The sequence below is a fragment of the Bos javanicus genome, chromosome 10 (genome assembly GCF_032452875.1).
Source record: "Bos javanicus breed banteng chromosome 10, ARS-OSU_banteng_1.0, whole genome shotgun sequence".
Taxonomy (NCBI): Eukaryota; Metazoa; Chordata; class Mammalia; order Artiodactyla; family Bovidae; genus Bos; species Bos javanicus.
In genome coordinates this window covers 26,139,837-26,211,194 of record NC_083877.1, presented here as the reverse complement: position 1 = coordinate 26,211,194, position 71,358 = coordinate 26,139,837, and the positions used below count along the sequence as shown (strand labels likewise).

Below are 71,358 nucleotides of genomic sequence, written 5' to 3'. Positions count from 1 at the left end.
ATAATATATGTGTATATGTATAACTGAGTCGTCTTGCTGTGCACCTGAAACATTTTAAGTCAACTATGCTTCAATAAAATATATATATTAAGAGAGGAAAAAAAAAACCAGTGACAGGAGTGCCAGGAGGACCTGTACTGACTCACAGAAACAGATGTCTGAGACACACAGTAGGATGAAGAAATCCAATCCTTCACGCTTTGTTTTCTCTCTCATTCCACTCTGCTTTCTATGCTAGCTCCATGCACAGGCAGGGCCTCTCCACAGACTAGCAGAGACAGTTATCCAACATAACAAATATCTTTTCTGATTGGCCTCATTTCTGTCACGTGCATAAATCCATGAACGTGAACGCCCCTGATTGGTCCACCTGAAGCTCAGGTCCGCCTCTAAGAAGAAAAGGCAAAACCCCAAGTTAAAACCCGAGTAGAATCGCAATTGCTGACAGAAAGGCTGTTCCCCTACAAGGCAAACAAAGCAATGGACACCAAATACAAAAGTAGCAAATGTCCATTTGAAAAAAACAGGGAAAAAATCAAAACACAGAAGATATGTGCAACGCGGTCCCAAATAATGTTTGAAATAAAGATTACACGGTGAGGGAGGGGAAGCCCTAAACATAACCTTATTCAACTGCTCTTTCTGAAGGGTTAATTTCTTATAGTGATCTTGAAAGCTGTCAATTTCTCAAAATTAAAATAATTCTGAGGAAGCGTCATTGAAGAAATGTATCTTTAAAAGCTGGTTTGAGCATGTTATCCAATATTAAGTGCCAATTTCTCAGAATGCCACATTCTCGTATCAGCGAACTCCTACCCTTTATCAGCATCGGGTAATGTCAACTCCTCAGTTTGGATAGTTAAACACAAGAGAGAGTCTAAACACTTAGTCCTTACAATTAGACTTACCTTTGTGAGTAAACCCCGGAGTATTTCTCTATTAAATTTGGAAGAAAAATCTCACCTTAAGCAACTTTAAATTTCTACTTTTTACTATCACATAGAGGCAATAATTGGAGAAGGCAATGGCACCCCACTCCAGTACTCTTGCCTGGAAAATCCATGGACAGAGGAGCCTGGTAGGCTGCAGTCCTTGGGTTGCTAAAAGTCGGACTTGACTGAGCGACTTCACTTTCACTTTTCACATTCATGCATTGGAGAAGGAAATGGCAACCCACTCCAGTATTCTTGCCTGGAGAATCCCAGGGACGGGGGAGCCTGGTGGGCTGCCGTCTATGGGGTCCCACAGAGTCGGACAGGACTGAAGCGACTTAGCAGCAGCAGCAGAGGCAATAACTATGCTTCAGACCTTCAGATCTATGACCAAACTGAGAATGGGGTCAGTATGAGAAAACCTGGAGAACAGTGTGATCCTTATGGGCCATTAGAGGATCAGTGGGTTCACTGAAATGCACACCTTTTGGTGAATTCAAGACATTTCTTCCCCTTAGGGTCACTGTGATGGCTTGAGTGTCTGGAGCTTCCAGAAGTGCACACAGTAGAGAGATCCTAAGTGAGAGTGTCTCAATAATTGAAAATCAACCTTCAGAGCACAAATATAGAGTAATTTTAACATCTTATGTTGCAAAAATGGAGTCAAACTAGGTCTCAGATGACAGAATTCTCTCTCGATTGTAGCTTTCTGCAAATTTATACTTGCTCATGCCCTGTTTAGCCCTTTTTGTATGATTTTTCAAAAATGTTTAAAGATTTGCTGCATTGATATCTACTATATTTTCATGTAATGTCAATGTGAATTTATTTAGTTTAAAGGATTTTTACACATCAGATGACAATGTAAGTATTCATTTAGTTTTGGACATGCCAGGCACAGGTGGGATCCTAGATTCCTGATCAGGGATTGAACCAGTGCCCACTGGAGTGGAAGTGCTGAGTTTTAACCACTGAAAGTGAAAGTGAAGTCACTGAGTCGTGTCCAACTCTTTGTGACCCTATGGACTGTAGCCTGCCCGGCTCCTCCATCCATGGGATTTTCCAGGCAAGAATTTTGGAGCGAGTTGCCATTTCCTTCTCCAGGGTATCTTCCAGACCCAGGGATCTAACCTGAGTCTCCCGCATTGCAGGCAGACTCTTTACTGTCTGAGTCAGCAGCCTGGAGCACCTGAAATGTCCCTCAGTGTGAGTTTAGAAGGAAATGACTAAGATATCCAAGATATGGCCACTGGTTTGACTGATTTCATTATCTGGTCCTTCTGACAGATTAGGATTAGTAGAAAAATAGACGTATGGAATATGGTGGGATAGATTGTCCCATAGATTTTCCTGGGAAGAGAAACCTAAATCTAGTGAGACAATTGGCTGCATATCAGTAAAAACCACATAGGTTCCAGTGTTCATTCCATGTAGCCCATACACACACACATACACTCTCTCCCCAATGTATGTTGGACTTGAGATCAAAGTAATATTTAGAAAACATTGAGGATATTGATACAAGTATAGTAGCATATTTTTTTCATACTTAGGATTGAATAAGGTTTGTTTTTCGTTTCTTTTCTTTTGGCCTTGCTGCCCAGCAGGCAGGATTTCAGTTTTCCAATTGGGGATTAAACCCAGGACATGGCAGTGAAAGCATGGAATCCTAGCCACTAGACTACCAGGAAACTACCAAGAATGTCTTTATTATACAAAAGAGGCGCACAGGCATAAAGAAAATGATTGAAAGACTTGCTTACACACAGAGACTGAATTACATACCCATATACACAAGTGCACAGAAAACTTTGCCTGAAACAAATCGCATAATAATAATAATGCCTATGGCAAAAGACACCAAAAAAAATTTTTTTTACAAACCTAGTTACATCTGGTTTAAAGTAAATTACATTTAATTTAAAAATATGTGCAGTGTGAAAGTGCATCTCAAACTCAGATGCAAGAAAAGTGTGAATTTTTTTTTTTCCTAAATTCAACATATCTGTATCAAAATTTCAACTCTCAAGGGTGGCAGCAAAATTTACCTTGGTTGTTATTTTAGGTTCCTTCAACCTATTTGGCTTCCCTGGTGGCTCAACTGGTAAAGAATCCACCTGCAATGCAGGGCAGCTGGGTTCGATCCCTGAGGTTGGGAAGATCTCCTGGAGAAGGGAAAGGCTACCCACTCCACTATTCTGGCCTGGAGAATTCCATGGACTGTATAGTCCATGGGGTCATAAAGAGTCAGACACGACTGAGTGACTTTCACATTCAAACTATTTTACGTAATTAAAAAAGTTAAATTATTTGAATTTGTGTTACTAAAACAGAAAGTTCAGTTTCTTTCTGTGTGTGTGTATTTTGATTGGCATCATTACAGTTTCTCATTCTGTTATAAATTATCAGTATCTTGAACATAGTGTTGTTTGACTCTCACATTTCAAACAGCTAAAAATCTAAAAATTTCACTCCCTGTTATATACCCACAAGAGTTGAAACTAAGAACTGGAACAGATATTTGTACATCTCTGTTCAAAGCAGCACTATTTACAATAGGCAAATGGTGGAAGTGTTCATCAGTAAATGGAAGAATAAACAGCATGTGTTATGTACATTTAATCAAATATTATTTAGCCCTCAAAAGGAAGGAAATTCAAACATATGCTACAATGTGGATGAAAGGTAAAGTCATTATGCTAAGGAAAATAAACCATCACAAAAGGATAAGTAATTTCACCACATTTAAGTAAAATTAATGTGCATCGTCTCAAGGGACACTAACAAAAAGAATAAATTGTAATGGGATAATGTTCACCTTAGTAGTTTTGTTTTATTGAAAGGATACTGTGCTAAGGGCACAGGACCATAATTTTTTGCAATCTTAATATGCATAAAGCTGAAAATTATGATTTTACCTAATCTTAATTATATTATTAATAAAGAATGTTAATATGTCATGAAGCAATCCATATTCATTCCTCTTCTTATTCAAAAGTTTAGTATAAAGACACAGCAGAAAGTAAATGTATTCATCTGATAAACATTCATCAACTATCCTCACGAACTGCATTATCTTAGGGAATCTAGTGGGTAGGAGTCAAGATCTAGATTTTTATGTAATATTAGATAAGAGGAACAATCTGTGTAAATAATCATTGTTTTATTTCCATGGCTTTAATTACAGAATGTGTAATGATCTGATAATTTACCTGGAGAAAAAGAAATACATTATGAGGATTACATAAAAAATAAATATATTTATTGTATGTTGTAGAACCCCAAGATACTTGAGATGAACATGAAGCAAATGAGATGGTCCAGGGCACATATCCAAGATAGCCTATGTGGAGAATTTCTACAACTGATGTCTAGAAAAGTGGTTTTGGAAGGTATCATGGTGACCTCAAATGTTTGATGGAATCCTCATTCACTCAGAAATTACAATTAAAAGTTATGAGTTTCCATGTAAAAGTGCTATCTAGAGGCTTGATTTTCTTAGTCACGGAATTGGGGTCTGGCAGCACTGAACCCTAGGCCCTTGTTGATAAATGAGGACCTAGCTCTGAGTCTAAAGACAAAGATAGGGAATGGGACATGGAGATGGGCATGTCCCATGGATGTCCCTGTGGAGATGCGGATGGATGACATGTGCAGATTGGATTGCAATGAAATGTGTAAGAATGATAGGCACTCTCCCTCCCATCTCTCCCCACTCCTTTTTATTCCATTTTCAGTAAGTTATAGGGAATAATGATCAAAGAATATCAAGGAATTTTACAAAGGGAGGGAGAAGTTGTTACCAAAACTGGACAGACAGATTTCTTTTCTCATCCTGGATCTCCAGCCACTTTCAGAAGTGGAATTTTCTCAGATGAAGCCACAGCTACAGCAAGGTGAGAAAAAGAAATGGTGAATGAATGTGACTATGCCAGAAAGTTTGGATTTGTATAAACAGTGACGGCTAAGCTAAAACAAAGATGTGGGAGGGACAAATTAGAAGATTGGGATTGACATATACACATTGCTATAAAAAGTAGATAACTAATAAGGACCTACTGTGTAACACAAGGAACTCTACTCAATACTCTATAATGACCTATATGCAAAAAGAATCTTAAAAGTAGTGGATATTATGTATAAGCATAACAGATTTACTTTTCTGTACACCTGAAAGCAACTAACATTTATATAGTAAATCAACTATAATCTAATAAATAGTGAAAAGAAAAGAAACCAAGATGTGGGAATTCACAGAAGCAGCACTGGACAGCTGAAAATTACTTTGGGGAGCTTGCTATTCTGAATATTAGGTATTTATGCTAAGATGGTTCTTGTTATATCTATATCTTCCTGTCCCCATGAGTATTGTATTGCATGGAAAGAAGAGAACAAGTGAAAATTCTACAAATATACCAACTAGGAATGTGAATTTCACAATGTCACAGGGGGTTCCCAACTCTTCTTTAGAACAAATTATTTATTTACTTAATGTGCCAGGTTTTTGTTGTAGCATTTGAGGTCTTGATCTTCTTTGTGGCATCCAAATTTTTAGATGGAGCTTGCAGCATGTTTACATTTGCGGCATGTAAACTCTTGGATTAGGCATGCGGGATCGAGTTCCAACACCAGAACTGGAACCCAGGGTCCCCGTATTGGGAGCCTAGAATCTTAGCCACTGGACTACCATGAAAGTCCCTTCAATTCTTTTTGTTTCAAGTTGTGTCACAGAGGAAGGTCAGTCAAACCCAAAAACCCCACATAAGCATTCCAGAGACCCCTAGCTACATCAATGCACTTTATTATTTCTACTGAACCAGAAATTCACATGAATACAACTTTGGAGCTTCCGTTGTGGCTCAGCTGGTAAAGAATCTGCCTGCAATGTGAGAGACCTGGGTTCAATCCCTGGGTTGGAAAGATCCCTTGGAGAAGGGAAAGGCTACCCACTCCAGTATTCTGGAGAATTCCACGGACTGTATAGTCCATGGGGTCACGAAGAGTTGGACACGACTTGAGGGGCTTTCACTTTCATTTATCAGGAAACATTTCCTATTCCTCTTGGTGCTGGTCATCCTTTCCCTGCAGGCATTCATCCACATAAAAAATTCAAAGTGTGCTAAACTCTGTGACCTGTTTGAATCCATGTCTCAGAGCACTATCTCTTAATCCAGCCCACCTTTCCTTTGCCTGGTGTTAGGAGAAAAAGGGCAGGCAGTGAATGATGAAAGTGAATGGGATCAAATTTTCCATTCTCAAGTTTGACTTGTAAGGATCAGTAAGGATAGGATTCTATCTTCTTGCTTTAACATCTTAGAGAATATACTTCTAGAGGGGTGGAGGGAAAGAGATTTTCCTGGTGGATGATTCTTTATATGGCCAAAATATCAATTACAGACACAGGGATAATTTCTCCAATATCATCTTCCCATTGACAAGTGATAAAAACCCATCCCTCCTTGAAAGACGATGTGTATTCACAAAATGGCATCATGATCCCACTTGTTAAAACACAATGCACTCCTGATATTATTTGCCGGCTCCTGTGACATTTCCTAATCCCATTTGTACATTTCACAAATATGTTATAACACATCTCTTCAATGTCCTCATATGATGCTTGGAGGAAGAAATGCTCTTTAGCACAATAAAGCCTATTGTGAACACGTTTCCTCTTCATTTCTAGATTGCAGTAATCTTCGTCAGTTAACGGCATTTCAGAATCAATAATAACATGGGTTTTGAATGCTTCCTTGGTAGGTGGTTTGGTAGGCCCTGTAGCATGTAAGTCATCTATATAGTCTTCTAATTCTTCTCGTCGTTCATCTGATAAATATGAATCATTTATCCTCACAAACTGCAGTGGCTTCAGCAGCAGGAAGAGCAGAAACAGGGGCTGCACGTTGATCAGAGTCCCCATGTTTCCCTGAAGGGAATATAAGAGAGAAGGAGTTATGTCTACTGTGAGGCTGTGCCTTCTGTTCCTATGCAGGCCCATTTCTACCACCTTTTGCTGTTCTGAGCTCTAAGACTTTGGACCATTTAAAAATTGACAACTCAGGATCTATTTCAATACCTGTAAAATATTTACTCCAAGGTGACCTTAGGAGAGCTATACTCAATCTAGAAGACTGAGGGTAAGAGAGGGAAAGGTGAAGGAAAATGGAGAGAAAAGGAGAAAGGCAGAGAGAGACAAGAGTGAAGAGAGAGAGAGAGAGAAGGAAACAAGGAAGAACTGAGGAAGAGAGCAAGAGAGAGATGAAGGAAGGAAAGGAAAGAGGACAAGAGGTCAAGAGGGCACTGAGGCAGGTGGCAGAGAAGAGGCTCATGCGCTCCCTCCTTCTGAAGTAAATGTATCTGTTCTCTTCCTGGAGTTAAGAACTTGCTCTAAAGAGCTGTACATGATCCCCTTTTCCCCCTCACCAACATCTTGCTTTTCTGAGGACCACTGTTCATCTTGGGCTTCCCTCATAGTTCAGTCAGTAAAGAATCTGCCTGCAATGCAGGATACTCAGGTTTGATTCCTGGATCGGGAAGATTCCCTGGAGAAGGAAATGGCAACCCACTCCAGTATTCTTGCCTAGAGAATCCCATGGACAGAGGAGCCTGATGGACTACAGTCCATGGGGTCACAAGAGTTAGACACTACTGAGTGATTTCACTTCACTTCATTCTTCATCTTCTGACTTTCTCCTCTTGCTCATTTCTGACCATCAATATCCTTGCACAAGGGATCAAGCAATATCCATCATGTCAAATGAGCACCAAATGTGTGTGGATTGGTCTAAATACTATTACCATCACCTCATTGCCTGGAATTGTGGGTCCATATTACAGTCTCCTAGGCCACCTCTCCCCACTCAGAAGAACTCTTTCACTAAGGTACATTACTGACCTTGTGAGTCTTTTTTTAATCTTTTCTTTAAGGAAGACTTCATGTTTCCTTCTCAGGTTTTCCTGTCTCTAAATTCTTCCCATCCTGTGTGCCTATCTGCCATCATGGTACCCTCATCATCAGACTTCACAGTCACAACTTTCCTTCCATATGTGTGCATCTCCATGTCTATTCACCCCACTGGAGGCTGCACTAATATTTCCCCAATACCTGTCATATACATAAACAAGTGTCTTTACCACACAAATATGGGAAACTGGGTAGTTCCTTATATTCTTTCAAGAATTCTCCTACTTAAAAAGAAATGGAAATATTTAATATAGCACCTACTTCTGAGGCACATCTTTATAACGCTTCATGCTAATCATGTTAAGGGAATTTAAGAAAAACATTCCTTAAGGGAACCATCTTACCTGTCTCCTGAGAAACCTGTATGGGGGTCAAGAAGCAACAGTTAGAACCTTGTATGGCACAACTGATTGGTTCAAGATCGAGAAAGGAGTAAGACAGGGCTGTCTTCTGTCACTCTGTTTGTTTAACCTATACACTGAGCGCATCATGAGAAATGCCGGGTTGAATGAGTTACAAGCTGAAATCAAGACAGGCGGGAGAAATATCAACAATCTCAGATGTGCAGATGATACCACTCTAATGGCAGAAAGTGAAGAGGAACTAAAGAGCCTCTTGATGAGGGTGAAGGAGGAGAGTGAAAGCGCCAGCTTAAGACTAAATATTAAAACAAAGACGAAGATCATGGCACCTGGCCCCATTACTGTATGCCAAATAGAAGGGGAAATGTGGAAGCTGATACATTTCCTCTTCTTGGACTCCAAAATCACTGCGGACAGTGACTGCAGCCATGAAATCAGAACACAGTTGCTTCTTGGCAGGAAAGTGATGACAAACCTAGAGACAAAAGCAGAGACATTACTCTGCTGACAAAGGTCCATATAGTCAAGGCTATGGTCTTTCCAGTAGTCATGTACGGTTGTGAGAGTTGGACTGTAAAGAAGGCAAAATGCCAAAGAGTTGATGCCTTCAAATTGTGGTGCTGGCAAAGACTCCTGCAAGTCCCTTGGACAGCAAGGAGATCAAAGCAGTCAATCTTAAGGGAGATCTACCCTGAATATTCACTGGAAGGACTGATGCTGAAGCTGAAGCTCCAGTATTTTGGTCATCTGACGTGAACAGATGACTCATTGGAAAAGTCCCTGATGCTAGAAAAGAGTGAGAGCAGGAGAAGAGGGTGTCAGAGGATGAGATGGGTGGATGGCATCACCAACACAATGAACATGAACTTGGGCAAACTCCAGGAGATGGTAAGGGACAGGGAGACCTGGCTTACTGCAGTCCAGGTCACAGTTGTGACCTGTGGCCCAGAAAATAGGCCCAAGTGCTAGACATCAGGGCACAGTCTACTATTGAGTGGAAAGTGGTATCATTTATAGAGGATTCTTGGGTCTATTGATCACTTTTTAATCCCTGTCCAGATCTGACTGTTGAGCAATAATTCTCCAAGGAGGCTTTCTTCCCAGGGCAAGGCAAGTACCTCAGGTACACTAGAGAGCAGCCTTCTTGGCCTATCTTTGCCCATGGTCTTTTGCCTCATTTATTCTTTGTATGGTCAAAGCTTCAGAGAGTGGATATGTTAAGGACGGGGCTGCAGATATCCTGATACTGGGAATACTGACCTCCCGTAAGAGTGGCAGAGCTTGAAACAGGAAAAGAGAAGAGCAAAGGTGAATGGCTAAATTAAGTACATTCTTGTGGTTGCCTTAAAGTAAAAATAAAAATCATAAATAACAATGCCTAAGATCATAGGCAAGTATACGCCAAGTCCCGAGTTCAGCACTAAACAAACATCATCATCCAAACAAGCTTATGATAAAGGTATTCTTATAGCTTTGTTTTTGTTTTGATAGTAAACAGTATCTCTTTGTGAAGGGACATTGCTTCAAATTTTACTTTAGGTCTGGCAGAATCTTGGTTCAAGCCTTTTTCACAAGTCAGTCTGATTTTCACATCTCTGTTCCTCAGTGCTATTGTATGACTTCCTTCAGTCTCGCTTCCCCACTTGAGGCTAGAATGTACCTCCTTCCCTAGGTTGACTTTGTAACTCTAGGAGAAGAGACTACCAGAAACACACAGACCACCAAAGTGGCCAGTACTAAACTTGTCTCTGAGTCACTGCTGCTGCTGCTAAGTCGCTTCAGTCGTGTCCAACTCTGTGCGACCCCATAGACAGCAGCCCACCAGGCTCCCCCGTCCCTGGGATTTCCAGGCAAGAACACTGGAGTGGGTTGCCATTTCCTTCTCCAATGCATGAAAGTGAGAAGTGAAAGTGAAGTCGCTCAGTTGTGTCTGACTCTTAGCGACCCCATGGACTGCAGCCTACCAGGCTCCTCCACCCATGGGATTTTCCAGGCAAGAGTACCGGAGTGGGGTGCCATTGCCTAGAGATCTATAAAAAAAAAAAAAAACAGATCCATTTTCCTCGAAGCCTAGCTGTGCTGCTGCAGAACAGTTTTCTGTTTTTTTGTTTGTTTACTCCACTGTGTTCTTGGTAGAAAAGAAGTCTTCGAATGGGGCAATTCAAGTTATTTCTAATACTGAAAATAACCCAGAGACCCTGACCAAGGTGGAGATGGATATCAGTATTTGTGGTCTCTGTGCCATCTTGGGCTGGAAAGAGCAGGACAGGGTGAGCATGGGCAGCAGAGTTGAGGCTCCTGTAGCACCAGGGCCAGGACAGCCCTTCATTTTGTATATCCTCTAACCTCTTCATCCTTTGTTTATGAATTCATGCTGTGGTTTCAGGCTTCTTAAAATCTTCACTCACCCCCAAGTATATGCGTTTTCACTTAAACGCTATCTTACGTCTTTATGGATTTTCAGAAAGTTTAAGCCTTTCATCCATCTGGAATTTATACTGAAGTATAAGAGGTGGTGATTTTTTTTTTTCACATGGTTTATATGTAATTTCAGTACTGATTTTTTGGAGAATAAAGTTCATTCACTCATCTCTAAGTTAAAATTTTACCTTATGCTCTGTAACAACCTAGACAGGTGGGATGGGGAGGGAGATGAGAGTGAGGTTCAAGAGGGAGGGGGACAAAAGTATACCTATGGCTGATTCATGTTGATATTTGGCAGAAAGCAACAAGATTCTATAAAGCAATTATCTTTCAATTAAAAAATAAATTAATTTTAAAAAGTTAGCTTATGTATTTAACAGGGCTTCCCATGTGGCTCAGATGGTAAAGAATCTGCCTGCAAAACAGGAGACCCAATTCAATCCCTGGATAGGGAAAATCCCCGGAGAAGGGAATGGCTACCCACTTCAGAATCTTTGCCTGGAGAATTCCATGGAAACACAGCCTGGCAGTCTACAGTCCATGGGGTCACAAAGAGTCAGACAAGACTGAGCAACTAACACTTTCACTTATGTGTATGATAATTCTTTTTCTGAATGATTCACAGGACTGGAAAAGATTAGTTTTCATTCCAAACAAATGAAGGTAAATGTCAAACAATGTTCAAACTAGCTTTTTTTGTTGTTATTTTTAAATAGTAAATTTAATTTTTAAATTTAAAAATTTTCAGTTTTAACATTGAAAAATGTTCAAATTGTGCTCATTTCTCATGCTAGCAAGGTAATGCTCAAAATCCTTCAAGCTAGGCTTCAGAGTTCATGAACCGAGAATTTATCATACGCACAAGCTGAGTTTAGAAGACGCAAAGGAAGCAGAGATCAAATTGCCAACATTCATTGGATCATAGAGAAAGCAAGGGAATTCCAGAAAAACATCTGCTTTTGCTTCTTTGACTACGCTCAGGCCTTTGACTGTGAAATCACAACAAACTGTGGAAAATTCTTAAAGAGATGGGAATACAAGACTACCTTACCTGCCTCCTGAGAAACCTGTATGCAGGTCAGAAGCAACAGTTAGAAACAGACATAGAACAATGAATGGACTGGTTCAAAATTGGGAAAGGAGTATCTCCAGGGTGTATATTATCACCCTGTTTATTTAACTTCTATGCAGAGTACATAATGTGAAATGATGAGCTAGAGAAACCCAAGCTGGAATCAAGATTGCAGGGAGAAATATCAACAATCTCAGATATGCAGATGATACCACTCTAATGGCAGAAAGCGTAGGGAAACTAAAGAGCTTCTTTGATGAGGTTGAATGAGGAGAGTGAAAAAGCGTTTTATTGTGTCTGTGAATGGACCCAGAAATTTATGCTTTAAACAAATTCACAAGGCTTTCCTCTTTACTTTTAAGCTTGTTTGGGAGTGTTAAAGCAGCTTAGATTATAGGCTGGGAGGGGCCTGAGAGGGGCTGTCTGTCTAGAGCATTTTCTCCTAAAGTGTGGGTCCTGACTCCCAGGTCAGAACTCTCTATTTACAGTTTAAAATAACTGAGACTAGTCAAAGGCTCCTTAGGTACATGAATATATATCTCTGAGGGGTCATTAAGTGTTTTCAGTGTAAATCTCTTTAAAGAAGAAAAGCAGGATTTGTAAATACAGCTTAATATGAAGCATCAATGGACAATAATCATATAATAATTTTACAGTCCCAACCACAGAATAAAAGTGAAATTTGTATCTTTCAAACTGGTAATAATTATTACAGTTTCCAAATTCATTGCTGCTGAGAGTGTGACAAGGGGAACAATCCTATATTTCTGGTTACAGTGAAAACTTTGGCAAGTGTAATAAATTTTTTTTTTTAATCTGATACTTTTCCCCCAATTTCAACAGCTTGAATTCTATGTACCATATGTTAGATAGCAATATGGACAGCAAGTTTTACTGCATAGGAACAAAAATTTCAACTTCGAAAACATAAATGTCCAAGAATTTAAGGGAAATTTAAGTTGCCATGGATGTATTCATGGACACAACAAAAACACCACTACAATTGTAACTGTAAGAGCTAATATTTGAGATGATCAGTGTTCTATATTCATTGAATTATAGATTCTTAGAATGGATTATTTCCCAGACTATACAAATATATTAATCAATGAAATTTTACAGATGCAGAATATTCATAATATTACAGCAAGGGGAATGTCTGGTTTTAGCCAGACCAGGGGCAGGAGCGCAAAAAATTAACTTAAACCCAAGAGGACCTGTACCGACTCACAGAGACAGACGTCCAGGACACACAGCAGGATGAAGAAATCCAGTCCTTCACTAGACTCTTGTTTTCTCTCTCACTCCACTCTGCTTTCTATGCTAAGTTCGTGTGCAGGCAGGGCCTCTCCACAGAATGGCAGGGTAAATCATTACCACCTTTATAACACTATGTAGGGTCACTGAAAGATGTGCCATCCTCTCTCACATTCATCCAACATAGAAAATAACCTTTCTGATTGGGCTCGTCTTTGTCACGTGAATAAATCCAGGAATGTGAGTTCCCCTTTTTGGTCCACCTGAAGTTCATGCTTTTTTCTGAGAAGAGAAGGCAAAACCACACAGGTAAAACACCAGCAGAACTGCAATTGCTGACAAAAGGCTGCTCCCTTGTAGTACAAACAAAGGAACGGACACCAAATACAAAAGTAGCAAATGTCCATTTGAAAAGGCGGGGGAAAATCAAAACACAGAAGATATGTACAATGTGGTCCTAAATAATATTTGAAATAAAGGTTACATAGTGAGGGAAGGGGAGCCCCAAACATAACCTTATTCAACTGCTGTTTCTGAGCAGTTTATTTCTTATTGTGATCTTGAAAGTTGTCAGTTTCTCAAAGTTAAAATAAATAAATCTGAGGATGTGTCTTTGAAGAAATGTGTCTTTAAGAGCTGATTTGGGCATGTTATCCAATATTAAGTGCCAATGTCTCAGAACGCCACATTTTCATATCCGTGAACTCCTACCCTTTATCAGCATCAGGAAATGTCAGTTCCTTAGCTTGAATGGTTGCACAAAGAGAGACTCTAAACACTCAGTCTTTAGAATTAGACTTACCTTTGTGAGTAAATCCCAAAGTATCTCTCCATTAAATTCAGGGGGGAAAAAAATCTCACCTTAGGCATATTTAAATTTATGCTTTTACAAACATATGGAAGCAATATTTATGTTTCAGGCCTTCATACCCATAACCAAGCTAAGAATGGGGTCAAAATGAGAAAACCTGGAGAACAATGTGATCCTTACGGGTCATTAGAGGGTCAATGTGTGTGTGTGTGTGTGTGTGTGTGTGCTCAGTCATGTCCGACTCTTTGCAGCTGCATGGACTGTAGCCTGCCAGGCTCCTCTATCTGTGGAATTTTCCAGGCACAAATACCGAAATTGGTTGCCATTTCTTACTCCAGGGCATTATGCCAACCCAGGGATTGAACCTGTGTCTCTTAGGTCTCCTAAATTGGCAGGTGGATTCTTTACCATCAGTGCCACTTGGAAGTCCCAGAGGGTCAATGGCTCCACTGAAACACAGTTGTTGCTCAGCTCAAATCATGTCTTCCCCTTAGGGTCACTGTAATGACCTGAGTATCTGAGCTTACAGAGATGCACTGAATGGACAGAGACAAAGTAGAAATGAATTGTCCAAGGAGACACATGTGCTGTCAAAGCAAGAGACTTTATTGGGAATAGGGGCCTGGATGGAGAGTAGTAGGGTAAGGAAACCCAGGAGAAATGTTCTGCCATGGGATTACAGTGTTGGGCTTTATGGTAATTGGGTTTACCTTTGGATCCTTCCTGGTGGAACATGTGTCAGTCAAGATGGAGTCCAGCAAGAAGGATTCTGGGAGGTTGCTGGGCCTTATGGACAGGAATCTCCTCTCTCCTTTTGATTTTTCCTGAATTCTTCTGGTTGATGGTAGCTTGTTGGTTTCGCATTCCTTACTAGACCCTCTAGTTTAAGATAACTCCTGCAGTGGTTACTATGATGCTGGGCCAGGGTGGGCAGTTACAGTCAGTGGTTCTGTTAGTGGTTCTAAATTGAAAGAAATTTAATTTAAAATTTCACTTCTTGGTATATACCCAGAAGAATTGAAAGCAAGACCATGAACAGATATTTGTACATGCATGTTCAAAGCAGCACTATTGACAATAAACAAATAATTGACGTGTTCATCAGTGGAAGGATGAGTAAACAACATGTGACATATACATTTAATCAAATATTCAGTTCAGTTCAGTTCAGTCGCTCAGTTGTGTCCAACTCTTTGTGACCCCATGAACCGCAGCACGCCAGCCTCCCTGTCTATCACCAACTCCCTGAGTTCACCCAAACCCATGTCCATTGAGTTGGTGATGCCATCCAACCATTTCATCCTCTATCATCCCCTTCTCCTCCTGCCCTCAATCTTTCCAAGCATCAGGGTCTTCTCAAATGAGTAAGCTCTTCGCATCACGTGGCCAAAGTATTGGAGTTTCAGCTTCAGTCCTTCCAATGAACACCCAGGACTGATCTCCTTTAGGATGGACTGGTTGGATCTCCTTGCAGTCCAAGGGTCTCTCAAGAGTCTTCTCCAACACCACAGTTCAAAAGCATCAATTCTTTGGTGCTCAGTTTTCTTTATAGTCCAACTCTCAAATCCATACATGACTACTGGAAAAACCATAGCCTTGATTAGACGGACCTTTGTTGACAAAGTGTTGAGGTCCTTTAATGGACCAGAAGCTGGTGGTTGAGTCAACAATAAGAAAGTAAAAGAGAGAGAAAGAGGCTGATATTCCTTGGTTTACATAGAAAACCAATAAAGCCCTTTGACACAGGGCTTGCACTGCTACACAGAGGCACCAGACGCCCTCTCGAGGGGGTGAAGGCACAGTGTGCCTTCTCAAGAGGGTCTTAGAAGCCCAGGCAAGAAAGTGAGCTCAGTGGGCTTCTGTGCTCCAAAGAATTAGCCTGAGAGAGAGAGAGAAAAATAGAAAGAAAGACGCGGGGACCCAAGCTCTGATGGAGCAAAGGTGTTTTATTCAACACAGTGTGGGTATATATACTGTCTTACAAGGTAGCTATTTTCAGCAGAGATAAAAATCAAAAGTCCAGACTTACAAATTATCATAAGGCAATCCATATCAAAGAGAGAAAATTGTAAATGATCACTTTTACCATATGGTTCATAAAAAGGAAGAGGGTCGTAAATAGTTACTTATCACTGTATGGAAAAACTAAAGAAGGAAATGCATGCATTCCTAAGCCCCAGGAGTGGTTTGCCAACTCCTCTTAATTTCTGAATATTCAGGAATTAATAAGGGACAGAGGATTCATGACAGATTCAAAACAGCACTCAGGAAGCCTCCTGTTAAATGCTTCCTGACAACAAAGTAATGTCTCTGCTTTATAATATGCTGTCTAGGTTGGTCATAACTTTCCTTCCAAGGAGTAAGTGTCTTTTAATTTCATGGCTGCAGTCACCATCTGCAGTGATTTTGGAACCCAGAAAAATAAAATCAGCCACCGTTTCCACTGTTTCCCCATCTATTTGCCATTAAGTGATGGGACCAGATGCCATGATCTTAGTTTTATGATTCAGCCTTCAAAAGGAAGGAAATGCTTACCTATGCTACAGTGAGGATGAAACCTGAAGCCATTATGCCAAGGGACATAAACAAGCACAAAAGCAGGAATAATTTTACCACAGTTAAGTAAAATTAATGTGCATTATCTCAAGGGGCTCTTAACCTAAAAAATAAATTGTCATGGGAATTAAGGAAAGGATAATGTTCACTTTATTAGTGTGGTTTTATTAAGGAAAGACTGCTAATGGGCAGAGGACAATAATCTATTGCAATCTTAATATGCATAAAGCTGTAAATTACTGTTTTTACCTATCTTAGAAAATCTAGTAGGTGAGGGCCAAGATCTGGTTTCTTATGCAATAAGAACAGTCTGTTATAATAGATAAAAGGAACAATCTGTGTAAATAATCATTGTTCTACTTCCATGGCTCTAATTATAGAATGTGTAAGGATCTGATCTTTCATCTTGAGAAAAAGAGATATATTTTGATAATTACTTGCCTAGTTACTACTATAACTAGTTACTACACCATATTCTCAAAAATATATTTCTTGTATGTTGGAGAATGTTGTATGTTGCAGAACCTCAAGATTTTGAGGTGAATATGGCCTAGATGAGATGGTCCACAGCACATACCTAAGCTAGACTATGTGGAGAACTTCTTCAGCTGATGTATAGAAGGTTGACTTTTAGAGGATGTCATGGTGATTCTCAAAAGGGTGGTGGGGTCCTCATTCACTAGACATTACAATCAAAAGTCTTGAGTTTCCATATGAAAATTTGTATCAAGAGGCTTGATTTTCTGGTGTCCTTTACTTAGTCACTGAATGTAATAGCCAGAGTGCATTGCATTTTAACAAGTGGGATCATGATGTCATTTTGTGAATACACTTCATCTTACAATGACATCATGATCCCACTTGTTAAAATGCAATGCACTCTGGCTATTACATTCCAGCTCCTGTGACATTTCCTAATCCCACTGCTACATTGCACCAATGTGTTGTCACAGATCTGTTGAATGTCCTCATATGATGCTTGGAGGAAGAAATGCTCTTTAACACAATAAAGTCTATTGTGAACACATTTCATCTCATTTCATCATTATAGTGGTCTGGATCACTATGGTCTTTCAGAATCAATAATGACATGGGATTTGAATGTTTCTTAGGCAAGTGGTCTCATAAGCCCTGTACCATATAAGTCATCTAGTTTTCTAATCTTTCTCGTTGTTCGTCTGATAAAGATTCATCATATATCCTCATGAACTGCAGTGGCTTCAGCAGCAGGAAGAGCAGAAATAGGGGCTTCATGTTGATCAGAGTCCCCATATTTCCCTGAAGGGAATACAAGAGAGAAGGAGTTATGTCCACTGTGAGGCTGTACCTTCTGTTTCTGTGCAGGACCCATTTTTACTACCTCTTGCCATTCTGAGCTCCAAGACTTTAGACTATTTTAAAATCGACAACTCACAATCTATTTTAATACCTGTAAAATAAAAGTGACCTTAGAGGACATCAGTCTAGAAGACTAGGTAAGAGAAGGAAAGGTGAAGGAAGAAGGAGAGTAAAGGAGAAAGGGAGAGAGAGGGGAAAAGGTGAGGAGAGAGAGAGAAGGTAACAAGGAAGAACTGAGGAAGAGAGCAAGAGAGAGATGAAGGCCAGGAGGGAAGGGTAAAGAAGGACAAGCGGCAGAGAGGGCAGTGGGGTGAGAGGCAGAGAGGAGGCTCATGTGCTCCCTCCTTCCAAAGTAAATGCGTCTGTTCTCTTCCTGGAGTTAAGAACTTGTGCTGAAAAGAGCTGTACTTGATCCCTACTTCCCCTCACCAACATCCTGCTCTTCTGAGGACCATTCTTGATCTTATGACTTCTTCCTCTTGCTCATTTCTGACCATCAATGCCCTTCACAAGGGATCAAACAGGGTCCATCATGTCGCATGAGCACCAAATGCTGTGTGAATTGGTGTAAATACTGTTGCCATCACCTCATTGCCTGGAATTGTTGGTCCATGTTGTAGTCTCCTCTGCCTCCTCTTCTCGCTCAGAAGAGCTCTTCCACTAAGGTGCATTACTGCCCTTGTGAGTGTTTTTCCCATCTTTCTTATTTTAAGTTAGACTTCATGGTTTCTTCTCAGGTTTTCTACTCCTAAATTCTTCCCATCCTGTGTGCCCTTCTGAAGATATAAATCTCATCATCAGAGATTGCAGTCACGACCTTCCTTTCCTCTGTGTGTGTCTCCATGTCTGCTCACTCCACCGTGTTGCTGCTGTTGTTAAGTTGCTTCAGTCGTGTCCAACTCTGTGTGACCCCATAGATAGCAGCCCACCAGGCTCCCCCGTCCCTGGGATTCTCCAGGCAAGAACACTGGAGTAGGTTGCCATTTTATTCTCCAATGCATGAAAGTGAAAAGTGAAAGTGAAGTCGCTAAATCATGTCCGACTCCTAGTGATCCCACGGACTGCAGCCTACCAGGCTCCTCTGCTTATGGGATTTTCCAGGCAAGAGTACTGGAGTGGGTTGCCATTGCCTTCTCCACAAAGGAATGGATACAAATACAAAAGCAGTGAATGTTTATTTGAAAGAGTCAGGAAAAATCAAAATCTGCAACCTGATCCCAAATAGTGGAAAAGATTACATGGTGAGGGAGAGGGAGCCCTAAACAAAACCTTATTCAACTGCTATTTCTGAAGGGTTAATTTTTAATTGTGATCTTGAAAGTTGTCAAATTCTCAAAGTTAAAATAAATAATTCTGAGGAAGTGTCATTGAAGACATGTATCTTTAAGAGCTGGTTTGGGCATGTTATCCAATATTAAGTGCCAGTTTCTCAGAATGCCACATTTTTATATCAGCAAACTCCCATCCTTTATCAGCATCAGGAAACATCAGTTCCTTGGTTTAAATGGTTGAGCAAAGACAGTCTAAACACTCAATCCTTATAATTAGACATACTTCTGTGAGTAAATCGCAGAGTATCTCTCCATTCAGTTCAGGAAGAAAAGTCGCACCTTCGACAGCTTTAAATTTACTTTTCACAAACATAAGGAGGCCATAATTATGCTTCAGACCTTCATATCTATAAGCAGAGTGAAAACGCGATAGTTTGAGAAAACCTAGAGGGAAATGTCATTCTCATGGCTCATAATTCAGCACATGTCTTCCCCTTAGGGTCACTGTGAAGACTTGAGTATCTGAGCTTACAGAGGTACACAGAATGGACAGACACAAAATAAGACCTTCAGTAACTGAAAATCAACCTTCAGAGCACAAATGTAGAGTAATTTCAACATCTTATTTAGCAAAATGGAATGCAAACCAGGTCTTAGATGAAAAAAATCTCTCAATTGATTGCATTTTCCTGCAAATCTATACTTCCTCATGCCTTGCCTAGTTGCTCACTGTATGATTCTAAAAAATATTTCAAAGATTTTTTTCCTCTGTCATGTCAAAGTGAGTTTATAAGGTACAGACCAAGATATTGCCACTGGTTTGTTTTGATTTTATAATTTGCTCCTTGACAGATTAGGAATAGCAGGAATATGAAAGTATCAAATATGATAGGATAGAGAATCTCATATTTTCTTGAGAAAAGGAAAATACATCCGATGAGACAAATGTTGTATATCAAGAAAAAATAATACAGGTTCCAGTGTTCATTCCACACACCACACACACGCATACACACAAACACACACAAAAACTCACTCCCCAATGTACAGTGGACTAGACATCAAAGCAATATTTAGAAAACAACACTAAAGATACTGATGCAAGTATATTATAATATTTTTCATAATTTTGGAATTAGTAAGGAATATCTTCATTACACAAAACAGGCATACAAGTGTAAAGAAATTAAAGATAAAGACTGAAAGACTTCCTTACACACACATAGACTGAATTACATACCCATATACATGAGTACACAGAAAATCTTAGTGAAACATATTGCATAACAATATTTTCTAATGGCAGAAACCAACAAAATTGAATTTTAAAAACCAACACTAGCTTAGAAAACAATTTTTAAATATGTATAATATGAAATTACTTTCCAAACTTAAATACAAGAAAAATACAAATTTCTTTTCTAAGCTCAGTATATCTGCATCAAAAATTCAGCTCAACAGTGGCAGCGTTTACCTCGATTCTTATTTATGTGTCTTCTTTCTTTTATACGTAATTAGGAAAATTAAATCACCTGAATTTGTTCTAAAACAGAAAATTTAATTATTTTTTATGTCAATATTTCTTGACATTATCACAGTTTCTCTTTCTGCTAAAAATTATCTGAAAGAAATTATCAAGGTAAAAGAAATATGTCCCAAACCATAAAGATGGCATAGTGTTAGTTGTGAAAATTTAATTTTGCTTTAATAACCACATGATATGATTGCTTTATCATTAAATTCTCTGTAGAAATGAAAGAAAAATTGTCTGAGTATTGAGCACAGTATGGCTTTGTTCTCACATTTCAGATAGCTAAAGAGTTAAATTTAATGTAAAACCCATTAACATACATTTTAACCATCAAAACCCTCAAAGTCTCGTGTTAGGGACACCTTCTCATGTTATAGAAATAAAGAATTTCTTTCTTTCTTTCCCAATATTCTACAGCAATAAAAACAAAATGCCAATTTTTGCCTCAATGAAGTATCTTTGTGTCCTGTGAAATTTGTACTCAACCCATCCATTTTCTAGCTTTTGCATCACTAACTGAAGATATTCATCATCAGTGCAGCTGTACTATGACATAACTATTTTCCCAGTAGAAAAGCCAAAACAGATCACATAGCTCCAAAAATTTGTAGGGAACCAGTTGTATATAAAAATACTTTAGATTTGGCTTCAAAATAATTTTTAAGAGGACTAATATAATCTTCCAATTGAGTTGAAATAACATGGATCTTATGGCAGAAAGTGAAGGGGAGCTCAAAATCCTCTTGATGAAAGTGAAAGAGGGGAGTGAAAAAATTGGCTTAAAGCTCAACATTCAGAAAACAAAGATCATGGCATCTGGTCCCATCACTTCATGGGAATTAGATGGGGAAACAGTGGAAACAATGGCAGACTTTATTTTGGGGGGCTCCAAAATCACTGCAGATGGTAATTGCAACCATGAAATTAAAAGACGCTTACTCCTTGGAAGGAAAGTTATGACCAACCTAGATAGCTTATTAAAAAGCAGAGACATTACTTTGCCAACAAAGGTATGTCTAGTTAAGGCCATGGTTTTCCCAGTGGTCATGTGTAGATGTGAGAGTTGGACTGTGAAGAAAGCTGAGTGTGAGTGCTGAAGAATTGATGCTTTTGAACTGTGGTGTTGGAGAAGACTCTTGAGAGTCCCTTGGACTGCAAGGAGGTCCAACCAGTCTATCCTAAAGGAGATCAGTCCTGGGTGTTCATTGAAAGGACTGATGTTGAAGCTGAAACTCCAATACTTTGGCCACCTCATGCAAAGAGTTGACTCATTGGAAATGACTGATGCTGGGAGGGATTGGGGGCAGGAGGAGAAGGGGACGACAGAAGATGCGATGGCTGGATGGCATCACCAACTCAATGGACATGAGTTTGGGTGAACTCTGGAAGTTGGTGATGGACAGGGAGGCCTGGCATGCTGCAATTCATGGGGGTCTCAAAGAGTCGGACATGACTGAGCGACTGAACTGAACTGAACTGAACATGGATCTGACCTACCCTCCCACCCTAAGCAATTTTAAAAACGGACAAAATGCTGGGAAAAATTATTTTCAAGACACCGAACATTTTGCAACAAAATACACTGATCTTGAAAGACAGGAACATGGTGAGCCCTGTGATATATTCAGCTTACTGTCTTGAGAAAACTTTCAGGCAAAATAAAGGGACAGTGCACTTAGGAAGAGATGGAACTGAGGAAGTGAAGAGATTGAGGAAACATGAGTTCGTAAGACAAAGTACCTGACATGAGACAGCTGCCTCAAGACAGAAACTTGGAAATCTGTGAAGCGTTCCCCTCAGGTATTCAGCAGAGTATTCCTGATCACGTGTGTGGGAGAAAATCACCTGATGCTGGGAAAGAACCACCTATAAGGACCAGAGGGAATAGTACTTACTCCCACTAGCCAGGCTGGAAAATGTCAAAATTCATGGGCATTAGGTCAAGTGCTCAGGAAGGCTTTGCCTCAGTAGAGGGAAATAATTAGCCCTAGATTGTTACTGGGCTCTACTGATAGCTCAGTTGGTAAAGAATCCGCCTGCAATTCAGGAGATCCCAGTTCGATTACTGGGTCAGGAAGATCCGTTGGAGAAGGGATAGGCTCCAGTATTCTTGGGCTTCCCTTGTGGCCAAGAACCACCTATAAGGTAAAGAATGTGAAACTGTGTATAGAATGTGGAAGAACCTTATAAAGAATGTGGAACCTTCCTATAAGGAACTACCTATAAGGTAAAGAATCCTCCTGCAATGTGGGAGACCTGGGTTCAATCCCGGGTTAGGAAGATCTCCTGGAGAAGGAAAAGGCTACCCACTCCAGTATTCTGACCTGGAGAATTCCATGGACTGTGTAGTGCATGGGGTCACAAAGAGTCAGACACAACTGAACAACTTTCACACTCAGACTTACTGCTCTGTACTTGTCTAACAAATCAAAAGGTTCAACATGATTCCAAATAGCTTATGTGTATCCCAGCAAAATGTTCAAGAACATTTATAGAAATACAAAAATATCCATACAAAGTAAACAAACAAGGTAAAATTCACAGTATCTGGCATCCAGTCAAAGATCTCGCTAAGCATGAGAGGAAACAAGAAAACACAAATCATCATGAAGGAAATAATCAATTAATTGACATTGACCCAGAACACATACAGAATAAAATACTAAAACCATGAGTGTTTTATGTACTCAGTCAATCAGTTCAGTCACTCAGTCGTGTCTGACTCTTTGCGACACCATGAACTGCAGCACACCAGGCCTCCCTGTCCATCACCAACTCCCAGAGTTTATTCAAACTCACGTCCATTGCGTCAGTGATGCCATCCAACCATTTTGTCGTATGTCATCCCCTTCTCCTCCTGCCCTCAATCTTTCCCAGCATCAGGGTCTTTTCAAATAAGTCAGCTCTTCGCATCAGGTGGCCAAAGTATTGGAGTTTCAGCTTCAGCATCAGTCCTTCCAATGAACAGTCAGGACTGATTTCCTTTAGGATGGACTGGTTGGACGTCCTTGTAGTCCATGGGACTCTTAAGAGTCTTCTCCAACACCACAGTTCAAAAGCATCAATTCTTCGCTTCTAAGCTTTCTTTATGGTCCATCTCTCACATCCATACATGACCACTGGAAAAACCATAGCCTTGACTAGATGGACCTTTGTTGGCAAAGTAATATCTCTGCTTTTTAATATGCTGTCTAGATTGGTCATAACTTTTCTTCCAAGGAGTAAGCGTCTTTTTATTTCATGGCTGTGGTCACTATCTGCAGTGATTTTGGAGCCCCCAAAATTAAAGTCTGCCACTGTTTCCACTGTTTCTCCATCTATTTGCTATGAAGTGATGGGACCAGATGCCATGATCTTTGTTTTCTGAATGTTGAGCTTTAAGCCAACTTTTTCACTCTCCTCTTTCACTTTCATCAAGAGGCTCTTTTATGTACTCCTTGTGTGCAGAAGGGATTACCTGGTGGCTCAGATGGTAAAGAGTCTGCCTGAAATGTGGGAGACCTGGGTTCGATCCCTGGGTCAGGAAGATCCCCTGGAGGAAGAAATGGCAACCCACTCCAGTATTCTTGCCTGGAAAATCCCATGGACAGAGGAGCCTGGCCAACTACAGTCCATGGGTCACAAAGAGTCAGACATGACTGAGTGACTTCATTTTCACTTTTCCTTTATGTGCAAAAAGTTAAATTCATGAACAATGTAAAAACCCCAGAGACAGGATCAAGATGGTGAAATAGGAAGACCACAAACTTACCTTCCCACTAGAACACATCAGACCTACAACTACGTAGACAGGAACTTTTGCTGCAAATGACTTGAAGACTAGCAGAATGGTTCTTCTACAACCAAAGCTGTAAAGAAAGGACTGCATGGAGTCTGGTAGAAGGAGGAAATGCAATGTGAAACCAAGTGGGACCATGTAGAGGCCTCTTTGTCTTCCATTTCTCATAGGCGAGACTCCATGGCCTCCATGACCTTCCCTGAGTTCCAAAGGGCAGATTGCTAATCAAGAGGGAGGAGCAGCCAAGAAACCACCTGAAGACAGGAGAAACTCATCAGGATTAAAAGATCCAACCACCTGAGACCTGCACACCCCCTAAGCTTGTCAGCAATCCCATCCTTGGGGACTGTTGTTATAAAACTCTTCATCAACTCCTCCTGGGTGGGGACACATAGTTTCTCAGGCCAGGAGCTGTGTTCCACTCTGCCTGGCAAAGTAATAAAGCTATCCAAAAGGCAACCAAAACTGTCTCTGAGATTTGATTTGGTACTGGTGTAGACAGAAGCTGAGCTTTCAGCACCAAATCTCATCAAGACCTGTAAGTGACACAGAATAGGAAGGAAATATCACAAACTTGAAGATCCTCTCAGAGGAGTGACAGAATGAATCATATATTAGACACCCCAGCACTGGGGCCTGACATTAAGAGGATGAACCCCTTTAGCTGGTTTGAAAACCAGTGGGACTTGGTCCCCTGCTAAGAAACTGAGTTTCCACTATTGAAGAGTGAGAACAAAGTCTTCCCTAGTGATCCAGTAGCTAAGACTCTGAGCTTGCAATGTTCAAAGATTCTGCATGCTGCTATGAAGATCGAAGGTCCTAAGTGCAGCAACTAAGATCCAGTGCAGCTAAATAATTGAGTAAAGAAATGTTTTTTTAAAAAGAGTCAGAACAAAGACTCTTGTTTTCAGTCCCAGTGCAGAGACACCAAATTGATAACTGACTAGTATTCTGACCAGCCTGCCAGGACCTACCCAGCGTGCCCTCCGACACACATGTGGCTCCTGCTCTATCTCCTGCTCCAGTGCTGGTCCCCATTGCTCAAACTCATGTCCAGTGATGCTATCTAACCATCTCATCTTCTGCTGTCCCCTTCTCCTTTTGCCTTCCATCTTTCTCAGCATCAGGGTCTTTTCCAATGAGTTGGTCTTCACATCAGGTGTCCAAAATATTGGAGCTTCAGCTTCAGTGTCAGTCCTCCCAGTAAATATTCAAGGTTGATTTCCTGTAGAATTTACTGGCTTGTTCTCCTTGCAGCCCAAGGGACTCTCAAGAGTCTTCCCTAACACCACAGTTCAAAAGCATCAATTCAGGATGGGATTAAAGTGAGGTAACTTGGCAGGGCTGGCACCTTCCACAGCAACCATGGCATATACTGGCCTCACTGTGTCTCTTACCATGATGAATGTGTTCTGGGACATCATTAGCTTTCCAGATGCTCTGGTTCATCCCTAAGGATCCCAAGTAGGGAATTGTTGTCACTATGTTGGTGACCTGTTCCGTTTGCTGCTATCTCTTTTGGCTGATTGCAATTCAGGCCCAACTCAACCCTCTCTTTGGACCACAGTTGAAAATGAAACATTCTGGTACCTAAAGTATCATTGGCCTTTGGGAACTGGCTTGCTCACCAGTACTGAGTCATTGAGGTCATGGAGAGAACTCCTCTAGATGAAAAAACACCTCCATACCCAGACCACATCCCTTGACTCGCCCACTGTGGCCATCAGCTGCCTTGAATTTTCACCCACATTTGAATATCATATTCTACAATGCAGTACTTTTTTCCTGTTGCCCTTTTTATGCTTTGATGAATGATGTGCCTGTTTAAACTATGCTGCGTCTGTAAAATATTTATGTATACTCTTCTGAGATCAAAAGTGCTGTTCTCCTGAGAAATAACATTACTCTCTCTTTGGAATTCTGTGGATTTGAAGATGGCTCCTGCCTGCTCACAACATGAGAATCAGCAAAATGCTTAAAAACTGTTACATGATAATAAGTGTCCAGTGGGGCAGTCAGTAGGAGAACATGTTCAAGGGAAAATCTGTCCCGCAAACTTATATCATAGTTTATTATACCAAAGTATGAATGAATTTCAGGATAAATTTTGTATTTCTGCCATTTTTTGGAATAAATTATTTTTCTACTTTCTATGAGGGGAAAAAAGCATCAGTTCTTTGGCACTCAGCCTTCTTTACGTCCAACTCTCACATCTGTACGTGACTTCTAGAAAAACCAGAGCTTTGACTATATGGACCTGTATTGACAAAGCGATGTCTCTGCAAGACACTGTCTAGGTTTGTCATTGCTATTGTTTCTCTTGTCTGAAGAGACTGATCCGGAAAATATTGCAAATGTTAACAAATGGGGCCAAACTTTAAAGTTTTTCAACTGTGAAGGAAACTGTCAACAAAACGAAAAGACAATCTATTAAATGGGGAAGATATTTGTAAATGATATTTCTGATAAGGGATTAATATCCAAAATATATAAGGAACTTATATAACTCAATAGAAAAAACAAACAACCCAATTAAAAAAGGGGCAGAGGACCTAAATAGACATTTTTCCAAAGAAGACATACACATGGCAGGATTGAACATCAACATTTTAGGAATCAGTGAGTTAAAATGGATGGGAAGGGGCGAATTTAATTCAGATAACCATTACATCTACTACTGTGGGCAAGAATCCCTTAGAAGAAAAGGAGTAGCCAGTAGGAATGGAAAATGGCAATTGTTTTAGAAGACATTTGACATTTCCTACAAAACTAAACATACTCATTATATGATCCAGCAGTTGTACTCATTGGTATTTGCCCAAAGGAGATGAAAATGGATATCTACATAAAAACATGCACACAGATATTTATAGCAGCTTCATTCACAATTGCCAAAGCTTGGAAGAAATCAAGATGTTCTTCAATAGATGAATGGATAAATAAACTGTAGTTACATCCAGAAAATGGAATATTATTCTGTACTAAAAAGAAATGAGTTAACAAGCCATGAAAAGATATTCAGGGACCTTAAATGTACCTTAAAGTTACACAACATTTTATGTCAATTATATCCCAACAAAGCTGGAAAAAAGACGTGGGAATGTGTGCGTGTGTGCTGCCAGGGTGAGGGGAGGTGTAATGTACTTAAAAAAGGAGATCATGAGGGATATTTGCAGTGACAGAAATGTTCTGTACCTTGACTGTGTTAATGTCAATATCCCAATTTTTACATAGTACTACAGTTTTACATAATATTATCATTGGAGAAGTGGGTAAACAGTACATAGATTACTCTTGATTATTTATTACATCTGCATGTGAATCTATAATAATCCCAAAATAAAAGATTTAATTTAAAAACATAAAAAGAAAGGCTACACACTATATGCATTCCTTTACTTTAAAATTAAAGAATCATAGATATGGAGAACAAATCAGTAGTTACCAAGGGTGGAAGAGCTCCTTGGTGGTAAAGGAACAGTTCTGTATTTTGACTATCATAGTGATTACATGAATCTATACACAAGATAAAGTTGCATGTAACTACACCCACACGCACACTTCTGTCATTCAGCTGCTCAGACATGTCTGACTCTTTGTGACCCCATGAACAACAGCACGCCAGGTTTCCCCTGTCCTTCACCATCTCCCAGAGTTTGCCAACTTCATGTCCCATTGAATGAGTGAAGCCATCCATCCATCTCATCTTCTGCCACCCTCTTCTCCTCTTGCCTTCAGTCTTCCTCAGCACCAGGGTCTTTTCCAATGAGTCAGCTCTTTGTATCAGGTGGCCAAAGTGTTGGAGCTTCAACTTCAGCATCAGTCCTTCCAAAGAGTATTTAGGGTTGATTTCCTTTAGGATTGACTGGTTTGATATCCTTGAAGTCCAAGGAACTCTCAAGAGTTTTCTTCAGTACCACAGTTTGAAAGCATCAGTTCTTTAGGACTGAGCCTTCTTTATGGTCCAACTTCCACATCTGTACATGACTACTGGAAAAATCCTAGCTTTGACTATATGGACGATTGTCAGCAAAGTGATGTTTTTGCTTTTTAATACACTGTCTAGGTTTGTCATAGCCTTTCTTCCAAGAAGCAAGCATCTTCTAATTTTGTGGTTGCAGTCACCATCTGCAATGATTTTGGAGCCCAGGAAGAGAAAATCTGTCACTGCTTCCACTTTTCCCCCTTCTGTTTGCCATGGAGTGATGGAACCAGATGCCATGATCTTAGTTTAGACCCTCACATGGAACTTTATATGGAACAACAGACTGGCTCAAAATTGGAAAAGGAGTTTGACAAGGCTGTATATTATCACCCTTTTATTTAACTTATATGCAGAATACATCATGCGAAATGCCGGGCTGGGTGAGTTACAAGCTGGAATCAAGACTGCAGAAATGTTAACAACCTCAGATATGCAGATGATACCACTCTAGTGGCAGAAAGTGAAGAGAAACTAAAGAGCCTCTTGATAAGAGTGAAGGAGGAGAGTGAAAAAGCTGGCTTAAAACTCACACTGATTGCATGTAAAAACTGATGACATCTGAATGAGGCCTATAATTTAGTTAACAGTATTGTTATTTCATATTGCACTGTAATTACATAGCATGCTACCACTGGGGGAAGCTGGGATGAAAGGGACCTGGGGATGTGTACAATTATTCAGCTTCCTATGACTTAAAATTATTTTTTAAGTGATAAGTTTAACACAGTGAATGAATAGATCTTTCCATTGATGTAGAAAGAGCACCAGGACATATTTTTATAGGAAAAACAAGTCTCAGAATTAAAAAGTATATGATCCAATTTATGCTTTTAAAAAATCTATCTGGGAGTGCACCAATCTATGTATATGCGGAAGAAAAGGCCTACAATTATACACAATAAACATATTGACCTGATTATCTCCAGGAGGAATTTTCAAAATGTTTAAAAGCTCAATGACATGAGCAGTAATCAGAATGACTACTTTAAAATTAGACACCAGGGTGGATGTGAGAGTGAAACCGGACATTTACTTTCTCCTGCTTTGAAATTTTTACAATGAACATGCATTGTTTTATAATTTAAACTCAATAAAAATAAGCTTTAAATATAAATATATCATAAAAGGGATTAGCATGTCTCAGACAATTATATATTTGGAACGACTATGAAAGTCATATAAATTATGAGTAGATGTCAATTGGGTGTCAACATGACACATAATTCAAAAGTCAAATAGATATGTTAAAAAGTAAAGTAGGGAATGGAAATTTTTTACTCTCAAAGGGGTGATTACCTAATCCTTTTTCCTTGGGAAGAAAGAAAAAGAGGCTTCGCCAGCTCCTGGCCCTTCAGTGAATATTACTGTTTGATTATGGAAACAAAGTGAAAAAAAAAAAAAAGATTAAAACAGAGTGTATTACATCCAGTGTATTCATTCGCTACTTCATTTTCTCACTACTGAACACTGTTCTGAATAATGAGAAGAGATGCCAAAGTTCAAGGGATACAAGTGAAGATGTGGAGCAATTGGGACATTTCTAGTAGGAATGCAAAACAATGTACCAGTATGGAAGATGGTTTGACAGTTTCTTCCAAAGCTAAAGAGAGACCCACCATACAACCTAGCATTCATGCTTCTGGGTATCTACCCAGCTGACCTGAAAAGCTATGTTCACATAAAAACCTGCACATGAATTTTTGTAGCGTGAATCTGACCGCATTTCAAATCTGACCGTATGACAAAACCTCACTGAACGGGATACAGAAAAAAGACATCTAAATAACTTAAATCTTTATGTAAACCCCCCCCATTCATATGTTGAAATCCTAATTCCTAATATGGTGGCATTAGGAGATGGGGCCTTTGGCAAGTGATTAGGACATGAAGATGGAGCCCTCATAAATGGGGTTAGTGCCCAACACTGCAGAGACAGTTTCTATTGTTTATTTTTTAATAATTTTTATTTATTTATTTATTGGTTGTACTAGGTCTTCATTGCTGTGTGGGCCTCTAGTGGGGACTACTCTCTAGCTGCAGTGCTCAGGCTTCCCTTGTTGCTGAGCACAGGCTGTAGGGCACACAGGCTTCAGAGGTTACAGCGCGAGGGCTCAGTAGTTGTGGTTCTCAGGCTGTACAGTACAGGCTTAATGGTTGTGGCCCACAGGCTTCGTTGTTCCCTGGCATGTGGGATCATCCTAGATCAGGGGTAAAACCCTTGTCTTCTGCATTGGCAGGTGGATTCTTTACCACTGAGCCACCAGGGAAGCCCCGTTCACCAGTTTAATAGATTAGGACCTGGATATCTTTGAGAGCCATTCAGCCTTCTGCAATCTTATGAGGAAAAAAATCATTCAAGTTATTTATTCTAGCATTCATCTATCAACAACTATATTTCCACCCACTCTTTTCATATGTGTCTTCCCACTCCTAGTACTGTTATTCATTTTTTAGCTATTTTAATGGGTTGTCCAACAAGTTCAAGATTTTAAGTCTTCTTTTACAAGTGCCTGCATTGATCACTTCAAGCAACAGAGACATGTTCCTCTCTTAAGGTACAATCTTATGAGCCTGTATCCAGTACAGGCTACACATTTCTTTCATTATGCTTTTTTCCCACAGTAGCTGGTATAATGCCTTACGTATGAATGTTTCTCAATTGCTTGCCTGGAAATACATTTCACTCGTTAACCGTTCTATTATTACTGTGCTTCCATAACAGGCCATCTCACATAATATCATCACATTTCTCCCCACTGGGTCCAAAGGTCTACTCAGCCACTCTAGGCCTACCTGAACATACCTTCACTTTTATAATTAATTTACAGGTGACTGCCTGACATGAGGACTAAAACTAGAAAATATAAAAAATATGATGAGTGTAATTTTGAATTGTGATTAAATTTACATCAATATAATTTGCCACACATTAAATGATGTTCATAGCCATTATCATGTGTGTGTGCTCAATTGTGTCTGACTCTGCAAACCCCATGGACTGTAGCCTGCCAGACTTCTCTGTCCATGGGATTTCCCAGGCAAGAATACTGGAGTGGATTGCTCTTTCCTCCTCCAGGAGATCTTTCTCACCCAGGGATTGAAACTGCATCTCCTGTGTCTCCTGCATTGACAGGTAGATTCTTCACCACTGAGCCACCTGGGAAGCTCAGCTATTATCATCAGTTCAGTTCAGTTCAGTCACTCAGTCATGTCCAGCTCTTTGCGACCTTGTGGACTGCAGCACGCCAGGCCTCCCTGTCCATCACCAACTCCCAGAGTTTACCCAAACTCATGTCCATTGAGTTGGTGATGCCATCCAACCATCTCATCCTCTGTTGTCCCCTTCTCCTCCTGCCCTCAATCTTTCCCAGCATCAGAGTCTTTTCAAATGAGTTAGCTATTATCATAGTGCCTGGTAAATAGGCCCCAAAGGAAGCAGCTCATAAAAATGTTAACAATGAATATGATTTTTATAAAGACAGCTGAGAAATATCAGAATTTTCTAAAGGAAGACAAGAGAGAATTTCCGAAGCAGACACAGGAGTGATTCAGAGGCACTCCTCTAAAAGGGCTGGATGTGTTCCCAGAGTTCAGCAATTCGTGCTGTTCTTGTCCTTTTCCACCTGGGCAACTCAGGGCTATGTGTTCCATGACATGAGCCTTGGATGAGCAGGTTGCTCCACTGGGGTTGAAGCCAGGCCAGATTGAGTATTGGCCTTTGAGTAAAAGTCTTATGGGTGGCCGGCCTGGTTCTAGTAATCTGTCCAACTCGTCACTCTCTATCTGAACAGTGACTTTGAATAAAGACACACAAAGAAGAAAACATAGAGTTAAGTGGTGCAAAGCCTGGAAGCCAAATAAGCAGAAGACACACAGAGTATAAAAGGGAGATGTAAAGTTGAGGATACAATCTGATCAACAGAAGAAAACATGAAAGTTAGATGAGGAAGGGACAGAAGATGAAAGGTAGAAGTAAGAATCATTACTCTTTGTGGAGGTGCCTTTTGAGAGCCCATCTTTGCTCCTCCAATACTTCCACTAACAGATTCTGCCTCCCGGGCACAGCAGAGCTCTCAGAAGGGGCACTGAATGTGACAGGACAAAGAGCTCAGCCTACAGTCCTATCACGAAGAACATGGGATTCTTGGAACAGCCTGAGCTGGGGAGACAAGGACAGCACAAGCCAGCCGCATAGCCTGCAGCTGTCACACGCCCAGGGCTCTGCCAGCTTACCTGGCCCTGCTGTCTGACCTTATGCAAGACAAGCCCCACGGCCTACTCAAACTCTCCCACGAGGTCCCACACTTAAAGTCATCAGAGCCAACTCCAGTCTTATCTCTAATATACAGAACTCAATTGTTCTGGATTGAGGCCCAGGGATTTGTATTTAATATCAGTTCCTTAAGTTTTAAAATGTGTTAGGGTAAAGCTAAGAGGATGGAATGGAATCTCAAAGTACAGTGGATTTTAAAAGATATATTTATTTCTCTCTCATATATCAGACCCAAGTTGAACAATCCAGGTTGGCAAAATAACTCTGCCTCACACAATTGTTTGGGCACATGGGCTTTTGCTCCCCTTTCTCTGTGGCTATTCCTTGAACAAATCGTCATCTACATCAGCAGTCTCAACCTTGTTGGTACCAGGGACTGGCTTTGTGAAAGATGATTTTTCCACAGACAGGGCAAGGGGCGGGGGGGTGGGAGTGGAGCAGGGGCCCTTGTGGTTTGGAAGCAGAAAAGGAACATGATGAAAACTCAATGTTGTAGAATCTGAAATCCCCTGCCTGTTGTCACCATTAGGGATCTTCAGATGCTATTGTGTTGAAGGGATGACTGACTTTGAGGGTGAGGAGTGCTAGCACTCGGAAGGTCTAACAGTCTACGGCATCTTCACGTTTGACATCTTTCAGACTTCATAGTTTGATGATTAGGTAGATTCTGGGAGATCAAAGCACCAAAGACTTGGAACCAAGAGCTCCTGATTTCTTCTGAGAACTGGAAAGGTTTGGTCTTAATTAAGACCCTTTAGAAAATGCTCCTGACCTGGAAAGAGGTATCTGTTCTGCTGGGTCATTGTTCTTCTTTCCTGGTAAAGGAAGAAATCTGTACTAGATTCTGAACTAGGCTGAATTTACCTTCTCTTGTTGTTGTTTAGTCGCTAAGTCATGTTCGATTCTTTGCAACCTCATGAACTGTAGCCTACCAGGCTCCTCTGTCCATGGGATTTCCCAGGCAAAAATACTGAAGCGGTTTGCCATTTCCTTTTTCCAGGAGACCGTCCCAACCCAGGGATTGAATTGATGTCTCCTGCATTGGCAGGCAGATTCTTTACCACTGAGCCACAAGAGACACCTTACTTTCTCATACATATTACCAAAAAACTCTCTTAGAGCTAGTATAGTTATTGTCTCTGGGGCTAGTATGCCCACCACCCAGAGCTGAACTCTATAGTAGGAAAGAATTACTCAAATTTGAATCAAGTTTGAGCCAAGAGGAGACATACTAGACTGCTCCACTGCGGACAGAGCCCATCTCATGTTTGGTGAGTGGGTGGTGGCACCAGCCTGGCTACATGGAACTAGCCCTAGAATGGAACCCAGTGATATGGCTCCCTTCCAGGGCTTGCAATCTCCTCCCACAGAGAAAAGGATCTCAAACTCCAGGCACTTCTATAAGTTTCTTCTCCAGCTGCCAAGTGAAAAATAATTGCTGATAACATAACTATCAATATTTGGCCAAGACCATAGTGATTGTTTATTTAAGCAGCTATCATACTGACAAGGAAAATTAGCTAAAAGATATAAAAACATCTGTCCTAATGTTGCATATTGGTTGATTGTCAGAGTTTTGCAGTTTCAGTATAATGAGAATTCTGCACCAGATATGAAAAACATTAGGAAAATGTATAGAGAGAGTGATGTACAACATTCTATTTACATGCATTTACTTAAAATTAGGACATTGAAAATGGTTTTTTGGGTATACCAGTGTGCTGTCTTCCCAGTCTGCCAGCTTTCTGAATAAAGTCACTATTCCTTGCCTTAAAATAAAATTAGGACATTAAAAAAGGGTCTCACCATAGAGGGAGGATGTATGATGAGGAATTGAGAACACATACACACACATTTGTGAACAAGATAACCGTCCAATTTTATGTAGAGTGTTGGACCATGAAGATTTACAAATAGACTTGGCATAGACTTGCTATTTCCCTTCTTTCTACCTCCTTTATCCCTCCATAGCTTGACATTCCTCTCCCAGGGCCCCTGGAAATCAAACTATGCTTGAGTAAAAATTACAATAGGAGCTTTATTTTTTCTCTCTGTAGCAACTTGTGAAATAGAAAGGGGAAAAGATGGAGGAATGGAGATTGGATAGGGCTGTAGCCGTTGACTGAAGGCAACAGCTAAACCAAAGGATCTCTTCTTTTGGCATCTTCTAGAGCACATGCAGATCCCATGGCTACATAGGTGGCACTCACACTCGTGTGCATGCATAAACGTACATTTTCTTTGAAGAGAAGCAATGATAATAATATCCCCCTGTCATTCACTATTTCTCTGAATCATCTCAGTGGCAGTACAGTTAACTTTCAATACTCTGTACTGGTTTGGAGCCTTCTCTCCTTAATTTTGTCAAGTTGGGTAAACTCTACTTCTTGGCTTTATAGCTGAGCTAGGATGGAATTCAGTTTGGTTCAGAGAAAGTTTGTACATGCATATGTGTATATGGGAGGCAGAAAGAGAGAATGCATCTACACTCCAGCATCAGTTATACATTTCAATTGAATTATCTACAATTGTGGATTTGTTTCATTTCTCCAGTTGGTACAAATAATTAAGAGTTTCCTATAGTGCTGAAAGGATAGATGTGGATAGTAGAAAGCAACAACCAATAATGAAAAGTTCTGTGGGATTTACAAGTTAGAGACACTAACTAACCAGCTCATCAGAGAATGACTTGTCAGCACCACCAAAATTTTCTTTAATGAAGTAACACCATGGTGTTGGCAACTGGGGGACTGTTTGCCCACAGTGAACTGGCATGTAGTGGTCCTCAGTTCTGGAGTCTCAGAGCAGCTTATGCCTGAAGTCTGTCCACACTTGCAGCTGGGGGCTTTGGGTACCCCATCGACCACTTCCACAGAGCCATGGATGAAGTTATTGCTCAACTTGAATGACCCGTTAGCTTCTGAAACTTTTCTCCAGACTGTCATGTCATTGCAGTAATGTTTGTTATTACCTGGATTGCATTTGGGGGGCAAGCTATAATGTAATCTTCTAAAGGTCAATAATGAGGAAGACACATCTTTGGACATGCTGAGGCTGGTATTTTTATATGACACAGTCAAATTTATTAATACCTCAATGGTGTGTTTTTCCTGGTAACTTTTTGCCATGTCATATTTCATCTCTTTCTCTAAAAATTCTTCTTTAATTATCTCCATTATACTTTCTGAAACTCCTGCAAAAATCACCCCCAGGCCAAGTAGCAGCAGAAAGAAGATCTCCATCTCAGATCTAGGGCAAACTCTTCTGCAGTAAAAACTAAAAGATAAAAATGAAGAAAATATTAAACGAGTAGCTCTCTTTTCTTTATGACATTCCCAGGGTTGACTCCTACACATAAGCTAAGACATCTACACCTATTAATGAAAGAATAAGATAGGAGAAAGACAATCAGCTGTGTAATCTGAAGATCCAACTTCAAACCCCTGTTTATCCACTAATAAGCAATTTATTCCACCTCATGTAATTAACTTCAGTTTCCTCTTGCGAAAAAAAGAAAATATGAGAATTATATAAGATAATATGTCTAAAGTACTCAGAACCAAGTAGTCATTTCTCTTTCTTTTCACCTCATCTATAATCTCACTGGTAAAGTCTGTAATCTCTGCAGGGGGTCCCAATAATCTCACCTAACATATTCCTCACTATTGCTGTGAATCCTCCAGCCTCACACAGTACCTGGCACATGGCAGCCACGTGAAAAAACCACCATGATATTTTCCCATCTCTCATTTCTTTTCCCACTGATTATCAGTCATGGAATTTCTGTCTTTACCAGTTCATTTGGCAAGTTGATTGTGTGGAGAAAGATTCCAGCTTGTTGCAAGGCAAGAAGTGAAATTGTATTCATTTCCTGGGAGTTTCTCTTACTGGGTCTAACAACGGAAGGAGGTGCAAGAAGGAGAAGGCAGAATTGTCTGAGATAGAAGGAGGAGACAAAGTGGAACCAGTGATGCTCGGAGAACTGAATGCAGTGTCCACTTGGCTGTCAGAATCCCAGTGCCCTTGGGCAGTATCATTGCTTCTTCTCTTGTGAAATCTTCCTTGTTTATTTCTACTTCAACCCAGAGTAATTTTTGCTGTTGTTTTTGAAACCCTACAGAATAGATAATATTGTGCTTGATTTAATACATTATTTTTTTTTAATTTTTGAAGTTAGTTGGTACAGTTTTTCTCCTTTTTATTAAAGCTGGAAATTTCTTGAGCCTGGAAAATAGCCTCTGTTTCTTTTCATTCTCTACAGGACGAATGAACTATATATGTCCTAGTTTCTCATAAGGTTTGCCAACAACATAACATGGTTTGACTATTGTAGAAAGTCCTTTACTTGAGGTCAGTGCTGGAAAATTCACAATAAGAATCCCAGAAGGAATGGTTATTTGGGGTAATAAAAATTCTTTCTCTTGCTCTAGAATGACCATCTCCATTTTTTCCCTCTTTTTTTCTCTCCCACCTCTAAAAGCCTCCTTCCCTTATACTTGTATCTACTGTATTACCTCCTAATCACTAGTCCTTGCCTCTCCAATTCCTTCAATATGCTACTTTTCTAAAAACACACTTGCAGTGACACTATTTCAAGAACATTGAGATATTTCTCATTGTCTCTACAAGGTAATCTAATCTTCTGAGTCCACTTGGTCAAAATTCTATTTGATCTGATCCCAACCTGCCTCTCAAGGATGATCACCCATTATTTTGGTATACAGACCTGTTCCAGTCAAATCAGTGTGACCCGCCCTCCTGTGAGTACACCCTATTCTGTCCTGTGCGTGAAATTAGAGCAAAGACCCAGTACCAAAAACACATGAGCCTTAGTAATCAGGTCGATTAATTATTGATAGATTATTAAGAATTCAGTGGATGTTTTCATGTGTGTGCCTTGAGCACAGACTTGGTACAGGTTGAAGGGAGGAGGGAAGAAGAATTTGAACTGCTTCCTAAATATCCTCTACCATCACATCAATAGTGAGGGGCTAATCGGAAAACAGGAGACAACAAGGAGAAAAGTAAACAAGAAGAGCAGTACAGAAACGCCCAGTTTTTCTAAAACATTTTACAAGGGAAGAATTCACAGCCACCTGGGTTTGATTGGGGTTGCTGGTACCCATTTTAAAAAACTATGCCCCTGACTCCTTTCAAACTACAAATGTCTAAAATGTCACAATTCATTTGTGGGATTTGATTCTTGGAAAATGAAAATACTCCTAGGATAGATTCCATTTTACAGTCTTAGTTACTTACTTTAATGGGAATGCATTTATCTGCAAGATTTTGTTTTTAAATAGAAAGAAAGAGGTTAGGGGAGGAAGGGAAGGAAAAGTACTAAGAAGGAAAGAAAGGACAATTAAGCCGAGGGAGAGAGAGAGAAAAAGGAATCAGAAATCAGAACATAGAAACATAGGCCTAAAGCGGTTCAAAAAAACAAAAAGCAAAACCCCATTTCAGCTACATTTTCTCAGGAAATGATTCTGCTACCAGGACCCAACCTGTCACACGATAGGGGTCAGCTATTCCTTCTCATCATCTGTTCCGACACTGGGGGCTTTGCTTCCCTGGTGACACCCACACTTTCATAAAGACAAGGACCATGGGATTCATTACTCACAGAGAAATGAGTAATGGAACTCAGCTGCAAAAGAGCTACCCCAGAGAGGTAAGCCTCTACTTACAAGGTTGCCAAGTGTTCTTTACAAATGATTGTCACTCCCTGTCCTCCATAAATGTCACCAGTCTGTTAGAACTTGATGTTTACCAATGACAGAGTTACCAAATAGCATAGGTTGATCTGACCTTGAATTACGTACAAATAAATAATTGAATTGTTTGAAGTCTCTCAACTGAAAAGATAAGAACAGACCAGGCCCTCTAAAGCTTATGTATTGCCTGTGTCTGCTTTAGCTCAGTGTATGAGTGTCTGGCTCTCACAGGATTAAACTGTCATAGCTCAGATTTAGTGACCCCATAACCTGGCCCTTACTTGCCTATTACCCCTTTTTTTCTTACTACTCCCTATCTCTGACAACTCCAAAAAGATTCTAGATTCCCTAAGAAATAGAATTGTGGAGTCATAGACCTGGCGGCGGCTGCTGCTGCTGCTAAGTCGCTTCAGTCGTGTCCGACTTGGTGCGACCCCATAGACGGCAGCCCACCAGGCTCTCCCATCCCTGGGATTCTCCAGGCAAGAACACTGGAGTGGGTTGCCATTTCCCTCTCCAATGCATGAACATGAAAAGTGAGAGTGAAGTTGCTCAGTCGTGTCTGACTCTTTGCGACCCCAAGGACTGCAGCCCACCAGGCTCCTCTGTTCATGGGATTTTCCAGGCAAGAGTACTGGAGTGGGTTGCCATTGCCTTCTCTGAATAGACCTGGAAAGATGCTTAAAGATTATCTAGTTTTATCTCTTCACTTTACAGATGAGGAAACTGATATAGAAGAACAGAACTTAATCAAATCCCCAGAATTAGGAGTCTCTATTTCCCTTCCTTCTCTTCCTTTGCCCTCTCATTCTAAAGACCCTCTGTCCATAGCAAATGAGGAGGAACTAAACAAACAGTCCAGTTCTAAGAACTAAAAGGGGAAAGAATGATTAGTCTGAGTCAAAGTAATCTCTGTTCCTTCTGGGGACACAAAGAGGAAATAGACTGAACCCTGAGAGTCTTGATCCTTCCCTGGGAAATCTTTATCCATTTCTTTCTAGCCTTTAAGGGAAACGGTTTCTGACCGATTAGGCTTCTTCTGATCTCCTTTTCTTTTTCTTTCAAGGCACAGAGGCAGCTGTTGAATAAGAGCAGGTACAGCTTGAGCTATACACATCATCCTTATAGAAGACCTTAAGAGATGACCCCTACTGTCCATAGCAAATGAGGAGGAACTAAACAAACAGTCCAGTTCTAAGAACTAAAAGGGGAAAGAATGATTAGTCTGAGTCAAAGTAATCTCTGTTCCTTCTGGGGACACAAAGAGGAAATAGACTGAACCCTGAGAGTCTTGATCCTTCCCTGGGAAATCTTTATCCATTTCTTTCTAGCCTTTAAGGGAAACGGTTTCTGACCGATTAGGCTTCTTCTGATCTCCTTTTCTTTTTCTTTCAAGGCACAGAGGCAGCTGTTGAATAAGAGCAGGTACAGCTTGAGCTATACACATCATCCTTATAGAAGACCTTAAGAGATGACCCCTACTCCCTCTACATTTAGGATAAAGTCTAGGATGAGTGTGAGATGAATGAAGTACTCACTCTGCAGGTACAAACTGTTAAAAGCCCAATAATCAAGATAAACAGTATTTTATTGCAACATTTAAAAATAAATTTAATGTGTATGACACAAAAGAACCTATCTATGAAACAGAAATGGGCTTCACAGGTGGCAACAGTGGTAAGGAACCCATCTGCCAATGCAGGAGATGTAAGGGACAAGGGTTCGATCTCTGGGTCAGGAAGATCCCCTGGAGGAGGGCATGGTAACCCACTCCCTTTTCTTACCTGGAGAATCCCATGGACAGAGGAGCCTGGTGAGTTACAGTCCTTAGGGTCACAAAGAGCCCAAAACAACTGAAGCAATTGAGCACGCACACATGAATCAGAAACAGACTCACAGACATAAAGAACAAACTTGTGGTTGCCAGAGGGAGGGCACGAGGAAGGGATGGATTGGGAGCTTGAGGTTAGCAGTTGCAAGCTATTATATACATTTAGAATGGATAACAACAAGGTCCTACAGTATCAGTTCAGTTGCTCAGTCATGTCTGGTTCTCTGCAACCCCATGGACTGCAGCACGCCAGGCCTCCCTGTCCATTCCCAACTCCCGGAGCTTGCTCAAACTCATGTCTATCGAGTCAGTGATGCCATCCAACCATCTCATCCTCTGTTGTCCCCTTCTCCTGCCTTCAATCTTTCCCAGAATCAGGGTCTTTTCCAAGGAGTCAGTTCTTCGCGTCAGGTGGCCAAAGTGTTGGAGCTTCAGCTTCGGCATCAGTACTTCCAATGAATATTCAAGACTGATTTCCTTTAGGATTGACTGGTTTGATCTCCTTGCAGTCCAAGGGACTCTCCTATGGTATAGGAAATGATATTCAATATCCTAGGATAAACCTTAACGGAAAAGAATATATGTATAACTGAGTCACTTTTCTATACAGCAGAAAGGACCACAACATTGTAAATCAACTGTACTCTAATAAAAAACAAAGAAACAAACAAATAAATTTAATGCAAAATAAACTCTGCTGAATAAATATAAAAATTTTAACAGGATCTGATCCTATACTGTTATCTCATGTATCCTACCTCATCCTAAATCCAACCCTGTCAGAATGGGTCTTAGTTTAAAATTCAGATATTTTGCTCATCAGGGATTTTATATTGATCCTTAAAATTTTATTTGTCTATATGACTCTGGGGATTTTGGTGTTCCTCAAATTTTGGGTGTCAGATGAGTACCTTATTTCCCTTACCTAATTTCAGGCCTGCATAGGATTCACTCTGGGTTCTCACCAAATGACCCACAGAAAAAGGAGAAGGAATTAAAACACATACAGAGTTTATGGTTTAATTCAGTAGATTTTTTTTTTTTTATTGAAGCGGAATAAAAAGATTCCAGCTCAGCAATAGTGGAAGGATAAATGAATTTCACTCGAGGCATGACCGCATGTCCACAGGGTGCAGGAAAACCTGCACCAGTGCCTCTGAGAGAGGAGACGAGAGAACGGCAGACTCTGATGATGGTCTCAGATTATTCAGTGTATCTCTGGATTTTAGCTGGCCCCATGTCATCACAAGTGACAACAATAAACCCCTCTGTGGCGAAAACATGGTAGTTGCAGGCAGGATATCTGGTGCCTTCAATGAGCTTACAGACTGTCATTTTGAACTTGATTTCACTCAGGAAGCAGAGACTGGGGGCATGGTTTTGGCAAGTCACCCTCCTGGGAGAACTGCAAACACTGTTGATATTTCGAGGCCTCTCATGGATGAAGAAATGCTCTTTTTTGCAGGTGTGGTTGGGTTCCTTGATGACTCTTTGTATGATCATGTGGTTGCAGTACCTTATTGGAATGTCACTCTGAGGGTAATCCACATGCAACTGCTCTAAAGTCGCCGCCATGGCTTCCTCATCCAGCTCATTTTCCCAGAATAGAAGCACCAGGAAGATTATCACCATGAGTATCATCAGGGTTATGAGATCTTTCACATGTTTTGGTCTAATTCCTACAGAGGAAGAGAAGACAGCAAATATCAGAGAATGATCAGATTCCACCAGCCCCATCCACTGACTTTCTCCCCTGTGCATGCCTGCTCAGTCATGTTCAACTCTGCGACCCCATGGACTGTAGCCCACCAGGTTTCTCTGTCCATGGAATTTTCCAGGCAAGAATACTGGAATAGGTTGCCATTTTCTACTCCAGGGATCTTCCTACCCAGGGACTTTCTCCCCTAGCCTTTGATATTTTATTTCCTTCTCTCTGTTAATAAAAACCATGATAACCCTGCAATGTCCAGCTAGAGGTACAGCTCCCCAAGAAAGCCCTTTCTGACCATTTCAGCTCTCAGGCTGGCATTGAACAGTTCTGTAATTATTCCTGGGTTTTGGTGGGGGTGGTGGTCTCCACAACTTCTTAATAGTTGGTATCTCATCACCTATTTCTCCTAAATCCATCAGAGTGCTTAATACAAAGCAGAACATACAGAAGCTATTAAAAGTACCCCATATCTGATTGTTTTATTCTTATTACTAAACAACTTTCTCTCCCATAATTGTCTTAACCTTGATCCTACCCAATTCCATATGCTTTTTAGCACTGTCTACTAATCCTTTCCTCCTAATTCCTTCCCAACCTCTCCTTCTGTTGATCTTACTTGGCTTTGTGCTAGACCCTCTCACCTTTCCTTTTTGCTGTAACTCTCATAGACAACATATCCTTGTGATCATGGATCTCAGAAAGTCCTTTGTGTCTCACTGTTCCCAGACAATAACTGGTAGGGAGCCAGCTGAGTGTGGGCAGGTCCAAGTGGAAAGAGCAGAAAGGGAGGAGCCTGTAGGAGGGGAGTGTGCTTGGCTGCCTTCAGGAAGAGAAGTTACTTTCAGAGGGACAGTTGGGTAAGGCAGGTCCTGTATGTGTCCTCATTAAACAAGCAGTGACTTTTCACAACACTTATTAAAGTCCTGAGTCTAGTTGTTTTCCAAATTTTCATCAATCCTTACTACAAACTTGTGAAATAGTTGTTATTTCCATTTCATTAATGAAGAAATAAGTTGCAGAAAGTTTCAGGCAGAGATACGATATGGCAAGAATAATAAAAATCTCACCATCTCAATCCTTAAGCCTTGAATTCCAGTTTCAGCAAATTTCATTCCCATGTGGTGTCCAGGACAGGGCAGAAACAATTCCTGGACATTAACATGAGTCTTGATAAAGCCCTAGGCTCTCAGAGAGCGTGATTTCCAAACTCTGCTGAACTTAGGACTCTCTGAGGCATTTTTAAATGCCACCTTGAGGCATCCTGCCTCAGTTAGTGTTGGGTAAGACCTGAGTGTTGAGTATATTAAAAGTTTCCCAGTGACTCTAATATGCAGCAAAATTTGAGAACCACTGAATTATAGTATACACTGGACACCTACATGGAAAATTTGTAGATAAGGGCGTTAAGTAAAAGATAGTGGCTCAGGTATTGAGACAATAGAATTATTTTTGTTGCCAAAATCTTACAGTCTTTGATATAGGAATGGGAAAATGGATTTAATTTTGCACTTTTTTGCTCTGAAATGATTTCTCTTTTGGAAAGACAGCTACACAGTCTCCTTCGTATGTATCTGTATATGTCTTTCTGATTGTCATGTAGAAAGCTATTTGGGGGGTAAAATTTATCTAGGAGATAGACAGTCCTGGAAAAGCCTTCAAAGAATGTGTCTCTTTCTATTCAATAAAAATAAAAGCATAATTCCAGACCATGAAAATGAACATACAGGAGGTTTTTATTTACTTTCCCAAAATTTTCACTTTGGCTGTCCTTTCACAATTCAAACTGTCCTGTTTTCATATGTACTACAAAAATGCCACAAAGATATAAGGGCATAATTAATTGTTGGTGAAATTTTCAATTAACAGATTTTGATTTGCACATCTTGCAAAAACATTTCTGTTGTATAAAAAAGAACTCTATGTATTGTAACTTGTTCACTGTTTCCTGCCAGGATTTCCAAGTTGCTAAAATACAGATATGATACTAAGTTTACAGGCAAGGAATCAACTCTTGTTACAAATTTATCCTCAACTAAAGCAACTAGGCCTATCTCTTATTTCAGAGTATTACCCTTTCGCAATAGACTTGAGACTGGGTATAAATGTTTTATAGTGCTGGCAGCCAAATGGAGAAAACATTTGTAATGCCTAAAACCAACCAAAGATTAATACCTAGACATAAGGAATTCCTTCTTTCAGTGGTTCAGTTCAGTCGCTCAGTCGTGTCTGACTCTTTGCAACCCCATGGACTGCAGCATGCCAGGCTTCCCTGCCCATCAACAACTCCCAGAGCTTACTCAAACTCATGTCCATCAAGTTGGTGATGCCATCTGCCTTCAATCTTTCCCAGCATCAGGGTCTTTTCCAATGAGTCAGTTCTTTGCATCAGGTAGCCAAAGTATTGGAGTTTCAGTTTCAGCATCAGTCCTTCCAATGTATTTTCAGGACTGATTTCCTTCATATCGACAATAAAAAGACACAAACACTCCAGAGGAGAAAAGATTGTCAACAGTTATGAAAAGTAGATTTCAGAAGAGGAAGTCAATGCTTAACTGTGTTGGTAATCTAATAAATGGAAATTAACATAAAGAGATAAGTGGTTTATAACCACCAGATTATCAACAACTAGAAAATCTAACATCAAGTGCTGGAAAAAAATGTTAGTAGGCTTGAAAAACTGGTGTAGTGATATTAGAAAGTAATTCGGAAGTATTTGGTGAAATTATGAATGGGTATAATCTGAGACCGTGTAATCTTATCCCGAGCATAGACTCCAACAGAGTTCTTCCAGATGGAATACGTACAACGATGTTCATCATGGCATGATAAGTGGCAGAAAAGAGCTAAAGGTAACTTAAATGTCCCGCATGACAGAAATGGACAGGTAGAGATGTTTTAGATAAATAAAATAAAATAGTATAAAACAGCTTCAAATAATGCACTAGTTTTACAAATAGCAACATGTATAGAACTCAAAAACATGGTGCTGTGTGAAAAAAGAAAAATCACTGCCAGTTGATTTAAACTGAAAACATGCATGCTCCAAAATAATATATTTTCCAAGGATATACAATATCTAAATAGGATGGAAGAACGTGGATTACATACTCTAAGACAGATGCCCATGAGAATGAGAGAAATAGAAGCAAGGATAAGGAATAAAAAGGAAAAGTAATAAAATTGAATAAAACCAGAGAGGCTGTAAACAGAATATGATCAACTTAGTTCTGTGCACCTGAAGACGGAAGGGAGGGAAGAAGAAAAGAGGGAAAGAAGGAAGGATGGAGATGGAGGGGGAAGAGGAGAAGAAGGAAGCGGGGAAGAAGAGCAGGGGGAAACGGAGGAGGAGGGGAGGAAGAAGGAAAGGGATTATCAGATGATTGCATTCAACCTAAAGTTCCCACCACTCTCCCTTTGCTAAGTCTCAGGTCTGTCTCAGAAGAAGACTGCAGGAGGCAGGTAGTTGCTGGAAACTAATATTAGTGCCAGGATGTAAAACAACATAAGTATTTCCTCTCATGACTCATCCTGTCAAAGTAATGAGCTCTACTCCAGGATGGCTAGAAACTGACCCATGTCCCACATTGTCCCTGTGACAAGGCAATGGCCTCAAAGGGACAGTGGAGTAAGCAAACACTTACTCTGGATGCCTTCAGCTGCCACGTATGACGTTTGGCTGTGTAGAGGCCACCAGAGGAGAGAACACATGGAGGGAGACTTCCAGCTGCTCCAACTCCCTCAGGAAACTGTGGAGCTTATTCATGTCTCACAGATATGGTTGGCTACCCTTGCAAGACTTCTGCAGTTGCCCAACGCCTCGCTCACCTTAAAGCCATGTAGCAGATTGTATTTCTCCCCAAAATGGCCACAGTATATTTCTATCCCACAGTCTCTTCCAGAACCTTATCACTCCCTTAGCAAGATGTAGAGTCTGTCCTTTCCTGAGAACAAGGGTGGGCTTCTGTGCCTGATTCCATCATGTAGCATCACATGACCTCTCAGCCGAGGTCACAAGCGTCCACTGGGCTGTGGTTCTCCTAGGACATTGACTCTGGGTGTCCTGCAGAAAGAAGTCTGACTTTTGAGACCACACGGGGGGAAGCCATACAGCAAGGGAAATGCCCAGATGGCTCCACCTGTTTCAGTTCCCTGTGTATGAAACCACATACAGGACCTCAAGCAAGAACTGCCTAGTGAAGTTCAACCTCCAGATTTGGGGTCAAATGAGTGTTGTTGTTTTTGGCCACCATGTGGGATGATCTGTAAAGCAGCAGTCAACAGACAGACTAAAGAGCTCACCATTCTCCCAAATCTCCCTAAGCAAATCCAATTGCACCAACTTTTAGCAAACAGTATTATAGACACCACTGAAGTTTTCTTGGATAGAGAGTATAGAGACGCCCAGGGTGTTTTCCCCACAGGATCCAAGAACGTTCCAGACAGACCTAGGCTCACTTGCTATCTCCTGCAGAGGAAATGTGATGGAACAGATGTTTGGAGGTTGCTTTGACTTTCCCTGGGAGTGTGGGAGCCCTCCCTGGCACAGAGCCTCAGTTGTCACACAAACAATAATACAAAACAAGTTTTTAAAATCTCCATCTGCTGTAAAACTCTCAAAGTTCCCTTTTAACTCCCCCATCTCTCTCCACCTCTAACTTGAGAGCCTCCCTTCTCCATGGTGCCAGCTGTTCTGTGTCTCCTGGATTCCACCTGTCCTTCTGTGCCCCCACCTTCCCATCAGTACCTTGTAACCAAAGCAAGACCCCTCCCAAGAGGAGGTTTTGGGGGAGAATGGATACATGTATATGTATAGCTGAGTCCCTTCGCTGTTCACCTAAAACTAACACAACACTATTAATTGGCTGTACCCCAATACAAAATTAAAAGTTTTTTTAAAATAAATAAATAAAATAAAAATTTGAGGTAAGTCTGATAAATTATATTTTTTAAATCAGGTTTCCCAGGTGGTGCTAGTGGTAAAGAACCCACCCACCACTGTTGGAGACATCAGAGACGCAGTTTCCATCTCTGGAAGAAGGGTATGGAAACCCGCTCTAGTACTCTTGCCATACACAGAGGAGCCTCGAGGGCTATAGTCCATAGGGTCACAAAGAGTTGGACATGACTGAAACGACTTAGCACGCACGCATGGATAATTTACAATATTGTGCTAGTTACTGCTGTACAGCAAAGTGATTCATTTATACATACGTACACATTCCTTTTTACATTCTTTTCCATCAAGTCTGATGAATTAAATGAAAATTTATATAATAAAGTACAAAGTATGATTTCATTTTTGTGAAAACAAATATGTTCTTGAATGTTCTTCAAAAATGTCTGGAAAGATATCAGGGGGAAAAAAAAGACCCTTCCAGATAATTGATTCACTTAAAAAATCAGTGCAGTATTGTAAGTAACAAATATTTAGCTGCCTAACAGGTATAGATCTTATTCTACAAACTTAGGCAAGAAAATTTGCATCACCTTATTGTTTCTATATCAAATTAAAGCTAATTCTAGGTCTTCTGTCCTACTAATCTGGGAGAAATTCAACGTGGTTGTTATTATGGTTTTTTTCCTCCCAGGGTCCCAGGGGTATTTAGAAACATCTGTTAGCCAATAGCAGTAACCAGGAGACAAACATTCTTATCAACTTCCCTTAAAAAACTCCTTGAGTACAGGGTTCACACTCAGAATTCTTGACTCATGGTTGTACTAAGACTTAGTTTCCTCAGTCACTGTTTATATGGGATTTTTGTCACCTACTATAAGGAAATTTTGGAAGAAGGCAATGGTAACCCACTCCAGTACTCTTGCCTGGAAAACCCCATGGACGGAGGAGCCTGGTAGGCTGCAGTCCATGCGGTTGCTAGGAGTCGGACACGACTGAGCAACTTCACTTTCACTTTTCGCTTTCATGCATTGCAGAAGGAAATGGCAACCCACTCCAGTGTTCTTGCCTGGGGAATCCCAGGGACAGGGGAGCCTGGTGGGCTGCGGTCTATGGGGTTGCACAGAGTCGGACACGACTGAAGTGACTTAGCAGCAGCATAAGGAAATTTTATCATTCACGTGTTATTTATTTACCTGTGCCAGACACTATTTTAGACACTTGGGACACATCAGTGAAAAGACAAAAATCACTATTCCCCTCTGAGTCTGAATCAATCCTTAATATGAAAATTGATAATTAAAATACAAGAGCTGCACATTTACTCTGCCTAGCCTGTAGGAATTATATTTCAGGGTAGCCAAATATCTTTCATGTGATAAAGGAAAGTTCTTATTTAGAGAAGAATAATAACCAATACAAATCTAGACAACTTATTAAAAACCAAAGACATCTCTTTGCTGACAAAGGTCCATATAGTCAAAGCCATGGTTTTCCCAGTAGTCATGTATGGACATGAGAGTTGGACCATAAAGAAAGTTGAGCGCCGAAGAACTTTTGCTTTCTAATTGTAGTGCTGGAGAAGACTCTTGAGAGTCCCTTGGACTGCAAGGAGATCCAACCAGTCAATCCTAAAGGAAATCAGTCCTGAATATTCATTGGAAGGACTGATGCTGAAGCTGAAACTCCAATACTTTGGCCACCTGATGTGAAGAGCCAACCCGTTGGAAAAGATTGAAGGAAAAGGAGAAGAGAGCAGCAGAGGATGAAATGGTTAAATAGCATCACTGACTCAATGGACATAAATTTGAGCAAGCTCTGGGAGATGGTGAAGGACAGGGGATCCTGACATGCTGCAGTTCATGGGATTCCAAAGAGTTGGACACAACTTAGTGACTAAACAAGAACAGTAACTAATGGATATGAAAAGAATGACAAAATCACCAGGAGTTGATAAGAGCCACATTAGTGACAAATTCGCACCCCATCCATATCTGTCCTAGCTGTGTTTTCTGTATAGGTCGGGGGGCTCCTGCCTGGGGTGCTTGCTCTGGCCGCCCCCTCCACCAGATGCATGATGTCAGTCCCTCACAGACGCTGTGCTCGCTCACTGTCCTCCTTCAAGTCTGCCAATGAGGCCCACGCAGACCAAGCCACCTGAAATTCTAGCCCACACATGCCTTTTTCTTTTCTATTTCATTTATACCTTCTTATATATTATGTAATTTACATTTTTATTTTCATTGTTGTTATGATCTGTTTGCTGCCACTTACAAGTAGGTTCCATGTCCACAGTACTCTGAACAAGCTCCCCTCAGGAAGGAAAACATTTCCAACTCTTTGGTCCCTTCCCTGGATTTGACTCACAACAGTTAAGAGTGTGTTGCGGTGTAGCACCAAGGGCTGGTGCTTGAATGCCCTCCCATTAAGAACCCAGGAAGCTTGTCTCAGGAGTGCTAAGAAACGGAGTGATGGATGAAGGAGGCATGAGGACTGGAGGGAACTTTTTGCTCACCTTACTGACTGGATGAGCTTAAGCAGCTGAGTGTATGTTCTGAACCATTCTGGACTCTGGAAGCTTAGAATTCCTGTGGATTCTGAGGAATTATCTGTACAGAGCCTACTAATTGGAAAAGACCCTGATGCTGGGAAAGATTGAAGAGTGGGGCCTTGGGGCCAATGCCCTTGGAGACTGTTTACAGTACTGTATTTGTCTTTGACAAATGAAGTTTATTGAGTCTAAACAAAATGAATGTTTATTTCTTGTGTAAACAAAGTGAAGTCATTCAGTCGTGTCTGACTCTTTGTGACCCATGGACTGTAGTTGGCCCAGCTCCTACAGGACTTTCCAGGCAAGATCCTGGACTGGGTTGTAATTTCCTTCTGCAGGGGATCTTCCTAACCCAGGGATTGAACCTAGGTCTCCCACATTTCAGGCAGACTCTTTACCTTCTGAACCACCAGGGAAAAACCTAAGGTAGTTAGCCTAGGATTAGTGCAGTGTCCCAAGATGCTGGCTTCTTCTCTCTCACTGTGTGGTTTCTGTGTCATGGTCCAGAAGGCTGCTCTGAACACAGCCTTCCAGTCTGCAGTCCAGCCAGCCGGCAGGGAGAAGAAAGGTAGGGAAAGGGCATGCACTGCCTTTTGAGGACACGTCCCAAAGCCTCTCACACTATTTCCAGTTATATCTCATTGGCAATAGCTTGGTCAGACCCAACTCCAAGGGACACTGGGAAACTTAGGGTTTATTCTGGGTGGGCATGTGCCCAGCTAAAATTTTGGCTCCCTATTACTACGAGAGAAGGAGAGAAGAAACACTGGAAGGACTTCCTGGTGGTTCAGTGGTTAAGACTCCATGCTCACAATGCAGGGAGCATGGGTTCAATCCCTAGTTGGGAAACTAATATCCCACATGCCACCTAGTGTGAACAAAAAGCAAAACAAAAAACACTGGAGGGCCACTTGCCTTCAGGCAAATGTCGTTCTGTGAAATGTTAATGAGTGTACTTCAAGAAAAAAGTTTCCTGTTCTAAAGTTAGAGGAAACACTGTTCATTATATCCCTTCCTTGCAGTCACAAGATTCACAGAGCATGAGGTTCTGAGAAGCTCAGCATTAGAGAAGCTTGACTAGTTTCATTTAATTCAAGATTTTTCAAATTGATTTGAGCTTGGAGCATCATTTGAAGGACATCACTATTAACAGTCAAAGGAACAGGGTTCTATGAAAGATCGCTTGGGGAAAAAGTGCATGGGATGAGGAGACCTAGATGGCAAACTAGGAGCCAGGCATCTGAGTGGTAACAAAGGAAATAATAAGCCAAAGGGAATGTAACCTAAATAGACCCACTATTTTAGATTTGGGAGATTGCCCTCCCTTATATAACAATAATCCAAGCTCCATGCTTCATCACTATTAGAATTCTAGTTCCCTTCTACAACTGTTCAAGAAGATCTCTGGGGAGAACTTTAATCTCTTGTTAAAACAGATGCTCCGGTTTTCTTCTTGGTTCATCCCTGGCTTCTCACAAGTGCTTCTCCATGGGGCTGCAGCTGTTTCTGGCCTGTTTCACCCTTCTCCCAACGCCTGGACACAGACCTGCCCTATATTCACTAATACACACAAAACACAAGGATATGGAGTCTAACAGACTTCCTGAACATTTTTAATTACAAAAGGGAAAAAATACCTTAACACTGATTTGTACATCTACTAGTCCTGCCATCCATCAGCAGGCCCTTCACCAGGTATCCTTTTCAAATTGTCCTTTTTCTTGGCCACTCTGATACGGGGTATGCTTACTCCCCTCATCACCCCATACTTTATATGTCCTCTTCCTCAAGTGCTGGGCCTCCATGCCCATCCACAGTGGTGACCACAGTTTCAGAGGAGCTCGGCCTGAGGGGTGCTCATTACTCCATAAGAAGAGGCAAGGGGCCCCCTTGAAGATGCATCTTCTGAGTACTTTACCATAAAACTGAGGAAACACAAATTGTCCATGCCAAAGAATGGGAATGGAAGGAAGGTGGGGAGCATGTTGTGGAAGGGCTGATGACCTCACAGTCAGTCCTCAGCCACTCCTTAGTCTATCACCACCTGGCTCCCACAGATTCAAAAAAAAAAAAAAGAGGTGCAGGTAGTGGTTTCTAAGGGAAATCCATCAGAGTCCCTTGGCTACTGATGAAAAATACAGAAACCTGGGCTTTACCCTAGACCCATAGAATCAAAATCTCTGGAGATGAGGCCCTGGACTCTGCATTTGTAATTAGTAGTCCATCTCCGGTGATTATAATGCTCCCTGATATTTAAGGATCACCACACTAGATGAGCCTCGAGTTGGTAAATAGCATCATAATTTGTAGAGTGGCACCCACCCCACAACTAAGCTGAGTTTTCCATTATGACGTGGATTACTCAACACCCTAATAGGAAACCACAATGTCTGGGTTCACAGCTTCCACAGGGCAAAGGGTAGGCACTTGTCTCACATCACACGACGCAGCCAGCTCCACAGAGTGCTCCTTCCCTGATCCTGAAGAAGGATTAGTCTGTATTTCTCAGTTATAGACCTTAACTACTTGTGTTCAAAACGGTTCATAGGGATCCTAAAGATAAACTGGAGAGATCTGAGTTCCACCAGGGAGGGAGATTCCAGGATCAGGAAGGGAGGAAGGGAGTAGTAAGAACACGTGTGTCTGCCTTGGAAGCAGGGATGACTGGCAGAGAAAGAGTGAATACCTTGAATTTAGCAAGCTTGCTTAAAGCAGAAAGTACTCCTCACCCCCACCCTCCACCATTCTCTAGCTCTCTCTCTCTATTTCTTTATCACCCAGATGACCACCTTTTAGCATTACTCTTAAGACAGAAGGTGGGAAGTACTTCTGAGTTGGAATCTGTTTTCTTTCTTCACTGCTCATTTTCACCAAGCAGCCCTCCCAAACCATTTTCACCTACTACTCTGATGTGGGCAACAGTGAAACAGCTCAAGCTTCTTTCCAACCTTGGAAGTGGAGCTTGCAATTTCTGCTGGTTCCCACCAACTCTCAGGCATTTGACATAAGCCCACCTATCAATCAATATCTCTTGACTGCCAAGCAAAGGGCACTGGACTTTATCAGTTCCTCCAGTAATTTTTTGAATTAACCACTTTGTCTTATCCTTGAGTGCCATACAAAGCTTTCCTCCCAGCTTCCTGTACACAGCTTAGCAGTAGTGACTATCATGTGGTGTGGCAAAGAATGTCTTTGGCTTTCTCTCCCCCATGCAGTGTGCTTCTGGAGAGCCAGAACAATGTACTTGCTTGCTCTATCTAGCACACTGCCTGGTACTCACAGGAGATCAAAAAAGGTTTATGGAATGGATGAAAGATTTCGGATCTTTTTCTTCTTCTGTGTCACTTCTCAGCTATGTCACTTCTCAGAGTCACAGTTCCTTCATCTCTAAAATAGAGGTGGTAGAGAAAAATAAAGGAAGAATTTGACTATAAGGTAAACAAAGGTTGTCCTGCCTCTCCAGACGTTCTTGTGCAATAAGACTCTTTCCATAAATCTCAAGCACTGTGACTTCAAAGAAGAAAGCAAGCAAAATAAATCAGGAAGAAAAGAGCGGGGTGGGGTGGTGGAAGAGATATGAACAGCCTCCTCTGAACGATAAATATATGAACCACAGGCTGTGGAGGGAAGCGGAGGAGAGCGGACCGAACAAAGTATATTCCTCAAGTCACCCTCCCATGGGCAATAACTGTCGCACGGTGTAGCATGGCCGAGCGGTCTAAGGCGCTGGGTTAAAGCTCCGGTCTCTTTGGGGGCGTAGGTTCGAATCGCACTGCTGCCAAGTGTTCCTTTTACTTTTGCAAATAAAGGCTCTGAACTACATTTAAATGACCCCGGAAGCTATCCTCTGAAGATGAGGATTCTCTGGCCACCACTTCTATTTCCCTCCAGGCTGGGGGAGTAGCCATGTGTTTTCTGCCTCCCACGCTGGAGTCAGGGTGCTACACGTGCGTGTGTGGTCCGTGTTTGACTCTGCGGGCCTCCTCTTTCCTGTCTGGAGTCTCCTCCAGGCAAGAATACTGGAGTGGGTTGCCTTTCCTTTCTCCAGGGGATCTTCCCAATCCAGGGATCAAACCTGCGTCTTTTACAGTCTCCTGCATTGGCAGGCAGGTTCTTTACCACGAGTGCCACCTGAGGAGTCAGGGTGAGCTATGCAGAAACAGGAGGCTAGATCCCAGGCAACAGTCCCAAAAGTGGGGAGCAGAACTCTGATTCAGGAGTGAGATGGAATAGCCTGTGAAATGGCTTAAGGAATTGGCATTCTGATCATAAATATATTTCCCTAAATCAGAAAACACTATTGCCAAAAAAAAAAAAAAAAAAAAGGCATGAAGCCACCCCTATTCTGGAAGGGTTGATTGGCTACCTTTGGCAACTCCAAAGCTGTTTCCTAGATAAGCTGTTACTGACAGGATTCATGCCAGTAGGAATACAGGAAGGCATTCATTCAATACCTTCACAAGCCTCTGGGCCCTCTTCCAACTGCCCTCCCACTACCTCACCTGTCTCCATCCAGGTGAGGTAGACTGGAGCTTGCCCATGTCCAAAAACAAGCTGCTGCTGATTTGGGCAGGACATGTTCTGAATCAGAGGCTATTAACCTCTCACCCTTGCAGGCACAGCCCCAGGCTATGCACACAGGCAGTGGGAGGGACTGTACTCCCTTGGGGGCAAACCAATTTTTTTTTTTGATAATTTTTTTGTCTTCCTGAAATGACAGCCACCAAGTGGTAGGCCAAGGGAGGTCAGGTTGAGGGGAGACTGCCCTAACTGTATCTAATAGCTACTTGGTAAGCCTTTCTGATGCCTACTTCTGAGAAAGCTTTGAGCACAATGTACCTGACTCCTCATGTGTGTCCCAGGCTGAGCCCTGAACGGTTTCCCTTGAGTCCACATTGAGGAAGGAGCATTAACCCGTCCTTCCCCTACAGCACCTCCAAGCACATTCACACCTTTCCTACCACTCCCATCTCTGCTGTCTTCTTGGGAGTCAATTCCAGTTTCCCTGAAAATCAGATAAGATTCCTTCAAATGATGATTGCCTGACCCCAATCATTATTAAGGCCTTAAAGAACCTAGATGCAGTTTAAAAAAAAAAGTGAAAGTGAAGTCATTCAGTCATGTCTGACTCTTTTTGACCCCATGCTGCAGCCTACCAGGCTCCTGCGTCCATGGGATTTTCCAGGCAAGAGTACTGCAGTGGGTTGCCATTTCCTCCTCCAAATTAAAAATAAATAAATAAATAAACAAAACCAAAAATAAAGCCCACCACCAACAAAAAGAAAAAGAAAAACACCATCCCTTTTCAGAGGCCTCCAGCTAGAGCAAAATGAGCAGTGGCCTGGGAGTCATGAAAGCTAGGTTCCTCTCTTTACCCTGGCTTTGCCACTAAATAGTTCTGTGACCCTGAGCTTAATTCCACGGGCCTCACTGACCTGCTCTGAAGTAGCTGGGAGCTGGCAGATTTGGTGGAATGCACGAGATGAAAACAACGAACAATTTTAGAGTTGATAAAACACATTCATCCGTAAACTTCCCTGATGTGGGGCTCTGGGCTTGCTTATTAGAAAGCTGACACAGGGGTTCTCCATGGCTTTGTTGTCAACACTACTAAACCACAGTAATCTTTGGAAAACACAAATTTCGTTCTGTGCCTGTGCTCTCCACCACCCCCGCCGCCCCACCTAAACTGTATCAGTGGCTTTTCATAAGCTTTAAAATAATGACCACAGTCCTTACCTCTGCCCGCCAGGCCAGGCAAAGGAGCCTCACCGCAAACCACTCTCCCTGTCTCCCTAACCCTCCTTAAACTCCCCTTTTCAGATCCCTGAACTCATCAGGACTCCTCTCAACTCAAGATTTTAACATCTAGTTCCTGCATATGTGCCTTATGCCCTTCACCCCTCCCCATTCTACCCGCTTAAACCCTGTGTGTTCCTCCTTGCCTTAGGCCAGCCTTCCCAGAAGCCCCAGCCTAAATAAACAGTCTCTGTTTTGCTGGCATCACACTCTGTACTTGTCCTTTTTGGCCCTTATCACGAGTGTATTAAATTAACTGTATTTCTCAGTTTTTGAAAAGTTATTTGATTGTCTCATGAGGGTAGAAACCACATCCGTCTGGTTCCCTGAAGTAACCTCTGCTCCAAGCACAGAGTCTGGAATACTGCAAATGTTCAGCAAATGTTTGCTCAATAAATACTCTTTAAATACTCTTAAAATCCAAGACTGAATGTCCTAAAAGAACTAGATTTCACCATTAAAAATAGTATCAAAAGGCTATTCTTGGCAAAATTTAACAATCCTTTTTGATACTTTTTGGTGGGAGCCTGTAGCCCCATATGGACATAAGATCAGAAAGATCAATAAAAGAAAAGAAAAATGTTGATTCACCTCTACTTGAAGATTTTAAATCTTTGATTGTCACTCTGAACCTTCACCTTTAGTTAAAGAAACAGCTCAAGAGTTTTGCTAATGGGTGCTAGCTCTATTTTCTGCTTTCCCTGTATATCCATGGGATTCCATGTACTTTAATAAGTAGTTCAGCTTAATCCCACCAACACCATCTCCCTGGACAGTAATATAGCTTTTTCCCCTGTAAGATCCACCTCCATATACTGCACACGGAAGATTCAGCAAAAAGTAATGAGGTCCTTGAAAATTAACTTTTAATCTGAAAGCTGTTGTTTAGTCGCTGAGTCATGTCCGACTCTTTGCAACTCTGTGGACAGCAGTGCTCCAGGCTTCCCTGTCCTTCACTATCTCCCAGAGTTTGCTCATACTCATGTCCATTGAGTCGTTGATGCCATCCAAACTTCTCATCCTCTGTTGCCCCCTTCTCCTCCTGCCCTCAATTTTTCCAGCATCAGGGTCTTTTCCAATGAGTTGGCTCTTCGCATCAGGTGGCCAAAGTGTTGGCGCTTCAGCTTCAGCGTCAGTCCTTCAGTGAATATTCAGGGTTCATTTCTTTTAGGATTGATTGGTTTGTGTGGATCACAACAAACTGTGGAAAATTCTTAGAGAAATGGGAATACCAGACCACCTTACCTGCCACCTGAGAAACCTGTGTGCAGGTCAAGAAGCAACAGTTAGAATTGGACATGGAATAATGGACTGGTTGAAAATTTGGAAAGACGTATGACAAGACTGTATACTGTCACCCTGTTTATTTAACTTATATGCAGAGTACATCATGCGAAATGCCAGGCTGGATGAATCATAAGCTGAGATCAAGATTGAAGGGAGAAATAACCTCAGATATGCAGATAATACCACTCTAATGGCAGAAAACACAGAAACTAAAACTTCTCTTGATAAAGATGAAAGAGGAGAGTGAAAAAGCTAGCTTAAAACTCAACATTCAAAAAACTAAGATCATGGCATCTGGTCCTATCACTTCATGGGACACAGATGTGGAAAAAGGAGAAGCAGTGACAGATTTTCTTTTCTTGGGCTCCAAAATCACTGTGGATGGTGACTACAGCCATGAAATTAAAAGACGCTTGCTCCTTGGAAGGAAAGCTGTGACAAACCTAGACAGCATATTAAAAAGCAGAGATATCACTTCACCAACAAATATCGGTATAGTCAAAGCTATGGTTTTTCCAGGAGTCATGTAGGGATGTGAGAGCTGGACCATAAAGAAGCCCGAGCACCTGAAGAAAAGATATTTTCGAATTGATGCTTTCAAACTGTGGAGAAGGCAATGGCACCCCACTCCAGTACTCTTGCCTGGAAAATCCCATGGACGGCGGAGCTTGGTGGGCTGCAGTCCATGGCGTCGCTAAGAGTCAGACACGACTGAGCGACTTCACTTTCACTTTTCACTTTCATGCATTGGAGAAGGAAATGGCAACCCACTCCAGTACTCTTGCCTGGAGAATCCCAGGGACGGGGGAGCCTGGTGGGCTGCCGTCTATGGGGTCGCACAGAGTCGGACACGACTGAAGCGACTTAGCAGCAGCAGCAGCAGCAGCAGCAGGATTTTAGACTGCAAGGAAATTAAATCAATCATCTCCAAGACCCTAATGGAAAAACTCATGGTAATATTTGGTTTGTCTACAAGGGGGCAGATTTCAACTGGTGGTCATAGCCCCTGAGAACAGTCACTTTGCCTATTAATACCTATCTTGTGACCATCAACAGGTTTTCACTTCTTGTTTTATATACTCCTCCCAGCATTCTCCCTACATATGAGCGCTGTTTCCTTGACTCACAGTCACAGATCGCTTATCATGAAACCTGGTCAAGTGAAGTTGATAAAATCCTATTGGATTATACAGCTCCTTTTCTTTCTTTTTCCTCTTCTTGTGCAATCTCCCTTTTATGGACTTTTGTTCCTCATCTTATTAAGTCCATTATTTTACAGACTCTAACAGAATGGCTCTGCTAAATGCAACCCTACAGTGTGACCTCAAAATACCATGTGGTTCAGAATTTGCCCAAGCAGCTCTGTACTTCAGCAGCTCTGCCTGGGGAGAGCTTGCTATAAAAGTCAGTGGCACTGAGGCACAATTTACAGCTGTGAGAGCCCACTTTGTGCCTTTCTTAATGTCCTACTGGGAGAACATTTCAACGCTTCTGTAAAGCATTTGCAGGTCCATACTGTGACCGAGGAGAGCTGCCAAAGAATATATTGCACACATGGCCCCGCTCTCAGGCTTTCTTAGAAGATGGCACATGCATAGGACACCTGACCCTGCAAGATCCCTCTGTTCAAGCTCCAATACCTCCATGCTCTTTATTCCCTTCAGCATCCAGAATCAGGGATTCTTTTTTCTTTTTTAAAATATTTTTTAATGTGGACCATTTTTTAAGTTTTTATTGAACTTGTTATAATATTGCTTCTGTTTTATGTTTTGGGTTCTTTTTTTTTTTTTTTGGCCTCGAGGCATGTGGGATCTTTGCTACCTGACCAGGGATTGGAAAACCATCCCTTGCATTGGGGCAGAGAGGTCTTAACCTGGGACTGCAAGGGAAGTCCCCAGGGATTCCTTTTTGATTTAAAATAATTCATACGGGGAATTCCCTGGTGATCCAGCAGTTAGGACCTTGCTCTGTGGTTAAAAATAAACAAATAAAATAAAACAATTCACACAATTTATTAAACAAATATTTCTTGAATATCTATTAGGTGCTAAGAACTGTTCCAGCCTCTGAAATAGACTTTGGCAGTGAAAACAACAATTACAATGCCCTGTCCTCACGGAGCTTCCATTAGTGGCTGAGGAAGGAGAATTAAACAACAGCAGGAGCACCAGCAAAAGTTAGGTGCTGGTCCATGCAAAGAATGTAATTAAAGTAGAGACAGAGGAGCAGAGAGCAAAGGGAGTGGGTGCTATTTCATACAGAGTTCTCTCTGGTAACATCTGAGCAGAGATCTTAAGAGCAGGATTGGCTCAATAAGATTGGCTCAGACAAGATTCAAAGCAGAGAGAAGAGCATGTGCAAAGGCACTGAGGTGGGCATTTCTGAGAACTACCATAGGCTAATGTAGTTGGAACACAGCTGACAATGGGCAAGACATTAGAGATGAGGTCAAAAAAGTGAGAGGAGTCTAAGGAATGGCAGAGTCATGTACAGATTTTTGAAGTCATGGCAAGGAGTTTGATAAAATGTGAAATGAAACAGAGATGCATCAAAGGATTTTAAGCAGAGCAATGATTTTCTCTCTCCTAAGTTTTAATCCCCTTCATGGATCATAGCCGTGTCATGGTGAAGGGGCTTGCATAACTTGATAAAGCTATGAACCGTGCCGTGCAGGACCACCCAAGATGGAAGGGTCATAGTGAAGAGTTTCGACAAATCATGGTCCACTGGAGGAGGAAATGGCAACCCACTCCAGTATTCTTGCCTGGAGATCTACATGAACAGTTTGAAAAGCCAAAAAGATATGACAGCAGAAGATGAGCCCCCCAGGTTGGAAGGTGTCCAATATGCTACTGGCATGAGATGGTTAAATAGCGTCACCAACTCAATGGATATGAATTTGAGCAAACTCCAGGCGATAGTGGAGGACAGAGGAGCCTGGCTTGCTGCAGTCCATGGGGTCACAAAGAGGCAGACATGACATAGCAACTGAACAGCAACAAAGGTTTTAATAGGATTATTCTCTCTGTTAACATAAGTTCATGTGCCTGACTTACCGTGAGGTGAAACAAACTGAAATGTTGGAGTTTGGAGCAAGAGAAAAGTTTATTGCAGGGCCATAGAAGGAGACATGGAGAAGGAAATGGCAACCCACTCCAGTGTTCTTGCCTGGAGAGTCCCAGGGACAGGGGAGCCTGGTGGGCTGCCGTCTATGGGGTTGCACAGAGTCGGACACGACTGAAGTGACTTAGCAGCAGCAGCAGCAGAAGGAGACAAGGTGGCTCATACTCTAAATTGTCTAAGCTCCCAAAGGGTTTTAGGAAAGCATTTTTGTTTTTGACTGCACAGTGCAGTATATGGGATCTTAGTTCCCTGACCAGGGACTGAACCTTGTCCCCTGAGTGAAAGCATGGAATCTTAACTACTGGACCATGAGGGAAGTTCCTAAACAAAGCATTTTAAAAGCCAGGTGAGGGAAAGGGTCACAGGGTATGTGATCATGCACATTTCTCTGACTGGCTGATGGTGAGGGAACAGGCACTGTCACAGGAGTTAACAGTATCAGTCCTTAGGCTCCAGAGGCTGGGGACTATGTGTTCATGGTCATCAAGTAGTTAACATCTTCCATTTGGTGGGGGGTTTTCATATCTCTAAAACAACTCTGAAAATACTATGCATCAAATACTGTTATCTAGGTACTTCAGAGAAGAGTTAAGGCAGAGGATATGAGAGAAGGCATGTTCTGGGAAGGCCCCATAGAGTCCTTCTTGTTTATGTCTATGCTGCCTTGAGAGTATACACAAGGGCCAGTCAGAGAGGCCTGTTGACGGGCTATTGTAATAGTGCAGGGGCGAGGTGGTGATGCCTTGAAGTCCAGAGATGGTGGAGGTGGTGAAAAATGTTTAGACTCTGGAAATATTCTAAAGGTATAGACAATATTATTTGTTACAGGACTGAAGGTAGGTTACAAGAGAAAGCACTAAACAATGATTCCAAGATCATTTGTTTTACAGTTCTTCCAAATGTCTTAAGAGGTACTAGAAGGTACTCAGGAAAATAATTAAGAGTGAAGTAAAAATTTGGACATGAGTTTGAGTGAACTCCAGGAGTTGGTGATGGACAGGGAGGCCTGGCATGCTGCAATTCATGGGATCTCAAAGAGTTGGACATGGCTGAAAGACTGAACTGAACTGATTGAACTGAAAAATTACTTATGGTTTCTAGGTCTTGTTCATCAGGTGAGTCAGAGTGCATCTGACTGAAATAAAGGGGTGTGAACACTGCATATCCAGCAGGTAGGGAGCGAGTAGGGTGAAGGTCATGAACTGAGAGTCTAGCCCTTGTGTAGAGGATGAGAGTTACCACCCCTCCCACCCCATATCCCAGAGAAAAGATTGTACTCAGAACTAAACTTAAGGAGTGAAGAGGAAGTACCAGCTGGAAGAGGGTGATTCTGAGGCAGGTGGAATGGGATGCAGGATGTCTAGTTGCTGGGATACTGGGCGTGGTCTCCAGCAGTGGCCTGTAGAGCACCGAGGTAGCATCTGTAACTCCCAGGCCAACCTTAATTACATTTGAAGATCTGTTATGAAATGACCATCCTCAAAGACTTTGGTTTCATTGGTTTGGGGTTGGACCCCCAGTGAATGATTAAACAGATCTACAGGTTGAGGCTAATTTGCAGGCATGTATGAGTACCCCTGTCAAGAAGTTCCTTCCCAGGGTGCTACTCCACAAGAAACTCCCACGCCCCTACTAACACACCCAAGGCTCTGGAATGTTAGGTTTGAATGCGGGAGGGAGTCCAAGCTTTCGGTGACAAGACACGTGGTCACACTTGTTGACCTGTGGAGGTCCCAGGACCCAGTGTGGGCCACAGGCTTACTGCCTAGGAAAATTTCCACCTCCCTAAGTTCTGAAGGAACACTTTCTGTTTAATAACAAGAAACTACAAAAGAGAAATGATACCTGACTTTAGAAATAATGATTTTGTAGAAGAAATTTTATATGAAATATGCTTAATAACATCTGGCATTTATCCTCGTGATTTAATACAACAAGGAATATTTGTCTAAAGATATGTTTAAATCTGCAGTAGTGGAGTATAAAATGGTGCTCCTTACTGTACTAATAGCTACATAGGATGCTTGTTTAACGTGATGGTGTTTAACATCAACAAATCAGAGGCTTTATGGGAGGCAGGCAAGGGAAAGACAGCTGACTAGGAAAGGAAAAAGTAGGGCTCGTCCGGGATTTGAACCCGGGACCTCTCGCACCCTAAGCGAGAATCATACCCCTAGACCAACGAGCCACACGGTTTATTCTCTCTTTTCAAACTTTAGTAAAGAAACTTTCAGCCACGTTTACAGTTGGTTGTAAAATCTTCTTTTGCTAACTATGGACGTGGGTGACACCTAGTGGAAGAATAAATCACTGCACTCTCGTCCACATTAAGGATTGCTATTTCACAGATCTTTTTTGAGAAAAAAATTCAGGATCAACAAAAAATAATCGCGCCGCATGTTTTCGCTTCTGAGTGAGCCAAAGACGCTGCGGGAACGAAGGTATGCAATTGCATTTGGGACAGTCACAGGCCGAGGGGTGATCCTGTGATATTGGGGAGGGGAGTGGACCCGCGTTGCTGACAGAGCATCTGTTTTCGGTCCGCTGCGGGCTGGACACTGGGGCCCAAGTGGGAGGCTTCTTCAGGCTTCGGCACATTACTGACTGGTTCCTGGGCTCGGTCAGGCTGGGACTTTTCTGGCCTTCCCTTATAAACTATGGAACTCACCGCCTGGCGAGCTTCTGCGTCTCCTCTAGGAAGATCCAGGCGCTTTCTCGCCGCAGGACCCCAGACTCAGCAGCTCAAGGACCGAAGGCTCTCGCCGTGTGGCGCCTTCCACGGAAAGCACCCCCAAGACCTGGGAGGGCCGACTCTTCCGGGCGACCAGACTGTGCCCGGCCCAGGCAGGCGCTCGGTACCCGATAGAGCTAACAAAGGTTGTCCAGCCTCTCAAGAGACTCCTCCCATTAATCCCAAGCACTGTGGCTTCAAAGAAGAAAGAAAGAAAATCGTATTAGGAAGAAAGGGGGGGGGGGGCGAAATACGAAGAGCCTCCCACAAACGGTAAATATATGAACCACTGGGTGTGGAGGGACTGGGAGGAGAGAGGATCATATACAGTACGTTTGCGTGTTGCCCTCAGTCGGTAGCGTGGCCGAGCGGTCTAAGTCGCTGGATTAAGGCTCCAGTCTCTTCGGGGGCGTGGGTTCGAATCCCACCGCTGCCAGGTGGTTTTTGAAACCATGCGGATCAAACATCCTTGACTCCGCTAATCCTGCCACTTTAATACAGTTTCTTGACTTATACTTGATAGACAATCTGGACTTGCCCGGTTTTGCGACTTCCCATGCTTCTGTTCATTGGAAAAGATCCTGTTGCTGGGAAAGATCGAAGGGAGGATTGAGAAGGTTGAATGGCATCATGCAAGCTCCGGGAGACGGTGAGGGACCCGGAAACCCGGCGTACTACTGTCCACGGGGTCACAAAGAGTCGGACACGACTCGCGCCTTAACAACAATCATTGTAATAAGGTCATTCTACATGAGTGTTTTCTTTTTTTTTTATTTCGGTTTTTGTTTGTTTGCTTGCTTGTTTTTTAACAGGCAGTGTGGAGTAGGAGAAAGAGGAAAAAATAAGAAAGAAAAGACACCACAGTATATGATACTGCATAAAAACTCTTTTAAAGGATAATATATCACACACGCTTAAAATGGTGATTATGTTAGTATATTTCAGACCCGCGTTCCTTCAGGGGCGGGAAAAGCAGTTTGTATTTAGCACTATTTGAAGTTTCCAGGCAGTTTTGTTACAGCCAAACGCTCTGGGAAGCAAACTCACTCAGGACAGCCTGGATAGTGGAGTGCAGTTTATTACACGGCGGGTCCCAGGCAGAGTTTCCTCCTTAGCCAAGGACCCCTATCGACTTGGTGACAACCTTTTATACAGAAGTGTACGTGCTCAAGCCCACATCTCCAAATTCTCTAAAGTCCACTCTGGACAATGTTAGTAAGAAAACAATCAGGTTACAGCCATAAATTTACATTTTAAAGCTATCTGGACATAGAGTTTAGTCCACATCAATAGGTACTGTTAAGATTACATAGTGGACATTGCGTTCCTTCTAGCTCCGGGAGGTCTAGGTACGGAGTCTGCCTGGTCTGGTTTTTATTCTCCAGGGAGGCCCGCTTGGCTGCTGGTATTTTATCTCTGTGGCTCCCCAGGTATGTAGTCCAAAGTTCGCCGAGAGTGTAATATGGAGTTCCTGTTCTTTTTAAAAAATGGAGTCCGTCCAGTCAGGGCAAACTGCTCCTTTCCTTCTTCAGTTTCCCATACACTGTTTTATTTTACTGAACTGGATTCCTGGCGCTAGGCAAGAAAAGGGAACTTGCAATCATTTCCATTTCACAGCAGATGCACTGCGAGGTATAGAGACAGGCTCTCGGAGCTGCCACGTCAGCCTGCCAGCCAGGAGGGTGGGGAATCGCATCATCAGACAGAATTCAAAAACAACTCATAGTTCTCCGTAACTTTACCATTTCTCATCCCTAGGGGTCCTCAGCCGCAACTTCACAAAGCAGAGTGCTGCTAAGGCACGTCAGTCGTGTCCGACTCTGTGCGACCCCGTAGACAGGAGCCCACCAGGCTCTCCCATCCCTGGGATTCTCCAGGCAAGAACACTGGAGTGGGTTGCCATTTCCTTCTCCAGTGCCTGAAAGTGAGAAGTGAAAGTGAAGTCGCTCAGTCGTGTCCGACCCTCAGCGACCCCGTGGACTGCAGCCTTCCACGCTCCGCCGCTTGGGATTTTCCAGGCAAGAGTACTGGAATGGGGTGCCATTGCCTTCTCCGTTCAAAGCAGAGTAGAGAGAACAAAATGCGATAGCCCATATAGTTTAAATAAATTACCAGAAGCAAACAAAGACGGGCTCGTCCGGGATTTGAACCCGGGACCTCTCGCACCCTAAGCGAGAATCATACCCCTAGACCAACGAGCCACGGTAAAATAGTCTTTTATTTCCGCCTCAAGGCTCAGGCACGTCACTAGGCCACGTCACTAGGCGTTTCTCAAAGAAATGAGTTTGAGTGCCTTCTACCGGCAGAAATGCGTGTCTGTTTCCCCAGCGAGCGCGTGCCTGAGGCAGCGGAGAAGGATTTATCAGCTGTGATCGTGGATCCAGACCAGGACAGCAGCAGGGGAACTACGTCCACTTGGCCTGAAAGTCTTTTCACGCGCTGCCGAAGACAGGGGAGATCTGCCGGAACAGCTGCACTGGTACCCTTGTCCTGCAGCCACTGCTTTAATGCTTAGGAGGGGGAAAAAAAGCGACTCATAGGCCCCAGCGAGATTTGAACTCGCGACCCCTGGTTTACAAGACCAGTGCTCTAACCCCTGAGCTATGGAGCCTTCGCGTGTATGCTGCCTCTCTATCTTCCCTGTTATAGGTGTTTTCAGTAAGTTTACTGTGTTAAATGGGATTTTGACCCAAGCAAAAATCCAAGGTATGCTGCAAAACTGAAAACTTTCTCTGTCCTGTCAACCACTCGAAAAGACTCTGCTTTGAGCAAAGTCATTACTAGACTGTCTTCTAGTCCCTTACCTTGATAATCGGCTGAGACATTGCCTTCTGTTCCTCTGCAGCCCAGAAAGGATGCATAAAACAGAACTCCAGATACCTGGGCACTCGAGAGACCCACCTGAGAATAAAAAGGCGCATATAGAGGGTATCCGATAGGGAGGTTATGGTGCACTCCCTTTCCTTATATGGTGGTGAAATCCACAGAGAAGGTGAGAAGAGGTTTACCACGCGGTTTTTTGTCTTTTCTGAATCCCAGAGCCCCTAACTCTTGTTTGTATGTTGGAATTATTTCCTCTCAAAGGTCCAGGGTTAGCAGCAAGTAGGGAAAAGAGGTGCTAGAGAGGACAATTTTAATCTTTCCTTAAAGACATACGGATTTGCATGTATCCTTGGTATGAATAATACAATTTTTTAAAAAGGATTTTGTTTTCACTTTTTAGAGATCCTGTTTTTCTAAGCTAGTAAACAGGAACTAAAATTGTATTTAACTACAAAAAATCTTGTACTTATTTCTTACTGCAAATATAGCCATAGACTAGAACACTGCGGGGGGAGGAGGAGGGAGGGTTGGGAAGGACTGATTCATGCAAGCCCAAGAAGTGAACCACTTTTATTTAGTAAGGTTTAGATTCTCTCACGATAGGCCTGCTCGTATACTCCCTAATTTTTAATGTCATTTGCCCAAGATCATTAAGTCTGCAAGAAATCTGAAAGTTACTGTAACCTTTAAATTCCATACCTAAATACTTGGCAGACATCTCCTAAAAATAAGAACTAAGAATAAAAGCATAACTTCAGTACCATATTAGACCTAACAACATTTATAACAACTCTGTAATTTAATAGTCCATATTTTCAAATTTCCCCAACTGGCTCCCTCCAATTTTTTTTTTTTAAACTAGATTCAAACAATGTTTCTCGCTGCATTTAGTTTTAATGTTTCTTTAGTCTCTTTCAATTTGAAAATTCCCCTGCTTTCAGCCTTTCTTTTTTCATAGCAGCTCTCTCATAAGTCTCACATTCTGCATGCTAAGTCATTCCAGTCGTGTCGGGCTCTTTTCAATGCCATGGACTGTAGCCCACCAAGCTCCTCTGTCCGTGGGATTCTCCAGGCAAGAATACTGGAGTGGATTCAATACTCCAACTGGATTTGGCCTATATATTTTTGTCAGGAACACTACCTCACAGCTTTTTAATACTCTAAGGAACCAAATAATTTTCCAGAATAGATTGTCTAGGCTGTAGACAAAAATAAATTTCTAAGTGCCCAAGCAGAAAAAATGAGGTCAAATAAGATCATTTTATCTATTTGCATGAAAATGCATTGTGTACCATTCAAGGAGCTTTTTTTTCTCCCACAAAAGAGACTTCCTTGATCTCCTTGGCTGAAGACCCTGCATTTTCAGGTTTACTGACCCTAAAGTACCTTAAAATGTCAAGAATTTATATAGAAAAGTAGGCACAATTAAGAGAATCCAATCAACTATTCATCTTAGCAGCATCCAAGTACATCTATGGATAGATAGACAGACTGGTTTCTAAGGTACATAGATTGTTTATCTAGAATATCAAGGAACAAGGCTTTGCAAGATGTTAGCCAAAAAAAAAAAAAGTTGTACTAGCCTCAACTTATGCTTTCTTAAATTTATTTTCTGTAGTTTCCCTAGACCTCTGACCCTTGGGAAATTGAGGCTGCACTCACTCTGGCGTTTCAGTTACTACTTGTGTTACCACCTAATGGTGGTGCATACACGTGGGTATTCATTCTTCTAGATTTACATTGTATGTATTACAGAAAACACCTTCTTTCACTCAACTGCAAGCTTGCTACAGCAGGGATGATAATCTTATTTATTTTCTGCACCTCCTCTAACCTGACCAAATGGAGAGCACAGATTTATTTGATGGATGTAGGGTCAGTTGTAATGTACCTTGAAGAACCAAAAGAAGATTCTGTTTCTCAGTTTCACAGTGCTTCTTGGTTCGTGTTCCCCATTACCTAATTCTAAGTGCCTAAATCCATTATAATTACTCTTGTGTGTTCATCGAGAAGCTGCCCTCTGAGTACTTGGATACTCTGGAACTGGAGTCAAAAGCTGGACAAGGTAGTAGAGAAATCAAAGAAGAAAATCAAGTGTACATCATATTTTATCTTCTTAAGCCCAAAGCATGCGTGCCAAGTCTCTTCAGTTGTGTTCGACTCTTTGCAACCCTATGGACTGTATCCCACCCACCTGCTCTGTCCACGGGATTCTCCAGGCAAGAATACTGGAATGGGTTGCCATGCTTTACTCCAGGGGATCTTCCCAAAACCCAAAGTAGCCAGACTATTACAATATTTTGTAGTGACTGAGTTTGGGGCGGGGGGCTGGGGGCCGGGGGAGAAGGAGGTTATTGCTACCGGCAGAATGAATAGAAACAAAGAAAAAAGAATGTCTCATAAATTTCCTCTTTCCCTTTGGCTGAGCATGTTCAGGGTTACATTTCTTTTCACCTGAAGCTTGCTGAGGCAATCAACCTGCTGAGATTGTTCCCTTTTGTCCCACTTCTTCCATAAACTTCAGTAAACATTATAAAGACAAATGCAAATTTAAAATAAGAGGCCTAATTCTTCCTATTGAAAATAAGGGGAAAGATTTCCCTTTCCCTTCTCTCCTTTTTCTTCAAATAGTTATTTTAGAAAAGTTGTAAGTATAAATACATCACAGTATTTTGTATTACTCTGATGGTCAATGTACTAAACACATGAGACCATGAAAAAGCTACTAAATATTTAAGTAGGGGCTCATTAAATGCTGAAAGACTATCTGATACATCCATCAAAAGGAACATATTATTTACCAGTATTTAAGTTTTAGTAAGATTTTTGTGGGCTTTCCTGGTGGCTCAGATGGTAAAGGATCTGCCTGCAGTGCAGGAGACCAGGGTTTGATCTCCTGGAGAAGAGAATGGCTACCCACTCCAGTATTCTTGTTTGGAGAATTCTATGAACATAGGAGCTTGGTGGGCTACAGTCCATGGGGTCATAAAAAACTTTTAGTGAGATTTTTATAGCACACGCAGATGGGAGCCAAGCCAGTAACTGGATGGCTGTCTGCTGGAGCTAGAGTGAGAGACTTACATTGCAATGTAGTGAAAGTCTGGTGGAATTTTCAGTTCAGTTCAGTTGCTCAGTCATGTCTGACTCTTTTCGACCCCATGAATCACAGCACACCAGGCCTCCCTGTCCATCACCAACTCCCGGAGTTCACTCAGACTCACATCCATCAAGTCAGTGATGCCATCCAGCCATCTCATCCTTTGTCGTCCCCTTCTCCTTCTGCCCCCAATCCCTCCCAGCATCAGAGTCTTTTCCAATGAGTCAACTCTTCGCATGAGGTGGCCAAAGTACTGGAGTTTCAGCTTTAGCATCATTCCTTCCAAAGAAATCCCAGGGCTGATCTCCTTCACAATGGACTGGTTGGATCTCCTTGCAGTCCAAGGGACTCTCAAGAGTCTTCTCCAACACCACAGTTCAAAAGCATCCATTCTTCGGCGCTCAGCCTTCTTCACAGTCCAACTCTCACATCCATACATGACCACTGGAAAAACCATAGCCTTGACTGAACGGACCCTAAATAGAGAATAGAACAGTTGAAGCATAGACTGGAAAATAAAGTACTTGTAACAACTCTCTAACTTTGGAGGAATTTATTAGGATTCCAATTCATGGGCCTGAGATTGTGCATTCCATGAATCAAGGCAAATTGGAAGTGGTCAAACAAGAGATGACAAGAGTGAATGTCGACATTTTGGGAATCAGTGAACTGAAATGGAATGGAATGGGTGAATTTAACTCAGATGACCATTATATCTACTACTGCGGGCAGGAATCCCTCAGAAGAAATGGAGTGGCCATAGTGGTCAACAAAAGAGTCTGAAATGCAGTACTTGGATGCAATCTCAAAAACGACAAAATGATCTCTGTTCGTTTCCAAGGCAAACCATTCAATATCACAGTAATCCAAGTCTATGCCTCAACCAGTAACGCTGAAGAAACTGAAGTTGAATGGTTCTATGAAGACCTACAAGACCTTTTAGAACTAACACCCAAAAAAGATGTCCTTTTCATTATAGGGGACTGGAATGCAAAAGTAGGAAGTCAAGAAACACCTGAAGTAACAGACAAATTTGGCCTTGGAATATGGAATGAAGCAGGGCAAAGACTAACAGAGTTTTGCCAAGAAAATGCACTGGTCATAACAAACACCCTCTTCCAACAACACAAGAGAAGACTGTATACATGGACATCACCAGATGGTCAACACCGAAATCAGATTGATTATATTCTTTGAAGCCAAAGATGGAGAAGCTCTATACTGTCAGCAAAAACAAGACCAGGAGCTGACTGTGGCTCAGACCATGAACTCCTTATTGGCAAATTCAGACTTAAATTGAAGAAAGTAGGGAAAACCGCTAGACCATTCAGGTATGACCTAAATCAAATCCCTTATGATTATACAGTGGAAGTGAGAAATAGATTTAAGGGCCTAGATCTGATAGATAGAGTGCCTGATGAACTATGGAATGAGGTTCGTGACATTGTACAGGAGACAGGGATCAAGACCATTCCCATAGAAAAGAAATGCAAAAAAGCGAAATGGCTGTCTGGGAGGCCTTACAAATAGTTGTGAAAAGAAGAGAAGCGAAAAGCAAAGGAGAAAAGGAAAGATATAAACATCTGAATGCAGAGTTCCAAAGAATAGCAAGAAGAGATAAGAAAGCCTTCTTCAACAATCAGTGCAAAGAAATAGAGGAAAACAACAGAATGGGAAAGACTAGGGATCTCTTCAAGAAAATCAGAGATACCAAAGGAACATTTCATGCAAAGATGGGCTCGATAAAGGACAGAAATGGTATGGACCTAACAGAAGCAGAAGATTTTAAGAAGAGATGGCAAGAATACACAGAAGAACTGTACAAAAAAGATCTTCACGACCCAGATAATCATGATGGTGTGATCACTGACCTAGAGCCAGATATCCTGGAATGTGAAGTCAAGTGGGCCTTAGAAAGCATCACTATGAACAAAGCTAGTGAAGGTGATGGAATTCCAGTGGAGCTATTCCAAATCCTGAAAGATGATGCTGTGAAAGTGCTGCACTCAATATGCCAGCAAATTTGGAAAACTCAGCAGTGGCCACAGGACTGGAAAAGGTCAGTTTTCATTCCAATCCCAAAGAAAGGCAATGCCAAAGAATGCTCAAACTACCACACAATTGCACTCATCTCACACGCTAGTAAAGTAATGCTCAAAATTCTCCAAGCCAGGCTTCAGCAATATGTGAACCGTGAACTTCCTGATGTTCAAGCTGGCTTTAGAAAAGGCAAAGGAACCAGAGATCAAATTGCCAACATCCACTGGATCATGGAAAAAGCAAGAAAGTTCCAGAAAAACATCTGTTTCTGCTTTATTGACTATGCCAAAGCCTTGGACTGTGTGGATCACAATAAACTGTGGACAATTCTGAAAGAGATGGGAATACCAGACCACCTGATCTGCCTCTTGAGAAATTTGTATGCAGGTCAGGAAGCAACAGTTAGAACTGGACATGGAACAACAGACTGGTTCCAAATAGGAAAAGGAGTCCGTCAAGGCTGTATGTTGTCACCCTGCTTATTTAACTTATATGCAGAGTACATCATGAGAAACGCTAGACTGGAAGAAACACAAGCTGGAATCAAGATTGTCGGGAGAAATATCAATAACCTCAGATATGCAGATGACACCACCCTTATGGCAGAAAGTGAAGAGGAACTCAAAAGCCTCTTGATGAAAGTGAAAGTGGAGAGTGAAAAAGTTGGCTTAAAGCTCAACATTCAGAAAACGAAGATCATGGCATCTGGTCCCACCACTTCATGGGAAATAGATGGGGAAACAGTGGAAACAGTGTCAGACTTTATTTTTCTGGGCTCCAAAATCACTACAGATGGTGACTGCAGCCATGAAATTAAAAGACGCTTACTCCTTGGAAGGAAAGTTATGACCAACCTAGATAGCATATTCAAAAGCAGAGACATTACTTCGCCAACAAAGGTCTGTCTAGTCAAGGCTATGGTTTTTCCAGTGGTCATGTATGGATGTGAGAGTTGGACTGTGAAGAAGGCTGAGCGCCGAAGAATGGATGCTTTTGAACTGTGGTGTTGGAGAAGACTCTTGAGAGTCCCTTGGACTGCAAGGAGATCCAACCAGTCCATTGTGAAGGAGATCAGCCCTGGGATTTCTTTGGAAGGAATGATGCTAAAGCTGAAACTCCAGTACTTTGGCCACCTCATGCGAAGAGTTGACTCATTGGAGAAGACTCTGATGCTGGGAGGGATTGGGGGCAGGAGGAGAAGGG

At 41.7% G+C, this 71,358-nt stretch overlaps 2 protein-coding genes, 2 long non-coding RNA genes, 4 other non-coding genes and 1 pseudogene across 13 annotated transcripts in view; 2 read left to right on the top strand and 7 right to left on the bottom strand.

The window, feature by feature from the left end:
• The window catches only part of LOC133255968 (uncharacterized), a 7,974-nt gene extending 7,522 nt beyond the window's left edge, over positions 1–452 (bottom strand). Inside the window, exon 1 of the long non-coding RNA XR_009739069.1 lies at positions 147–452. This is a non-coding gene — a long non-coding RNA (uncharacterized LOC133255968). The remainder of the gene's footprint in view (positions 1–146) is intronic.
• A 5,264-nt stretch (positions 453–5,716) lies between these two features.
• LOC133255967 (uncharacterized) lies at positions 5,717–13,321 on the bottom strand. The gene is made up of 2 exons (XR_009739068.1): positions 12,986–13,321; positions 5,717–6,858 (listed from the first exon to the last, which is right to left on the bottom strand). It is a non-coding gene; the product is annotated as an uncharacterized LOC133255967 (long non-coding RNA).
• An 11,790-nt stretch (positions 13,322–25,111) lies between these two features.
• LOC133255352 (V-type proton ATPase subunit e 1-like) lies at positions 25,112–26,465 on the top strand (annotated as a pseudogene).
• An 8,107-nt stretch (positions 26,466–34,572) lies between these two features.
• Positions 34,573–39,406, bottom strand: RNASE11 (ribonuclease A family member 11 (inactive)). 2 transcript variants are annotated; one of them, XM_061430620.1, is made up of 2 exons: positions 38,242–39,406; positions 34,573–35,830 (listed from the first exon to the last, which is right to left on the bottom strand). In XM_061430620.1, exon 2 carries the CDS (start codon positions 35,794–35,796, stop codon positions 35,200–35,202), a length of 597 nt encoding a protein of 198 aa, XP_061286604.1. In that variant the 5' UTR covers positions 35,797–35,830; positions 38,242–39,406; the 3' UTR covers positions 34,573–35,199. The 2 variants fall into 2 exon arrangements, with proteins under 2 accessions (XP_061286604.1, XP_061286603.1); XM_061430619.1 differs by lacking the exon at positions 38,242–39,406 and adding an exon at positions 36,348–38,233.
• A 1,699-nt stretch (positions 39,407–41,105) lies between these two features.
• Positions 41,106–62,429, bottom strand: RNASE12 (ribonuclease A family member 12 (inactive)). 5 transcript variants are annotated; one of them, XM_061430616.1, is made up of 3 exons: positions 45,452–45,538; positions 43,983–44,295; positions 41,106–41,778 (listed from the first exon to the last, which is right to left on the bottom strand). In XM_061430616.1, exon 3 carries the CDS (start codon positions 41,738–41,740, stop codon positions 41,303–41,305), a length of 438 nt encoding a protein of 145 aa, XP_061286600.1. In that variant the 5' UTR covers positions 41,741–41,778; positions 43,983–44,295; positions 45,452–45,538; the 3' UTR covers positions 41,106–41,302. The 5 variants fall into 5 exon arrangements, with proteins under 5 accessions (XP_061286600.1, XP_061286601.1, XP_061286598.1 ...); XM_061430617.1 differs by lacking the exons at positions 43,983–44,295; positions 45,452–45,538 and adding an exon at positions 62,133–62,429; XM_061430614.1 differs by lacking the exon at positions 43,983–44,295 and having other exon boundaries at positions 45,452–45,542.
• On the bottom strand, positions 61,581–61,652 carry TRNAP-AGG (transfer RNA proline (anticodon AGG)). The gene has a single exon. It is a non-coding gene; the product is annotated as a tRNA-Pro (tRNA).
• Positions 62,430–62,549: 120 nt separating the features above from the next.
• On the top strand, positions 62,550–62,631 carry TRNAL-AAG (transfer RNA leucine (anticodon AAG)). The gene has a single exon. It is a non-coding gene; the product is annotated as a tRNA-Leu (tRNA).
• Positions 62,632–64,324: 1,693 nt separating this feature from the next.
• Positions 64,325–64,396, bottom strand: TRNAP-AGG (transfer RNA proline (anticodon AGG)). Its single transcript has one exon. It is a non-coding gene; the product is annotated as a tRNA-Pro (tRNA).
• A 337-nt stretch (positions 64,397–64,733) lies between these two features.
• TRNAT-UGU (transfer RNA threonine (anticodon UGU)) lies at positions 64,734–64,806 on the bottom strand. The gene has a single exon. It is a non-coding gene; the product is annotated as a tRNA-Thr (tRNA).
• Between the last annotated feature and the right edge of the window lie 6,552 nt (positions 64,807–71,358).

Bases quoted from the DNA above. Each gene is read 5' to 3' on its own strand.
- RNASE12 (XM_061430614.1), bottom strand. From the start codon at position 45,518: ATGTGTTCTCTCCTCTGGTGGCCTCTACACAGCCAAACGTCATACGTG. The intron at 41,779-45,451 runs GTAAGTGTTTGC...CTTCCTCTGTAG, and splicing joins GGCAGCTGAAGGCATCCAGA to GAATTAGACCAAAACATGTG.